The sequence below is a fragment of the Cheilinus undulatus genome, linkage group 22 (assembly GCF_018320785.1).
Source record: "Cheilinus undulatus linkage group 22, ASM1832078v1, whole genome shotgun sequence".
NCBI classification, from domain to species: Eukaryota; Metazoa; Chordata; class Actinopteri; order Labriformes; family Labridae; genus Cheilinus; species Cheilinus undulatus.
Window position 1 is genome coordinate 69283 of NC_054886.1, and position 54934 is coordinate 124216.

At 38.6% G+C, this 54934-nt stretch overlaps 1 long non-coding RNA gene and 2 pseudogenes across 3 annotated transcripts; 1 reads left to right on the forward strand and 2 right to left on the reverse strand.

The window, feature by feature from the left end:
• Nucleotides 1-3354: 3354 nt before the first annotated feature.
• LOC121504915 lies at nucleotides 3355-14798 on the reverse strand (annotated as a pseudogene).
• Nucleotides 14799-23836: 9038 nt separating this feature from the next.
• On the reverse strand, nucleotides 23837-29839 carry LOC121504275. Of its 3 annotated transcripts, none has more exons than XR_005991448.1 (8): nucleotides 29500-29839; nucleotides 28635-28712; nucleotides 27977-28539; nucleotides 27804-27885; nucleotides 27036-27232; nucleotides 26804-26890; nucleotides 25416-26459; nucleotides 23837-24048 (listed from the first exon to the last, which is right to left on the reverse strand). It is a non-coding gene; the product is annotated as an uncharacterized LOC121504275 (long non-coding RNA). The 3 variants fall into 3 exon arrangements; XR_005991447.1 differs by having other exon boundaries at nucleotides 23837-25585; nucleotides 26230-26459; nucleotides 29500-29833; XR_005991446.1 differs by having other exon boundaries at nucleotides 23837-26459; nucleotides 29500-29833.
• A 410-nt stretch (nucleotides 29840-30249) lies between these two features.
• LOC121504274 lies at nucleotides 30250-51240 on the forward strand (annotated as a pseudogene).
• The last annotated feature ends 3694 nt before the right edge of the window (nucleotides 51241-54934 follow it).

Genomic DNA, 54934 nt, shown 5'->3' on the forward strand with positions numbered 1-54934 from the left:
AGCCCAGGTGGGGCCAACATGGAACCCATGGACAAACCCACATGGAACCCATATGGGTGCCCACATGGACATGCTGGCTGGGATTGTATGGCATGAAATGATGGAAAAGACATTTAAGACTGTGGCAGAATAAGTACAATGAACTGATAGGGGTATTACAGATACATCTGCATTAAAAATACTATTTGAAACATGGAAACATGGCTAAACATTTCAATATTTGAGGGTGAGGATCTTCTAATACCCATGTTTTCAACAGCCCTTAAAGAACTCCTTCTTCCAGAAGGGTTCTCTGTATTGAAACGGTTCTTACAGGAACCCTTAGTCTTACCCTTTTGCAACCCTTAATTCTAAGAGTGTATTCAACAGATCCTTTAGTGTCTCAATTAATAACTCCTCCTCCTACTCTGTCCCCTCATCCTCCGGTGTCCCCCAAGGTTCCATACTTGGCCCAATTCTCTTCTCCATCTACTTGCTCCTGTTAGGTCCGATTATTCAAAAACATAATATCTCTTTTCACCTTTACGCAGGTGATACCCAGATCTACCTTCCGCTTGAACCCAAGGACCACAAAAAATTACACGACCTCAATAACTGTCTCCATGATGTAAAAACCTGGATGGCAACTAACTTCCTTCAAATAAATGAGAAAAAAACAGAGATAATCATATCTGGTCCACAGCATCTCACTAACAGTATCTCATTTCATCTTGGTCCACTATCCCTCTCTGTTAAACCACATGCAAAAAAATCTTGGTGTTATATTCAATTCAGGTTTAAAATTTGTCAAACAAATCAATCACGTAGTCAAGGTTAGTTTTATGCAGCTCTGTATTATCTCCAAACTCAGACCAATTCTCTGCACCTCTGACTTATAAAATCCTTCTGTTTGTCTTTAAAGCACTAAATGGCTTGCCCTCCCATCACTGAGCTCCTGTCCCCATACCACACCGTCAGAGAATTGAGGTCATCTAACAAACAACTCCAGTCAGTCCGGAGAACTGAGACAAAAAGTTATGGAGACAGGGCCTTTTCTATCTGTGCCCAAAAACTTTGAAACTGTCTCCCCCTACATCCAATTCTCTGTAAATATTGAGATTTTCAACAGCCATCTGAAAACTCATTTTAACTCATTGGCTTTTAACTGTGCCTAACTGAATCACTCCCTGGCTTTTTTCCTAAAATTTTATAGTATTGTGATCATAATTGTTGTTGCCATAATAATTACTATTATGAGCAGTTGTTACTTTTTATCGCTTTTAAATTTGACTCACTTTCTTCTGTTTCTTTTCATTCTTTGAATGCTGTCTTCTGTAAAGCACTTTGGATCATTTGTGTTGTGTGTAAGCTGCTATATAAATAAAGATGATTTGATTTGATATGAAATGAAAGATTTTTTCATAGAACAATACATGAAGAGATTAAAAGAACAGTCTTTGATTTTTGTATACGTGCAGATATTTGAGCTGATTTTTTTTAAATGTAAAAGTTAACATTTTCTTGAGAAATATCACACATAAAACGAAAAATGCTTTTAAATGCCATGTAAACACAGAGCACAGAGTTAGGAAAAAGTGTTACATTTCAACACCACGTCTAAAACTTGACTTTACATACTTTCAACCCATGACAAAAACGTTTTTGAAAGAAGTATTTTCATTTATTTACCTACAAAAAAATTCTTCTGGGTTGTAATGACATGGACACAAAACTTAAGGGAATGTAACAGCAGCTGTAAAAAATAGCTATTGCATTCTTAACAAAAGGAACAAAAAGAAAAAATAAAATATTATCACAGAACAGGGGTCCTCAAATGGCGGCCTGTGGGCCACTTTTTTTGGTCTTGGTGCAGAGCTCACAGCCATAGTTACGCACGGATTCATAACGCGCTCAGGAAGGTCAGGGGGATTCAGAGAAAATGGACATGCATAAGAACGACTGTTGTGGCTCAGACGTGTACTTTTAAGTCAAGTTTTCACTCAGTAGGTGAGGGGAGGACTCTCTTTCTGTACTCTGCACTGATCCTAGGTCGGGTGAAATAATCACTCAGTAGGTGAGGGTTTATAGCTCTTTGAGCAGTATATAGCAGCAGTCAGGGCAACATCTCAGCAGAATCCTACTCCCACTCTCTTTGTAGCATCCCTCCTGAGTGAATAACGGTTGACTCTCGTACTGATGGTTTTCGTGGTTTATTTTAACTTGAAAAGTCAAACTGTAGTTGCAGAAGTCACAAAAGCACAAAAATCCACCGTAAGAGCTTAATGCCTGCACAGGAGGTGCTAGGTTTTCACTTTCTACCGTAGCTCTCTTTATTTACGTTGCTCCACTAACTGTTCTCACCGTAGTCAGGTTACCTTGTGTTACTTTAGTCACTTCCTTTCAACCGCCTTCAAAGTAAAAGTCTGCTACTGTTAAACAGGAAGTAAAGTTACCTCAGCTTAAATCAATAAAAAACTTACAAAATAAACCATTACAAAAAGCTATATCTGTAGAAACGCTTAAGGCTCAACATTTACACTAAATTTGGTTACTTACACTCTTTCTGGACTCTGCACTGATCCCAGGTTGGCTGAAATAATCTCAGGGTCTGATCAGACATTGTGGACAACAGGTTGCCATTTTAAAGCCATTAACAGTTATGCTGTATGACTGTTTATAATGAATATTCCAGTCTTGTAAATTTAGCACCAGTGGGTCTTAAAAACGTTAAAAATGCAAAAAAAAAAAAAAAAAAAATGTCACCTGATACAAGGACAGCATGACTGACCTGTTTAGATTACTTGCAAATAAATCCTCTGTCTACAGTGTAGCTGATTAAGCCATACTCTGAGTGAGGGTATGGGTATATATATATATATATATATATATGAACATCCAAGAAATCATGTCTGGCCCTTGGCTTTCTGTCCTTGAAAAATGTTGGCCCCCAGGAAAAACTAATCAAGGACCCCTGTCATAGAAGAATGTTTTTTTGTTACCTCATTGCATTCATCAAGATGGTCAATCTTTTCATCTGCCATATTGCAGTAATATTAGTCACACAAAATCCTGTATTCAAATAAGCTGAGTCTCCATAGCATGATTGTTTTGCATCTTCACATGTGCTTGGATGCCAAGATAGTCCTGATCAACTAAAACAATGTGACAAAGATTCAGTACTACTGTAAGGTTGTTTTTATATTTCTTTACTGTTAGCCTTGGTGATGACTTCTATTTTAGCTTCCTTTCCCCATAAAGAACACAACCGTGTACATGACTTTCCTCCACTTTCACATAGAAGTCTCAAAATCCATGAAAAGGAGGATGTTTATCTCGATACACAGGATGTAAGAGAGGGGAATTGTTTATACTGTCTCATTTGACATTGAATGACATTTTCAGACTCTCTTTTGCATTTTCTTGTGTGATGATTTTCCAAGTGTCTGGAATTTCAGCCAGCCTTGCATTGTATGCATCAGCAAACTCTCTGTTGAATCTGGTTAGTACATATTTCCAGTAGTCTGAAGCCTGAAGGCTGGTATCTGGAGCAATCAGCCAGTCAGAGTAAATCTGAGTGTACTCTTTGTAAGGGTGTGGTTCATTATTTGTGTCTTCACAGCGAAATGAAATGTCACTGCACACCATTGAAGTGCATATGTCAGTGCTGAGTTTATTTGTATGTGTCCATCTGTATCTGCCCAGACCATCTGGACAGTGCATTGAAGTTTGGTGCTCTTTGTGCTCAGTTCCCCCCATCTCACAGGGAGCTGAGCAGAATGGACACTGTTTACCACATCCAATGACTCTTTTGAAAAGCTCATTCTCAGGCTTTACATGAAAATTGGATAGCTTGGTTTTGATTTTAGTCTTTTTAAACTGCTCTCTAAGAGCTTCTTCCATGTCCTTCACACACACAGTGAGCCACTGAACAAACTGTTCCTGGTTGACGTTGTTCAGGATCATGAAAGGACCGAGAGCATCCTCAGAAATGACCAGTTTATCACCGAGTTCCTGACGGATATCCTGAATCACTTCCTGCAGGTTGTCACTTTTCTTTGCTTGAGTTGTGTGTATCACATCATTATTCTCCTGATACTTGACCTGAGATGCCGCTCCTCACACTCAGATATTAAAGCAGACTCACTGGCCATGAGTTTGAACATTTCATCATGGATCCATTTCTTAACAAACTGCCTATATGAGCAGATGTATTTCAGGTAGTGGTCAAAGTTGTCCTTTGAAAGCAGATCCAGTAAGACTGAGTGCTGGAAGAACATTCGTGTGCTGAACTGGAACTTTGTCATCATTTCTCCAGTGATATCAGGACCCAATGAACAGTTGATAAAGTCTTCAACAGCCGGTCTCAGGCAGTGCTCTGTGAACTCTTCTGCCTCCTTCTGGCTCTGGTTTAGTTCATAGAACTCATCCTTGAAGTTAGCACAGAACCTCTCTTTATTTTGATTGAGACATCTGGAGGGATCATTCATTTGAATGAAATCATCATGCATTTTCTGAAACTCTCTGGCTGCATTTGCACAGATGTGCTGTTTCAGAGAAACCTCAAAGTCGATCTCTATCTTCAAATTCTCGTGGCTTTTCAGTTCCTTGTCAATAATATGAAGGATCTCCTGGATGAAAGTATTGTGGTAGTTGTTCTTTCTTTCCACCTTTTCTTTCACAAACTGTGTGCAGTCGTTAATAATGCCGTCAGCTACTCTTTGTAGCACCATTTCATCTTCAGGTCTGAAAATTTTGCCGAGCCACTTAAAGAAGCCCCCTTTAGCTGACCATTTGAAAGAAATCAATCCTGATTCCCTTTGCTGTTTTTTACTCAACAATTCACATGCTCGACTCCCCTTGTGTTTTAGATTTTCTCTTAGGTAGTGGACTACATTTCCAATGATATCCATGGTCTCTTGTTTATAAAGGCTTGGTTCCTTCAACATTTTATTCCACATTTTGTCAAATTCTTCATCCAGCTTTTTGTCTGTCATGTCCAATTTTCTCTTTCTGCATTCTTCGATCAGTGCTCTCACTCCCTCTACTAATTCTTTTGTGTGGTTCACCTTGATTCTGTCAAGATCTGTCATTCCCTTTCTGGTGTCTGCTGCAACTGTGAGTTGGTTGTATACAGAGCTTTCCATTTCTTGACGAAGGCTCCTTGCACTGTTGGCAAAGTCCTCTCTGTATGCTTCAACAAGATTGACATGACCCTCAGTTTGCTTGAAGTACATCTTCAGATTTTCAAGAAGTTTTGTCTCCCATTCAGACAGCACTGTGCATGCTTCACTTCTCAACGCAGTGAGTAGTTGTTCAAGGTCAAAAACCTCTGATTTCACTCTGCCAAAGTTAGAAATCTTAGTCTCTGCTGTTTTTGTCCATGAGTACATGTCTTTTCTGAACTCCCATTCCCATTTATTGAATTCTGTGCAGAGTCTCATGTATGCCTCAGCCACCAGGCTGTTTCTGAAGCTGAAGATGAAGTTCTCATGTTTGACAGAGTTCCACAGGCTTGTTATCCACTCTGTAAACTCCAGGAGATTGTTGGAAGAAGACTCACAATTTCCCAGGACTTTAAGGATGTTTTTCTTGAGCTCATAAGTGACCTCACTGTACCCTGCATTAACTGGTGCCATTGGTGGGCTCCCATTCCAGAGTCCTGGGACGTAGCAGTTCCCAGTGTCTGGACTGTACTCCATCACATCAGTGAAGCTCTTGTACTCCTCCTTGTTCTCCATTCTGGCGGCTGCCTGGTTCATCTCATTTAACTGTTCCAGGAGCAGTTCTCTTTCTCGTAAGTTCTTCTCAGGGGCTGATACATCTGCCACGTTCTGGTGAACAAACTGACATCTGCGTTTTTTGCCCACAGATTTTATTCTGATAAAGGCGTGCACAACTATCTGCAGGATGTCCTTCAATTCTGTGGAATTCTCCATTGCAATGTTGATGATAGTGATGTCACTCAACCCCACAACAAGTGTTGCTAGCTCATTGTCATGCTCATAGCTGTTGTCTAGTTTTGAAAGCTCTGGTGACTTTAAGCCCTCAGTGTCAATGATCACCAAGAAGTCACACTTGAGTTCTTGTTTGATGTCTTCACTGACTTTGATGAGCAACATGAAGGCACCTCTGGTGCATCGACCACTGCTGACTGAAAACTGTACTCCAAACATGGTGTTGAGGAGAGTAGACTTCCCTGTACTCTGAACTCCAAGAACTGTGACCACCAGTATCTTGCTCTTAGGAGACACCAAGTCATTGAGCTGAGTCAGAACATCAGTTACCCATCTGAGAGGAATGTTTGAAGCATCACCATCTACAAGCTCAAGAGGAAATCCATCAAGCAACAACCCTGCAAACAGTTTGGGCAGATGAGCTAACTGTTGACATGATGGGTTTGTTTCTGGGAGAGAAACTGAGGCTTCATAGATCTGACCCATTTCACGGAAGAAGTGTTCAATCCCAAGTGAGCTGTTGGAGAGTTTTTCAGCGATTTTTTTAATTTCATCTTTGTTTTCAGGACTTTTGTTTATGTTTTTGTAATCCTCTCTGAGGCCTGACAGTTTCTCTCGAGACAGATTATCAAGGTTCATCTTCATCCATTTCAGGAAATAATATCTCTCAATACCTGGTCTTTCTATTGCATTGAGGAAACATGTCATTGCATCAGACATGTCAGAAGAGTTCTGCTGTGCCCGAAGTTGTTTTTGCTTTTTCTGAAGACCACTTTTGTACTTTTCTATGTTTTTTGACCCAACTTTTCTCAGCCGGATCATTTCCTTCTCATTGCTGGTCAGTTCCTTCCATATTTCTCCCTGCAATGGTAGCTGATCTTCTTTGTATTTCAGGATATCTTGAATTTGTGCAGTGATGGCATCTGCATTTTTCTTTGCTGTCTGACACTCTGGACAGTCTTCATCAACCCAGATTCCCAGTTCATGGGCAACGTCAGCCATCTGTTCAATGTTCATCTTTTTCTTTGACTTCTCCACCACACTGTTGACTGTTTTATGTAGTTTTTTGATAAAGTCTGCATCGTTCATTTGCTTGGTCTTCAAAAGGATGTTGTTTTTTGTCAGGTTCAGCTTGTTTGCCACCTTCTTCAGAGCATCCACATTGAATTGCTGGCTCTGATGGTTTCCCACCAGGAAGATCTGTGCCTTGTGGTTTTGGTTTGTGAGCAGGTTGCAATCAGGGTCCAGGTTGTCAAAGAACATAAAAACCGCTGCAGATGTCTGACACAGAAAAGAAAACTGTGTCTCAAATGAAGCAATGTCTCCACGAAGGTTAGCTACAGCTACTGGCTCACTGAAAACATCCATGTTTTTGTTCCCACCAGGTAGATACCAGGTGATTTCAGTCAGTCCATTAGATATTCTTCTTGGACAATCACCATTTTCCATGTTACGGTGAACAAATGTATCATGGTACTGCTGAGGATTACTCAGAAGCTCATTGAGGATCTTTGACTTGGACAAGGAGCACTCACCCAGTCTCACAAAAGAAACCATTGGAAGTTTAGAGACAACAATCCTGTCTTCAATAAAGCCCTTGGATTCTGAAAGTGATGAAGGTCTGTACTTTTTCACTATGTCTCTCATGGCCCAAAGCATAAGTGTGCACTGCTCTGTGCCACACTTAGGAAGCAGCAGAGGCACAGAAAACTGACACATGGACATTTTGAGGGCCATTTCTTGTTGTACAAAACCATCAGAACACAGAAAGAGAGCAGTGATTATGTCAAGAGGGTTCAGCTTGTCACCTGACTGCAGATCACCAAAAAGATCATCAATATCTAAATCTGTTCCTTCTGATTCAGCATCACAGGCAGATTCACATTCAGATGTAAACTCTACATTCCTAGCTGTCGCATTGACCATCATCAGTTTCTTTAGAAAATACCATGGAAGATCTGAATTACAGCTGGTGGGTTCATCAGTGATGGACTTCTTATTGATCTGGAGTATTTCACTCAGGGATAGCTTCTCCTTGAAGTGATGCTCCAGTCCCAGATCCTCCAACAGGCTCTTCAGTTGTGTCTCTGTCAAAAACAATGTTTAATAAAAATCAATCCAAACCGTCCTCTTAACTTTCTGTCTATGTGGTTAGGGCTGGGCAATTTACTGCAAATTAGTTTAAATCACAATATGGCCTGCTGCAATTTTCAAATCACAAAAGTTGCAATATTTCTTTAACTTGAAATGTGTCAAAGTACCTGTTTAATAAATCAAATTTTTTTCACCAGCAGAGATTTTATACACATTTCACCAACATTCAAGTGTCCATTGTTTTAATGGTTTACAAGATCCTCTTTTTGTGTTTTATGTATGTTTTTCTTAATCAAAATGAGCGACATAAAATGATAATGTCCTTAAACAAAGCAAATGACATCACATTTGCAATATGAGCAAAAGTAGTTCGCTAATTCTATCTTAAACTAATGAAGCCTAGTGTTACTTCACGAAAGTCATACCCCACCTGCAATCAGCTGGTAGCCAGCCTCACCTCCTCCACCCCAGCTGCCTCCTTTATAGCTTAAAGCTTGTTGCACCTTCAGATTCAGATTCACGCCTCTATGGATTAATTGCTTTGGCAACAATTTCATTGTTTTTAATACACATGGTCTTATTCATTGAATTATTTATTGCTTGAATTTGTTGAAAAATACATAAGATTAACCCAATAATAAACACATATTAAATGGCAATGACAATATTTGGAGAAAAAAAATTGCAATTACATTATTTTTGAAAATTGTTCAGCCCTATATGTGGTGATAGCTGTTCAAATTCGTAATCTACTCAGGAAAATTCTCCGTTATCCTCTATTGAGAATTTCTCTTCTCGGGAATTAGCCAAGATTATTTTCTCTGAATGTTCTCTGTCTATTGTCTTATTTTGCATGTTCACGTAAAACTTCCTTCAGTTTCCTACTCATACCCATACACATGCATGCTAACAAATATACACAGTCTGCACCTCTCACTCAGCAGTCTGTCTCTTTCTCTTTACCTTTTAAGTAAAACACAGAAGTACTGAAGCAGGTCAAAACTATTGGGGTAACTACAGGGCCATGAAAAAGTATTTGCACCCTTTCTGATTCCTGATGTTTGTGCATATTTATCACACTTAAATGTTTCGAATCCTCAAACCAATTTTAATATCTCACAAAGACAACCAAAGTAAACAGAAAACGCAGTTTCTGAATGACTATTTTATTTTTTAAGAGGGAAAAAAATCCAAACCTATCTGGCCCTATGTGACCCCCTTGTTAAATCATGAGTTAACTGTGATTAACCATAGTTCTTAGAAAGCTGAGCTCAATTTCACTGGCCACACCCAGGCCTGATTATCGCCAGATTTGTTGACTGAAGAAATCACTTAAATAGAAGCTGTCAGACAAAACGAAGTAGGCTACAAGATGTCAGAAAAAAACGCATCATGCCACGATCCAAGGAACCTCAAGAACAAATAAGAAACAAAGTGATTGAAATCCATCAGTCTGAAAAAGGTTACAAAGCCATTTCCAGGGCTTTGGGACTCCAGCGAAACCACGGTCAGAGCCATTATCCACAAATGGAGAAAACTGGGAACAGCCAGCTCCGGCAAACCAAATGACTCCAAGAGTGCAACGACGACTCATCCAAGAGGTCACAACAGAACCCAGAAACACATACAAAGACCTGCAGGCCTCACAGGCCTCGGTTAACCCTTAGAGGTCTGAGCCTATTTTGGCCGTTTTTGAGAACTTTTGATTTTGCCTTTATATACCCCACAAAAAAGTTTGACCATACCCATGTTCGGTATCTTTTTTTTTTTAATAAGAACTGTATGTCTTACTTGTGCCTTAAATAAATTAATAATCGTTAGTTGTTATGTAGAAAGACTGTCTCTATCATGGGCTAAATGTCTAATTCATCTCCAGCATTGTATTTCTAAAAAAGTGGACAACAGCATGAGCACATCAATCTTGAGTTTTGGTCTTGAGTAATAGCCTAAATGTTTCAGTTGCACAGTGAATGCTGAGATTAGACAACTACTGCTAAAGAGTTGTAGACAGTCCGAGCTGAGACAGGGATAAGATGTTTTTACCTGTAGGCTGAAATGTTGAAGGAAATGTTTTTTTATTGAAGGCAGGACGAGAGCCAGAGAGTGGGAAAAGAGCAGCACTGTCAGTTTAATTTTTCCTTTACAACAATGGAAAATCAATCAGATTAGATAGTGTAGGGATTAGACTGTGGTAGGGCTGGGCAATATGGCCTAAGATTTATAATGCGATATATTTTTGCTATGTCTCAGTACACGATATGTATCGCAGTATTTTGAAATGTTGTCTAAGTAGCTGTATAACGTTTAATTCAGCTCCAAATGACACTAGTTTGGTGATTAAAATAAACTGTTCTATTGGATTTTAATAAAATTGTTAGCAGACTGTTTTATTTTGAAAAAGACATTATTCAATTTTTTTCAGTAATAAATAAAAAATACATAAACTGTGAAATACTTGGTCTTTTATGGTGTGTGGAGAGTTCTGAAATGTTCTTGGAGGGGGGGGGTCAAGCAGGAAGCAGCGGGAGCCGATCTGAATAATCAATCATCACACTGCTTCCTCAAACTAGAAGTGTTGCCGTGGTAAACATTGAAATTTATGTCACAGATATTGCAACCTTTGATCGCTTTCTATCAGCCATGCTTGTTTTGTTGATTCAGTGAGCTGCTACCAACATCATTACTCATGCGGTGCAATACTGCATTCATGTCCGGCATGGAAAATTGACTAGTCTTCCACTCTCTTGCAATCACAAGGATGCATTTAGGTACAGAAACATGGTACCATTTGATTTTATGTGAAGCTGTACTCGGGATTACTGACGGAATTCGGTCAGTACCGGAATTGGGTACCCATCCCTAGTTTCTGACAAGTTCATAGCATGAAAGTGTCTTTACAGCTTATGTAAGAAACTCTCCTGTGGGATCATTGGGGGGGGGGGGTTGTAATCCTTGCTTTTCAACAACACTGTGGCCACGTCTTTACTGACATGTTGTGTTACTGCCACCGTTATCTTGGCATCAATGAGTTTTACTTGGTCCAGCACTTGGGTTCTGTCTGAGTTTAGTGCCAGCAGTACCAGGTTGCTGGTCGCTGGAGAGTCTCCGCTGCTGTTCCTCAACTCATTCTTTAAACAATGCAGACATCACAGATCACTGATGGGACAGGAAGGGTCAGAGATATGGATAGGAGTTTAAATAACTAGTCTATAAAGGCATTTAGAGGTTTTTTTGCCGTGTAAAATGAAACTTCTCCTGAGTGGGATTAAAACAGCTGTGCTCAGGATGACAAATGTTTTCCCTGCGTAACTGTGCCACAAACGCAGACATAGTATCTCGTTTTGGTGAGTGACTCAGTTTAATCTCTCGTCTGATTTAATCCCTCATTATTACAATCTGTAATGCCAAACTAATACCAACTATTTTTATTTATGTATGATTTAATTTTATGTCAATAAGAAGTGAAATTGTGGTCTTGATCACTTAAGTTTGAACGGGACATCAATCCTGTGTCGTATTTAACTCAAGTTCTCATCAAAAAAATTCCTCTCATAACGATAAAAACAATTAATTATAATTGAACATTTATTCCTAATCTGGACACAGGCTGTTTTATGACATGAGAGGTCAGCATGTTTCAAAATTATTCAAAATTAAAGATCCCCATCTCTAGTTCTCAGGGTGGTGGTAGAGGAACCCTATAGCACTTTCCCAGGGTTTGCATTTGGATGTATCACTGTTATCCTCATTAAACATAATTACCCATTGTTAATTGTTCTCAAAGTTATGGCAAACAAATAGGTCTGTGGACTGATTTCATTTACTTACTTTTGTGTTCAGATGTTACAGCAGCCTCAGAGGTGTCTATCTTGAATTCTGCAGATTCCTGGATGAAGGTGTACAGCCCTGGTGTGTCCTTTGTTTCCTGTCCATCTTCTCCCTCTGTCCCATGAATCTTGGTGTAGCTCTCCACTTTACCAGCATGCCTCTCTACTTGGGAATCCTCCTCGATGCTGTAACTAAAGACTGATAACTTTATAGCAGTGCAGGGCTCTGTGGAAAAACAGATGATTCATTAAGGCATTTGTTTTCACTGAAATCTTCATAAAAACTGATATTATTTTATTGTTCTTGTATTTTGAAAACTTTCTACCTGATAAGTGAGAGGTGTTCTGATACCGTTGTTTTCCTTCCCAGTATCATTCTGATACCAAGGTGTTGGGTATCAGCTGATATCGAATACTGATCTGATCCCAGTGTGATCTTTCTGGACTAGTTGTCCAGACTAGCAAATTATTTTAGACCTATATTTGACTCAGAACATGGCTCAACAAATGAATCCTAATGTACAGCATCTCTGTGAGCTTAAAGTTGTTTTTCTGCTGATTATTGAGTTTTACTGCCAAATATTAAAATAATAATACAGGGGCCTTCCTCACATGCTCTCTGCCACTTTCTCCATTATGCTCTATTCGGGCAGCATGACATGGTTATGGAACAGCCTGCCATTGGCTGACAGACCCTCACAAAGGGTAAACAATATGATGGTTAGCATTCAAGCTAGCAGTAATAAATGATTGGTATTGGATTAAAATTAAAGACGTTCAGTATCGGGTTGATTGGTGTGGATTTAATCATCAAAGTCCCCAAAAGTCCAATGAGTTCCAGGCTCGCTTAAAATGCTGCCACTAGGGATTCAAAGGCATCAATAGCATCAATAAGAAGGCACAACAGCTAGCTTTAAGAGGACAAACAAATAATAGGAAACGATTTATGGTTCAAAAGTTATTTAACTTTTGATAAGCCATGTTACTTCTCTGTGAGTACAGCAGCGCCCGTCTGGAAGGCATTTAACGATCACAGAGAAAAAATGTCACATAGCCACCATGCTTTGCTGCTGCAGTGGGTCCTGTGGTTCTTCTTCACTGCTCTTAATACGGTAGCACATGCATGCAGTGTTTTCCGGCAGCAGAGAAGGATTGATTTCTGGCTATAAGCGCTAAAATTTAGTATGGCTAACCAAAGCAAAATATAAAGTTAAATCAAACGGTATCTAATTGGTGCATAAACTTGTGTACCTTCCGATACCAATACCTGCATTTTAAGCAGTATCGGACGTTTTTCTGATACTGTTATGGGAATCAGAACAACTCTACAAATAACAAAGCTAAACTTTACCATTTGCTTCACTGTGATGACAGTCAGCCTTGGCAGTCCATGCTGGACGTGGACGCTCTGCTGCCTTCTCACAGAGTGGTTCAACTACTGAGTCATCACTGGTTTCCTTCATGGAATGACAAACATAAAATGTAATGAATCAATCTTCTCATGATCAGGTTCTCATTGGAGCTGGAGGTGATTTACTTCTATTTAGCATCTTTGTCAAAGACATTTACCTTTGTTGTGTTTGCTCTCTTCGTTACTCCACAGCAAGGACTACATGGACAGCATCTGACTGAAAGGGATGAGACGAGGTTTTTATCCTGTTTTACTGAGCCAGTACAGCTCGAATCTTTCTAGTGTAGTTACATGTGATTCAGCTTGTCAATTCACAGACTGTTGGATTGAGAACGTTGCTAACAGACAAATGTGAAAAGGGGAAATATTATTCTCACTTTGAGGTCTATAAATAAAGCGAAGCACTCAGTCAACTTGAGATACACCAATCACATTCATCATATGTCATATTCACATTCTCATTCATTGTCACAAAGCTTCCTCTTCTTCCTCTGCCACCCTTGCCATGCCGCCTTTGCCAGTGCTGCTCTTAAACCCCCCCCCATCCACCTGTAGGCTCCAACAGGAGGTTTTAAGTGTAGAACACCACTCCTTTAAAATCCTCCATATACATATGTTAGTTGTCTGAGCAAAATGCCAATTTTGTTAGACAAAGTCAAGCTGTTCATTTTGAAAATAATTCCATCTACCTTTCTTTCATCGATCATCAAGCTAATCACTGTCATCACCGTCATAGCATGGCAGTGAAATTTCATGGCTCATATAAACATAAAACTGCTCTGCTGGATCAGTCTTGTTGTAACACAGACACATGCTGAGAATAATTTTCCACTGACAAAGTAAGCTCCTACAGCCTTTAGTTTCTCATGTATTTTTCATAAGGCGCAGCACTTCCTGCTTATGAAGGCGGTCGTTAAAAGAAGAGCCTTTTCAAACGATATGTCTGTTTCCCCTTTTTCAAAAATGTCTGCTTCTTATAAATTATTCAGCCTTTTTTCTTTCTTCTTAGGTTGAAAAAGATAGCTGTAATCACCTCTCAGACTTTTATATAACTATATAAAAGTTTTATATAACTTTTATAGATTCAAGCTCTTTATGGTTGATGTTCTACTGAAGATTTCCATTTTTATTCCAGCTTTGTTTTTTTGCTCTTTTTTTCCTTCTATTTTTTTTATCTCCTGAACTTTTTGGGGCAGAGGAACGAATCATTGTCAAGGAGCACACAAACTTAGTTTGAGAGTAAAACTGTTGGGAGATGCAGAAAGAACAAGGAGTTATGAAGTTGTTAGGGGTAATTCTACTCTTGGTGCCTCTCTCTCTCAAGTACAGCTTGTATGCTCTGTTTACTGTACACTGGCCCTCACTGCCCTGAACCCAACCAGCCTACGAAGAAGACTCCTGACTCTCCAGATAAAGCACTACAGACCAAGCTGTTACCATCCTACTTTTTAAATTTGTGCCATGGAAATATGATCAACAAAAGCATAAAAGTAACTCACCTCTGTTGAAGAGTTTGTTGATTGTAAACGACATTCTTAAATTCAAGAGTTTGTTTTTAATGCAGCATCCCCCTCCCCACTTCACTGGGAAGGAAAACAAGTATGTCCACTTCACACCTCAAGCATCGTGCTGTAAATGCCACCACTCTGCATGCTCTTTCTTTTTTATAGTGCTCAATAAAAACTTTCATTTTCAGTTTTCAGGATAAGATTCCTTATGACATGGCTTTAAATGGAGCACCAGTTAAAATTCAATAAGATCAGATGATGCTGAATCATTTTTTAATCATTAGCATAATGCACAAGTCTTTAACAATAAACTGCCAGAATCCATCAGAGATATGTCTCAAATCAAATCCATATGAAGGTATAAAGTTGTTGTGGGTAGGGTGAAGTCAAGTTTCTTATGGTTCTAATAAATGAGAATTAAAATGAATAAAACTAAATAAAGTAACACTTCTCAGGGCAACAGAAACATCATTGCTGGTATTTTTGGATATGCTATTGAAACTGTAAGTGTCTGAAAACACTGTATGGTAGAATTCACTGTAAATTAATGTTTAGCCGTAAGTGAAAAAATCGCTAAAGCCTCTCAGACACAGAGCAATGGTAGCCTAACAAGCTGGTAACATCCTGTTTACATGGTTCATCATAGAGCAGTGACCTAAAGTTGCTTTTGTACATAATGATGATGAGCAAAGTAGATATCTTGGCATCTGTACATTAACATAGTGATATGGACCACAATAAACCTCTGAATTAATATGGTTAAGTCAGAGGAACTTTTATGGTTTATTGGAATCCAGATTCTAGTTTACAGTAAATTAGGTGAATAAAATCATAAATGTCTCTCCTCATTGCAGAAGTAAGCTGATATCAGGGCAACAAGAGTCACATGTTCATCAAATCCTTCATAAAAATTAGAATTAATATACACCGAGGAGATTGCATTTTTAAATAGCTTTTTCTTTTTTCAAAAGCAGTAAAGAGTAAAATCTTGATCTAATCAGATAAAGCACAAACAATTACACATTGCTGTACAGCCTGAATTTTGTTTGGCAGACTCAGGATGTTTTAGGGGTAGAGGTGAAAATTAAAGGGCATCTATTGTATGCAGTGGGCGCCAGCTTACAAACATTTTTAGTGAAATTGTTCAATATCCTCATATTTGATTGTTCGAACAACAGCTCTGTGATAAAACAGGCTATGAGTTTCAACAATTTATGCATTTATTTTTAAAATGATCTTCATAAAGAGGAGCTTAGTCAGGGCAGAGGTGGTTAGGGTGCTGACATTAGAGCAGAATTCTTCTTATGGCCAAGTGTTTGAAGATATCAGTGACCTTGTTTGGGACAGCTGGGATGTCCCTCTCAATGGATAGCAGGATAAAATCAAAGAGCCTGTCTTCTTCACTTCTGTTCCTGGATGGTGTCTTGATAGGCCTCACTTTAGAATGACTGCAGTCACTGGAGATATTATATACATTAATTTGAGGAGCATGGTCAGGGTAACGAGGAGTACTTTATCACATTTTGTTCACTGAGAGGTCACCCTGGAAGGCACTTTGTCATCTGTCTGAAACAGTACCTTAGAAGGCACTTTATTACACTTGTCCACTGTAGTAGTACTGGAGGTGCTTTATCTTGAATTCTTCTGCTGGAAGGGCACCCATTGAGTTCATTTTATCATGTTTTGTTCACTGGAGGGGCACCCTAGGGGGCAAGTCTCTCACACACAGTGCAATGGTAACCTAACAAGCTGCTAGCATCCCAGTTACATGGTTCATCATAGAACCGTGACCTCAAGTTGTCTTTGTACATGTTGATGATTACCAAAGTAGTGATATTGATATCTACACTTTAGCACAGTGATATGGTCCATAATAAACCTGTGACTTGAGCATATGGTTTACTGGAATCCAGATTCAAAAGTGATTCAGAATCTATACAACTATCTGAGAAGATTACTGATTTACTGATCTTAGGGTCAAAAGCTAGAACAAGGTCCAAGATGTGGTTAAAACAGTAAATAGGTTTATTAACACCCTGTGTAAAGTCAATTGAATTAAATAAAGCAATGCTAAGGCTGTCAATTTTAACATCCATATAGATATTTAAATCAAAAATAATAATCATAGCTATCATGTTTTTACATTCAATAAAATTATTATTTTATCAGTGCTAAGGACGGAGTTGGAATGCAATTCAGAAAATTCAGATAAAAATCCAGCATATGGGCCAAGAGGGCCGTAAACTGTAACAAATGAAACTGACTGAGAGGGTTTTGAAACTGGATGAGAAATATTAAGAACAAGGTCTTCAAAAAAACTATAATTCAACTGTACAACACAACTTGACGGTTGTTCTTGCTCTTGCTGTTACATGACGATGTGTCCTTCGACGAGACACTGAACTCCACTGCTGCGTTGCTCATTTCAAATGTGTATGTACGCCTTTGATTGGGATTAGCTAATACAAATGTTCATTTCTGCATAGCAACCTTTGCTGTCAGTGTTTGAGTGTGGAGTGAAAGGGTGTGAATGTGTACGTGTGACCTGCGGTTAGTAGTGTTTTGAGAAGTCAGGGGGCTAAGATGGTGCTATACAGCACTGCTCTATCTACTGTTTACCATTGTAACAGATGGACTGCAGTCTACACACTGAAGGATCAAGATATGAAAAAAGCATTCCCACAGTGGATGGCTGAGTAGAGACACACAACATCTAGAGGAGGGTCAGATTGTACATTTACAAGTCTAAGACTCAAACAGATAAAATAATTGTAAACATCAACTTTATGTTTTCTTGTTTTTAGACAAGTAAATGAATGAAATGCTCTTTTGTTACAACAAAAGACAAGAGATGCATTTTACTGTCATCAGTAATCTCTGTCCTCAGACAAATCCATCTTGAAAAGCTCCAGTCTACTTAATTTGTGCCGAACCGAACACTGTTCAGACCAATCAGTGTCATATGAAGAGAACGAGGCGGTAGCTAAAGCCGGGTATACACCATGTGATTTCAAGCTGACCATACGACAGTCATGGCAGAATGTCATCTCATACTGCATGAGTAAATTGGTTCCAACACACGACCATTGCGCACGAGTAGTGTGCTCACACTGTACGATCCGACAGTCGTGCACCAGCTGAGTGCTCACACTGTGCGACTGAAATCGGGACGGACTGTGACAGAAACCCCCAGTTTCCTTTTTAAAAAGTCTCACATGCCAAGAGTGAAGTCTTTCTCTCTCTCTCTCTCTTCCACCATCTCTCTCTGTCTCTCACACACACACATACAACCACCACACACACACACACACACCGCATCACCTCTGAGTCAGCTGCAGGTCCGGGTATAGGAATATTTCCTGCTTGTTTATTTCCTTTATCATAGCAGGTATGCATCAGAAAGTCATTCTAGCCATTGTCATGTTAATTTCGGACATTGTCTGACAGTTTACAAAGGAAAAAAATCCCCCAGAGTTGTTTATTCTGCTTGCGTTTCTGTGCTGACCGTGAAGTGTCTGGAGTCCTACGGCCAAAATATCAAACATGCCAGAAATCCTTCCTACCAGTCGGGAGCAGGTCGTCAATCGTAGTCAGGCCGTGGTCTGCCGTCGTACACCCCTGTACACAGCACAACAAACAACGTCCAGTCCGACTGAAAGTCGGCTTGACTTCAGAGTGAGTCGTGCAAGTCAAAACTCATGGCTGAATCGGAGGAAAATCGCACAGTTTACACCCGGCGTAAGGGTGAGGTTTAGTTGGACTCAAAGCCGTTAGTGATGGTTTCCACCAGTAGCCACTAGGATGAGGTTGTGTTAACCGAATATTCTCTGTCATTGACAGATTTTTTTGGAAGGATGAAGAATTTTGAAGGCTGTCCGTCATTTTGACGGACTGGAATGATGTGGATGAGCCAGCATTTCAACACACAGACAGATGCATAGACCTTTTCCATTATGCACACATGGACTATCAAGGTTATTTAATCTATTAAAAATCTTGTATCCAGTGAGCTCTCTCACTGACCTCGACACCATAGATTAGTAAAAGGACATCGGTCTCCATTCTGACAGCGCACTGAGAGGCTGCTGCTGGTGTCTCAGTACGTCACAGAGGGATACAGGTAGGCATGCAGTGTTAAGGGCTTTGCACAATGAGCCCGTTTCATGTTGTTATAATCATGTATGCACACTGAAGCCAAAACTGTCGGCTTTTGTCGTTCCATTTTTTTGGAACAGTTTCGGTTTTATGTAAAATTTCATGTCAGTCCAAGTCATTTAAATAGGTGTTTGATGATTTAAAACAGTTCCCACTGCTTCCACCATGCTTGCTTACCACTGCCCGACCCTCCCCTCTCTCTTTCTCTCGCACCAAAACCTCACTTTAAACACCAAAGTTTGCTCATTTATCATGTGGATATCATCCATGGAAATGTAACAGAGAGATGGGTGATTGATGATTCAGATCAGCGCCTGCTGCTTTATGACCTCCGCCAAGGAGGTTATGTGATATGGTAGGTTTGTTCGTTAGTTACTTAGTTTGTTTGTTAGTTTCTTAGCAATGTAACTCAAAAAGTTGTCGACGGATTTTTATGAAATTTTCAGGAAATGTCAGAAATGGCATGAGGAAGAACTGATTAGATTTTGGGAGTGAACTGGATCACCGTCTGGATCCAGGAATTTTTTTAAGGATTCTGTACTATTGGAAGATAGGGCTAATGGCGGAGGTCTGCACTGTTACCACTTTACACCAGGAGATGGCGGACATGAGTAACTTCAATCCCAGCAGCAGTTTTTGGGTGTGTTTCTGTTCAAAGTTTTGGAGTTTATAGAGCTTGAAAGACACAGGCCTGGTCGAGGAGATGAGTCGGAGCGTAACAGAGAGAAAGACAGCGAATTGTAGCAAGAATACTCACAATGCTGGGAGGAATGGAGGAATATTCACCCTCTGCCATGACTAACTGAAAGTATGAGATAACATTGTACTAGAGTATAAGGGGTAGGAGCAGATAAGTTTTACTTCTTTCTACTCCTTTTCGAACATGAAAACTATGATGGACGATGCATTTTTATTATCTTTCTACTCTTTTGTTTTTTTCCTCCTTTGTCCTTTTTCTCTTTTTCTTTTTATTCTGTTTTGTCTTTTCTGTTTCTTACGCTTTACACTTTAGCTGTTAACATGTTCGAAATAAAACCATAAATAATAATAATAATAACCGGGGTGGGCATTTCCCTGCACCTTATAAATTCAGGTTGGTTGGAATCATGGCCAGGAGAGGGTGATGTTAGAGTGGACATCACATCAAATATAATGCTGGGGTCCCTCAACAGACCCCCTAGTATGTCTTTAGTCTGTTGAGGACTCAGAGCTTGAATTCTGGTCTGCAAGACAGTAGATGAGAGAAAAATACATTTTTAAATAGACATACTATACATACATCATGATATGGAAATGACGCCATGTTCTTCCTCCCACGGGGGGTCTGTGCCCTGATGGTGATGTCCTCTTCCTCAGCCAACAACTCTGCCACGGCCATGACTTCCTCTGCGGCCACGGATGGTCAAGTGTGAGTGCTTCCTAGCTCGTGTTCTTGCTCTGTCCCTTCTCATCACTGACTGTTCGGGGATGTCCAAGTCAGCGGAAATCTTGCTAAGCCTGGTGGTAGGGCCACTAGGGTAGCCTGTCGGTGGGCCACCAGCAGCCCATCGGTGGCCTACCATGTTTTTGTAAAACAAACTGTTAAAAGTCGACAGAAATATGAAATTATGACAATTCTGCCTTTTTGTCAGATATTTATTAACAAGACCTACACACCAACTATAGTCTTATAAAAAAGGCACACTGAAATACTGTTTTAACAAACACAATTAAAATAAATATTGTCTTAAAAGTAAAATAAATTTATATAAATATAAATGCAAACATGGCCAAGTCCTGGGCAATGTTCCTTTTAATTAAAAAAAAAAAAAAAAAAAAAGAAATTTACAGCTTTACTCTTTTCAGCTTTAGTCTTTTTTACTCCTGTAGAACTTTTCTATGCTTGGCTCCTGTCTGCCTCTGTTTCTCTCTGCCCTGCTGATCCGTTATTAGGGTGTAAGAGATTTCATAGTTTTTTAATTGGTTTATTATCAATATACAGTAAATCTATAATATTTCCTGCAATGGGTCACCTATAAAATGTTTTGATAACGAGCTCAATACTGATGTTTAATCAGTCTTTGTCGTTGTGATAAAATATAGAAGTAGAATGTTAATGAAACGATCATTTAACAGTCTGCAGCTGCTGAGGAGAGAGAGGGAGGAAAGAGAGAGAGCGGTTATTCATATAGACGCACACATGCGCCATGGTGAGAGAGGAGCCTAAAGCAGGAGAAAAGTTCAGCTTTGTGTTGAATCCTTTTCCCCTATGAACCACCAACACGTTAGCTTGTATTTGTCTGTCTGTGAGGGGCGTTAGTGTTTGCGTCGCTGTGTGGACGGCATGAAGCCAAAAGTGTCCGCGCAAATACGCACGACGGATGCACCGATATAGACTGGGCCATATGGCAGTTTTTTTGGGGGGGGAAAAAATCCTCCCTTTATGTGTAAATCAGTCATTGAAGCAACCATCCAGCTCCTACACACTGGCAGTGAGCCGAGCACAGTTAGAGGAAGGTGGAGTTTATGACGCTGATAAATTTAACTCACCAAAGCGCCTCACTGAGGAACCCTCCGTGGCTGAAATCCACCATCCATCCATTCAGTGGCTGTGAATAACAGGCCCTGCCATTGGCGTGTGGGCTGTTGCATTATCTGGTAGCCACACTTAACATCTCTCAGGTATGAGGCACCCATGGAGGTGGAAGCCCTAGGCTACAGTACCAGCTAGCCTGTGCGTTACTGCGCCTTTGATCACAGCGTACATTAGAAAATAACAGTGAAAACTTGTCGGGGAAATGTGAGTGCGCAACTTTTTTTTCCTCTGTGCAGAGAGGTGGAGAGCAGTGCACAATTGTGCAGAAAACCCCCTTAGCTCCACCCACACATAACTCTTCAATACTCGTCTTGCAGAGCGGGGCACGCTGTTGGATAAACCGAAGCGCACCCCAGTCTGCTGCGCTCTGGCTTTCATGACAGCGAGGCGGGGAACATTTTCAGCAACGCTTAGCCTGGCGTGGGGGCGAGCAAAGCCTGGTGGCCCGCCAGGCCCATAATGCACTGGGGGAAACCCTGTATCATTATCAAACCATGGCTATGGTAAAATTGTAATTTATCTGTGCTGAGCAGAGACGCTAACATTAGCAAGACTGTGTTAGCGTTAGTTAGCGATTGCTACATGACTAGGCATAGATTGTTTGTTAGTTGTTTGGTCCTATGTATAATTTGTTCATGCTGAGACAAAGTGTTTTCTTACCTGTGTTTTGGCCATTGTTTTCAGTGGAAAAACGTAGCAAAATCACTCCAGGAGAGTTTTGCCACCATCAGTATTCCCTTCAGCAGTGCTGCAAGTTCATGAGGAGGTATATGAGAAGAGGGGCGGAGCTACAGAGCTCAACCAGTGAGAAAAAGGGGAGGGGAGTAGAGTTGATTCTACACGGCTCTCATCGAATATTACATACTGCAGCTTTAAGCTATGAGATAACAGTCAAAAATGTGTTTTGAAGGGTATATATGACAAAAATTATCAAAACCATGGGATTTAAAGATCAAAATATAAGATAAAATTTAGCATTTTGAGGTTTTAAGTTCAAAATACATGATAAAATTCAGAATAATGTATTCTAGGGGTCAAAAAATTAGATTTTTGCCCAAATAATGTTTTCAATGGTCAAAATATGACCAAAAAAAAAAACAAAAAACAAAAAAAAAACATGAGTTTAAAAGTCAAAATATAAGATAAAGGTTGAACTACTGAGTTTTTAAGCACAATATATATCTGTCCAAATAATGTTTTGCAATGGCCAAAATGAAAACAAAAAAATCTAAATTGTGAATTTTAAAGACATAAATATATACATAAAGTGTGTTTAAGGTTAAGATATGAGATAAAGATCAAAATAATACATTTAAAAGGTTGACATATGAGAATTCAGTCCAAATGTTTTCAAAGGTCAAAATAATACAAAAAATTCAAAATCCATGAGTTTTAAAGGTCAAAATATGAGATAAAAATTGAATTATAATTTTCAAAGGACCAAATATGACTTCAAATTCAAAAATTGTAAATCTTTAAGGCAGAAAAGATCTATAGATTTAAGTCAAAAACCACACATTTTAGTCATAATTCTGAGATCCAAAATTTAAAATACGAAATGACAAATCAAGTTTCCTTTCCCACATTCTTAAATTTTATTTTACCATTTCTATTCTTTACCTCTTCTAATTTTTCTGATTTAACCAGGATATTTTAAATCATCAAGTTTAAGTTTACATTTTTACTCTGGAGAAATCTGCAGACCTCATGCCAGTGGGCCAGTTATAATAATAATTTGACATGATCCTGCTATGCCACAGCCTGGATTTGGCACCTGGGCCTTGAATTTGACACCCCTGATGTAGTAGTTTCCCTTTAATGTTCAACACAGAAGATAGTTCCACTTTTTGACATGATTAGTCTAAAGTCTTTGTTTCCTGAATTCAACACTGCAACGATCAGATCAGAGGTCCAGACCTGTCAGTTTGAAACTGCTAACTGAACCCTCAGAGTTCAAATTCTAGAGCTAGTAAAGGGGAGCGTAGTGGTTGGGGGGCTGCACAGTTTCCCATAGCTGGTGTATCCCTTATTTTGGGCAACGAAAGTTCTGTTAAATGCCAATCTAACTGCTTTCTTTTTCTCACTGCCTATTTGAGAAACAGAAACAGCCTGGAGGAGACTTCAGTTTGCACTGTCACCAGCACAAAGTCAGACTGGTTAAATAGTTCAGGAATTGTTTTGGTTAAGGTAGTTTTAGTTAGGGGTGGTGACTGGTCCAATGGCCCATTGCGTGGTTAGCCACGTTCACCACCCCTCTTTTATCTTTTTGGTAGGTGCCTATAGCCCTTTTTATTTCACTGATTTCATTTATTAGCTGATTGATTTTTTTGTGTTAAATAAAGCTTGTATTTTCATTTTGAAACTCAAACTGTTTGTCCGTGTACTTTTGTCACTGGTCCTTTTTATGTTCGAGCCTTATTTGTTAATTAATTCATGTAAGAGGCTGTAAAAATGACAGAGAGTATAATTTTATTCCTAAACAACATGCATGATGTGATGACAAAACAGCCTGCCTTTGGTTGTCACAGCTCAGTCACAATGCATTCTGGGATACAAACAGACAAAAGGACAGAAGGTTTAGCATGAGCAGCAAGAACAATCAAAAAAATGGTTAACAAATGGATAAAAAGATGTCAAATCAGAGTAATTGGTGTGGATTTAGTCTTTTAAGAGCTGGGAAAGTCAACCAAGGTCCAGACCTTCTAGAAAATGATCTGTAAGAGCTAAAAAGGCGTCATTAGAATGGCACAACGGAGGGCTTTCAGAGGAAAAAAACAAGTGCCTACGATTTACGGTGTCAAAAGTTTTTCAACTTTGAATAACACATGCCTCCTCTTGTCTTGTATGACAATGCCAGTGTCAGAGGGTTAATATCGTTTGTGTTTCAACTCAGAGTTGTTCCTCTTTTCAGAATTGTTGCAGAGCATGTTTTACACACACAGTCCTGTTATCCTCCTCTGAAACACTGAAAAACTCCCACACTAGTAAAGTAAAGCCTGATAAAGTCTACTGAAGCTTTAACTGTGGTCATGGTGCAGCAGAAGCTTTGTCTTTGGGGCTTAATGACAGACTAGGCACTGTTGTAGAAGGTGTAGTCTCGTGCCTTAATTATCTGTGGATTTTATAAGTTTGTTTTTTAAATTGGACTAAGAAAAATTCCACAAAATCTTTGCAATATTGGACGATAATTTTCTCTGTACCAATAATCGTCATACAGCCCTAGCTTTAATCAGTGCTCTAAGCTGAAGATTTTCTGTTGCTGTATTTGTAAGTATCAAGAATCCCACCCCACATCATCAAACACACCCTTTTATTAAAACAGATGAGTCTTGTACTACAACCCCAAAACCAACAAGCACAAAAATCACAAACTGTTAACACTTTTTTAGTTATTTGAGACAGCTGAACCCAAAAAAACTTCTCAGGCTCTCTTGACAGAACTCATACTGTCACATGGTAGCAGGAGACATGATAACAGGACAAAATTTTAAACAAGAGACCTGTTCATGAACCTTCCTGGGAAAACTGTGACACTGTGTTTGTCACTGAATAGGTCTTTGTTTAATTCCTGAAGAAACTAAATGCCAGATTCTTACAGTAAAATATAAAAATCTTAGTCTTTGTCCTCCTGCCCAGTTAGGTCTGTTTCTCTTCTTCATCCCTCAGTGTCAAGGCTGCTGTGAATACTTGACAATAGCGCCACCAAGTGTTCAATCATACACAAGACACAGAGAAGGATAACAAAATAGTAAATACAGCTCATGTACTAAACTCATTTATGTAACTGTAGCCTCCCAACTTGAATGCTCCTCTGTCAGGAGGGTTGAGAAAGGTTTAAAGCTCACAAAGAGTTCAGTTCTGGTCAGAAGAGTCAGGATGTGCATATGTGTTCAGTGTCAGTTCTGTTACTACCAGGGTAAGTTCATAGAGTGTGTGTCTGATCTGGATCTGGACCAGTGAACCAGCAATCCCACATCCTCTGGGGCAGGTCATACAGCTGGACACACCATGTTCTTCACCGTCCTCAGTCTCACTGGGCTGGGCTCTCCACAAGTTCATCTACAGTATGTTCTCGTTCTCCACTAGACAAAAAAAACAACACATAGAGCAGAACTGTGAGTTATTTTATTCTATTTGTGTTCTAATCTAGTGACCTCATTCACTTGTTTTCTTCATTTACTGTATCTTATGATGTATAACCATAATCCAAGGAAATGCATCAAAATAATCACCAGGGATTTTTAACAACTATTGTTAAGCAACAAAACATGAATTACTCATCATAAATTACAATATGTCAATATATTTTAACAAATAAATAAAAAATGTATTATTTACATTCCTTATTTTCTTTCATCTCTCTTTTTTAAACCTATTTTCTTACTGGTTTTTCAACTAGTGCTGTCGAAATATTTAAATGCTTTTCATCAATTAATCAAAAAAGTGAAAAATTCAAAAAAGTATGCTGAGTAATCACACTGATGCCATCAGACCATCAGCTAAAATAACTTTGTAACTTTGATTAGAACATATGTAAAAATTGTCTGTTGTTTATTTCAAGACTTTTTTAGATAAAACCATAATCTACAGATCTGAACCATCCTAGACTGACTAGTAAGTGGATGATCTGCCCTTTCTCTCCTCTTTTCCTGTTTCAAAAGCTAGTAGAAAGTAGGACTGGGGGGTATTCATTTTTTGATACAGTCATACCCTCCACAGATTTTACCAGGGTACACAGTATTAACACCAGCGCAGTCCTTAATATCTTTGGTGGTTTCTTCTGGGGATCCATCAAAGAGCACATGCACGATTGCTGGGCTCAGTCCAACAAGGCACGGCCCACCATGTAGGAAGGAATGCCCAGTCATTCGTCCAGCAACAACAAAGAGGTCGCTCTCATGGAGGAAATGGGAAGTAGAGGGAATCAAATGGTTCCCCTTAAACAGAAGAGTTCCCCTGATGTTTAAAATAAAGGGGAAAAAGATCAATCCACACAGAGGTCAATACAGAAGAAATTAAAAGTCTGCTGTCACCATTAATAAAAAAAAAAACAATGAGTCACTGATTACCTATGGTGACCACCATATTCCAGTTTACCAAGAAGATTTCAACACACATTCATATGGACATTTATTTATGTAGGTTATGCAAGACTGTAAAATTACTGAATTATTTTAAGATCTACTTTAGACACAGGACTGGCTCCTAGCATAGGTAGTAATAAATTAGCCTAGATACAGTGAAAGAAATGCATCATTATAAATAATAAAAAAAATCATAAAATAACAGCTTTTACTTACTAAAATGGATATCAAACCCATGCTGAAGTTTGGACATGGTTGATGCAAAGAAATGTCGAGTCACACCATCACCAGCAGCTGGATCTCCTATGCAAACAAAACACACCGCACAAAAACCCAAAAGCTGTGTTTCTATGATTTGCTGAAGGGTTCAATTCTACAAACAATTCATTCCTAAAATCTTAAAAGATTTCTCTGCAAGTTTGATTTGTTAGGTAGAAAAGAAATTTACCTTTCAGTGTGCATGTCAAAGGAGAGGCCCAATCAACATGAGCCATCTTGTAAAAAGAAAAGATAGCTCTGTCCCTTTCCTCTGCACTGTCTCCAAGATCCATGACCACACTTAATGGTTTTACAGTTGAATGCTGATTTAAAATCTCCTCTCTGAACATTTTTGCCGCATCTGTGGGATCTTGCTCTATTTCCAATCTAAAACAGTGAGAAAATGTACAAAAAAGCGTTATAACTTTGAGTAGAAAAATTAGTGATAAAATGGAGCAGTTTCATGTAACACACCACAGAGGTCTCTGTCCTCACTGGGATCAAGATCAATGATCTGAGGATGGAAATGTTTCCCTGATGTGGCACTGAGTCGTCAGCGTTGCCCTCAAAGTATGACCTTCCTGTGGTCCTGTCAATGTGCTCACAAATCTACCTTCACTCTGAGAAGTGTGTGAACTTTCTGCAGCTACCTCCATTGGCTCCTCAACGCCTCCCTGAAATTGTCTTTAACATGAATAGCTAATTGTGTTTGGTTTTTGGTCAAACTCCAAACTCACAATTACAGAAGACTAAAAAATGCTGTAGTTGACAGTCACATTTAAACAGAAACTAAATCCAACAGGAACATTCAACTCAACCTTTTTCAGATTTTTGGCATCAAAAATTCTCTTAAAGTTTTTACCCAGTTATACACTAGCAAGAGTCCCTACATCTGCATGCTCTCACACCGCCACACTTCTAGTTTTGATAAAATTACTCTAAAATAAACTCAATATACCTGAAAAAGGGAATTCTTCTCCACATCTTACACATTTCTGAGGTGGTCCAACCAGCTCTCTACTGCATCCTGGTTGAGAAATCTGTAGGGAAGGACAGAATTGTGTTACGAACAAAAATAAGAACGTCACTGCCACTTAGTCTGTACGAGCAATATAAGATCAAGAAACCCACAGGCTCCAGATCCAGATTATTTTTGAAGTGGTTGAATGAAGATTGCAGCATGTCCAATCTGAGTTTGAGGGTCTTTGAGATACTGGGAGCCAGTATTAGGGCATGGAATAGGAGCAAGAAGGCGACGTCTTTTTGTTCCCAATATTTTAAGTAACTTGAAATCACCACCATCCCTCAGCTTTGGAAATGATGTCAAAAGGAAATCTTTGAATTCTTCTGGGTTTGTCTGGAGACCTTAAGAGGGGAGAAATGATATCACTATATATAACAGCTGATTTTGCTTAACAACTTGAGATCGAGTCAAATGAATCATGAACTCAGAGAGTGAAAAAGACTAAGATCACATAATGGTAATGTTATACTGGCCTTGAAATGTGAGACGTCTCTCCCCCAGTCCTGCTGCAGACAGCTTGTCCTTGCCAAACCTACTAGGCACAAGCTCTGGATTTTTACTCGAGGCAGCAGAAGTCATGTATGTGGACAGATGTTGAGTGGCCACCACAGCCGAACGTCGCACCGTCAGCCGCCTCCCTCCCCTTTGGATAAGGCCTGGGACACCTCGGCTAGAATCAAACAGTAATCCACATTAGGACGTTTTATTAATGTTATTTAAGTTTGTTAATTTTTTATTATGAAGATAGAGAATCCTGAAACTTACTGTCCACCGGGTGTTGGAGTGTAGTTGAAGGTGAAATTGGAGAATTAACCTGACCAGCAAGGTTTACAACACCCGGTGCTGCAAGAAAATAAACAATGAGTTGGATCAGAGAGGTGAAATGTTATAATTTCATTAAATAACCGCTCATGTAGTTGTGTTGTTCACTGGGTCACTCAGAACTTTCTGTTTTCCAAACGATTCAACAATTCCTGCAGCATGCGAGGCAAATGGTTCCCGCTAGACGCCATCAATGTGAGAAACACACAGCAGTTGATACAGTGATCGATTGCTTCTGCCTGGTTTTAAGATGTAATCAATCATGCTTCGATGTGATGCTGCACCTGAAGTAAGGACCACCCACCTAATTTACATATTTCCTTCCTCAAACCCAGCATGGACAGAGAAATACAGAAAATAAATACATGTGGAAATAAATAAATGAATAAATGCAGAAATACAAAAATGAAATAATACAAATACATAAATAAAAATGGAAATGAATACATAAATATATAAATGTAAAAATACATAAATAATAAATATGGCCTTAAATACATAAATAAATACATAGCATCTTTAATATGCATTTAGCCTATTTATTTATTCATTTATTTATATCCGTAATTATGTCTGTATTTATTTCTACATTTATTTATTTATTAATTTTTAGTTTTGTCATTTTTGGTCCCCCATAAGTAATAAGTACACGTCACTGCCAAAAATACGAGCTAAATGATAATTAACCCTCAATATAGACCACTACAGTGGGTGTGCGTTTCAAACGTTTGTACTGAAATATAAAAATTTAAAATAATAATAATAATATTTACCGATATAAAAAGTTATATCGGTAAATAGTGCTTACCTGAAGTGTAGGTACAGGTCTTCAACCTATGCGTGTGTTTTGGTCGTCCTTGTAAAAAAGTCCTGCTTTGGTAAAACAGGCACTGCTAACGATAAACTCTTTCAGTGCAGAAGGTGAGGTGTTTACATCCATGTTCAGTGCAACAAGCCAAAGTTGGTGAAGACCGAGGTCACGTAGAGGAATACTGCGAAATATGTACGGGGTCCAGGTGGTGTGCTTGTTTGAACAGCCTGGATAAACGCAGGTACGCGGCATCTTCTGAATCTGCAGAAAACGGATTAAAAAACTCAACACCCCGTTGTAGTAACCGCGGATTGACCCCGCTACACTGCGACTCACAGCTCACCAGCGGATCACAGTGAGAGTAGGCGGAAGGATACAAAATGGCGAAAGCTTCATTGTAAACTAGTACCTGAGATAGAGGGGATTTTTGGGGGCCCAACTTAAATATTTAAATATATATACTTGATACTTAAAAGTCCCTTAGGGGGACCTCTAGTTTAGTTTAGTTTAGTTTTTCCGATTAGCAATTACTTAAATATCTCTTTAAGTGACTGCTCGTTTCTGTCTGATGGATTCTGACAATTTATTGTAATGACACACACAATATCCCAATGAATATTTTTTTAAATTGGGTTTTGTTCTATTCTGCTTTTTTGTGCTGCTTGGAAAAGAAACTAATTTAATTTACTACAAAAGTAATAAGTTAATCACGTGGTAAAGGATCTCATCCTGAAACCGAAAGTAAAACATTTTTACTGCGCAGTAAAAAATAAGTGTGCATGCAGGGCTGTGGCAGTGAGAGGTTGATTTCCTGAAGCTCCAGACGCTGCACTGAGAACAAAACTCCTGAAATCAAGAATGCTGTTTACAATCTCCACACCTCATCTATAAAGGTGAGTGACTTTCAGGACTGTCAAGTCTGCAGTCTTTCTGCATGATCGTGCTGCATTTAACGTACTGCTTTTTACTTTAGCCAGTTAGATTAACGAACCAGATATGATGCTTACATTTTCAGTTTATGAAGATCATCCTTATTAACAAAACGTGTAAGTTTCATTAACTTTTATTGGACACAGATCTTATTTTCAGCGATAATACAAAAACCCTTTGAAAAATCCCATAGGCCTGACGCCGAGGGAACCCATGCGACGCAAATTTTAGGAATTGCGTACAAAATTACGCCACGACTGCGCCATTCCTTTCATCACAACATCACACGCACTGATAAGTATAAAGGAGCACAAAGTAAACATAAGGTGGATTGGGAAAAAACACAAAGGCGGAAATGTAATACTTCAGAATAAAACAAATCATATGTTTCCTTAAAAATCAGACAAAAATAAATGTTAAATGAATTCTATATGTGGATGATGACAGTAAGGATTAAACAAGCATGTAACAGACTGCTCTCACTGCTGGTGGGAGTTACATAAGTCTCAAAAAGAGCGTTTTTTCATCTGTTGCAGTAAAACAATGTTCACCTCTTTATTTACCATCTAAGTGGCCTCTGACATTTTTAAATACATATGAAAATTTGATTGAGTCGTAACATAAAAATTTACGCTCTATTTTAATGTACTGTAATGCACCCTGAACCCATTATTTACATCCAGATATATCAATACATGCACAGTTGATACACACATGCTGTCAATAAACATATAGGAAAATGATCTGTGTTTGAGAAAAAGGTATAGGTGTAGCACTAGTTTATGTTTAAACTCAGTTTAGTTTAAACTTAGTTTAGTGTAAACTCATTACAAACTTAAAAATTAAGGCAGATTTAACTCTGAAAAAGTATTGACTGGAAAGAAGAAAGAAACAAACTGATATCAATATTCAATAAAACTCAGGAGACTTGAAATAAGGTTCATCAAAATTATCATGTGTTAAAAGTTGAAACAAAATAAATAACCACAGACTAAATTTTAGCACAATAACAAAAATCAACAAAGTTTCGGCTCACTCGATTGCTGCTCTGACGACTCTGTGCCTCTCTGTGTCTGTGTGGTACTTCCTGGATAAAAACATTGCATGTGAGCTACAATGGGCTGGTGTAACCATGCAAGATTCAAAACAGGATAAAACATGATTTGGTTTTACCAGTGGTGGGTAGAGTACAGTTACAGTACTCAAGTAAAAGTACTGTTACTTAACAATAATTACTCAAGTAGAAGTAAAAGTTCTCTCAAAAATAAGTGCTTGAGTAAGAGTAAATAAGTATTTTATTAAAAGACTACTCAGGTAGTGAGTAACTTTTTGAGTAACTTCATTTTGTGCAATTTATTAAAGCGTATTGCATTATGACATATTATTCAGAGGTAGTAAAGTAAACTGCACACTGTCATAAATAAAGTAGCATAACTTACCAAAAGTAAAAGAAAAAAAACTTAATACATAAAGCAGCAGTCAAGTTATGTTTGTTAATCACAATTATGGGATGAAAAGTTTAATCAAATGAGGAAAAATCAGACTCTTTCTCTCATAACAGTTATCTTATTTCTACACGATTTTAACCTCACATACATTCATGGATGAAAGTACTGACACACCTGGAATTTTTCCAGAAAATACACCATTTCTCCCAGAAATTGTTGCAATTACAAATGTTTTTGGTATGCAAATTTTTATTTCCTTTATGTGCATTGGAACAACACAAAAAAGACGAAGAAAAATGACAAAAGTGACATAATTTTACACAAAGCTCAAAAAATGGGCCAGACAAAATTGTTGGCACCCTTTTAAAACTGTGAGTAAATCATTTTGTTTCAAGCATGTGATGCTCATTTAAACTCACCCGTGGCAGTAACAGGTGCTGGCAATCTAGAAATCACACCTGAAGCCAGTTAGAATGTCTAAAAGTTAACTCAACCTTTGGGTTGTGTGTCTGTGTGTATTACACCAAGCATGGAGAAGAGAAAGAAGAGCCCAGAATTGTCTGAGGACTTAAGAAGCAAAATTGTGGAAAAATATGAACAATCTCAAGGTTACAAGACCATCTCCAGAGATCTAGAAATTCCTTTGTCCACTGTGTGTAATATAATCAAGAAGTTTATAACCCATGGAGCTGTGGCTAATCTCCCTGGATGTGGATGAAAGAGAAAAACTGACAAAAAGTCCTGCAGTCCTGCAGACTCAGGGTGCAAAAGTGTCAGCTCGGACCATACGTGGTCATCTGAATGAGATGAAGCGCTATGGCAGGAGACCGAGGAGAACCCCACTGCTGACAAAGAGACATAAAAAAGCCAGACTGGAGTTTGCAAAAATGTACCTGAGTAAGCCTCAATCCTTCTGGGAGAACATTTTGTGGACAGATGAGACTAAGGTAGAGCTTTTTGGAAAAGCACGTCATTCTACTGTTTACAGAAAACAGAATGAGGCCTACAAAGAAAAGAACACAGTACCTACAGTCAAACATGGTGGAGGTTCAAAGATGTTTTGGGGTTATTTTGCTGCCTCTGGCACTGGGTGCCTTGACTGTTTGCAAGGAATCATGAAATCTGGAAACTATCAAAAAATTTTGGGCCGCAATGTAGGGCCTAGTGTCAGAAAGCTGGGTCTGTGTCAGAGGTCATGGGTGTTCCAGCAGGACAATGACCCCAAACATACCTCAAAAAGCACCAAGAAATGGTTGGAGACAAAGCTGGAAAGTTCTGAAGTGGCCAGCAATGAGTCCGGATCTAAATCCCATTGAACACCTATGGAGAGATCTCAAAACTGCTGTTGCAAGAAGGAGCCCTTCAAATCTGAGAGACCTGGAGCAGTTTGACAAAGAAGAGTGGTCCAAAATTCCAGTTGAGAGGTGTAAGAAGCTTGTTGATGGTTATAGGAAGTGATTGGTTTCAGTTATTTTTTCCCAAGGGTGTGCAACCAAATATTAAGTTGAGGGTGCCAATAATTATGTCCGACCCATTTTTTGAGTTTTGTGTAAAATTATTTCAACTTTGTCTTTTTTCTTCTGATTTTTTGTGTTGTTCCAATGCATATAAATGAAACAAACATGTACACCAAAAACATCTGTAATTGCAACAATTTCTGGGAGAAATGGTGTATTTTCTGGAAAAATTTCAGGGGTGCCAATACTTTTTTCATGACTGTACATGAATTTGTACCTTGCAGCTCTTACTTTTTAATCACATGATATTTATTTTATCATGTCTGAATAATTTCTGGCTCATATTTAAGAAATAAATCTTATGAACTGGCCTCATTTCTGGCTTTTTGCCCTTTTTTATTTAATTTTTAGTTTTTAGCTCCAATTTATGAATTTTTATCCTGATTATCACTCGGCAAATTTGGCCAAACTAATACATATTAAAACCAAAGACAGCTTTGTCCCACTAGCCCCATGTTATAACCATGTTAGGTATAATCACTGTTATCAGAGATATGCCACACACACATGATAATAGTATCACCTACGACGTAACGTTAAATAATGCCGTGTAAAATCACATTTGTGGCAGAGTTGCAGAGGTGGTTGGACATATGACATAATTTATCACTGACACAGCTGTGTCTCTGCAGTCTGCAAGTTAAAACAGGGATTTGAACTTACACGTTGAGCTAACTAGCAGTGCAGTCGTTAGCTTGTTTAGCTGTCTTACCATAACGTGCTTTCTTAGATTTGACGTGCTATTTTTGGAGCTTAAGATTTCCACTGATTTAGGTAGACATAGTAGGCAGCTCATTATGTGGCTGTTGTTCCTCGTCGTTTGAAACAAAGAGTCTTGATGTTGGTCCAGGGATGAACATGATCCTCTGAAGGAGACGCAGGTATTACATCTTCAGCCATTATCTCCAACTGTTGATAGTTAAGGGGGAGGGGTCACTCCTCCGTTTACTCTGTGGTGCTGAGGATTTTACCTCATGCTGCTGTGAGAGCTCAGCTGAGTGTAAAAAATACTTGAAAATAAATTATAGACAAGTAAAAGTAGCAACCAGTGTATTGCCCAATGTAATGGAGTAGAAGTATAGTTTTTAATCACAAATGTAACAGAGGAGAAGTTAAAATTACTCAAAACTACTCTCAGAAGTAGGATTTTTCAAGAAAACTACTCAAGTACATGTAACGGAGTAAATGTAACATGTTACTACCCACCTCTGGGTTTTACAATTTGAGATTTTAAGACATTACGAGTTGAATACCATGACATTTAGTATAAAAAAGTGTCACAACTAACAGCTTACATGTAAAACATTTTCTTCATTTTACAGTACATTCTTTTTACACCACATGTATTAATCATTTTATCTTTTTCACCTTTTAAATCCTTTTTAAAAATAAATCTGGTTATTTTGTGTCCTAGGTTATACATCATGACACTAACACCTAGTCCTACTATAACATGCTTTCTGTAGTCATATTTAGATCTAGTTTGATCATCAGTAGTCTGTAGGCCTACACTGTTTATCTCTCATCGTCTGCTGATCTTCTCTCCCTCTGTCTCTCTTCATCATCTGCAGCTGTCTGTCTGAATAATGAAAGTAATCATGCAACTGCACGTTTAATATTAGCGTCAATTTTAAAGAAACACTGCCTCAGTAGTAACATTATCAACCTCCTCTAAGTTTCTCTGCTCTATTTTCTCACTCACATGCTGATTTGTAACAATTAGAAGATATGTAGCTGATCATTTTCAGACAGTCTGAACTCTGAAACCTTCCCTCCACCCTCCATGAGCACAGAGAGATTGAGCAAATCAGAGAAGGGGTGGGGGCTGTGCAGAGAGAGAGGTAAAGCAGGGAGGATGATGAATGGGGAGGTTGTCAGTCTGGTTGTTGTTTAACATGTGGGGCTTCTTTCAAAATAGTCGGGGCTCATGCCGACGCCCCCTGGAGCATGTGGCGCCTCTAGCAGGGCCAGCTATGGCACAGGCAGTACAGGTGAATGCTAGGGATGCCACATGCTCAGGTTCTCAAAAAATTGAAGTTTGGAAATCACGCAAAATGTCTTATTTTAGATGTTTTTTTTTAAGGGTGAGAGTGTATTCACTTATTCGGTTGAAGCATATTCTGTCTTGTTCCAGAAGGTGATGAGAGCTAAGTCACTAAGTCCTCACTCATGGATCCACTAACTGCATGACCAACCCCTTCAAGATCTAAAAAATGCAAATCAGACAGCCTTAAACTGTTAGAAAAATGTGAAGTACAATGTGGTAAAACTCTTGTCTCATTACTTTCAGTGAGCGGATGTCAGAGTAATCCTGACTGTGGAGTGACAGACTGTGCTAACACAATGGAGGTAAACAACTTCTTCTTATAAAGATGTGAAATAAAAGTAAATCATCTACAGAGACAATGAGTCAGAGATCATTAGAAGATTTATCTCATTACATTGTTTGTTATTCTCATTCAATGAAGGAAGCCAGTGGTGATTCAGATGATGAGCGATGCTCTGAGAGGTCAAAAGACACTCCACCTCTAATGTCTCCTAGCAGCAAGGATGACCATCAATGGAGTAAGTTCAACTTTTTTTTGAAACATAAAATATCTGTCCCTAAATATCTGAATCAATCTCTCTATGGGCTGAGTTTGCAGAATCAAGTTTGTTTTTTTTCCAATAAAGTTTCTTGGCATGTTTTATTTTGAACAGGTCTTTACTCTTTTTACATTAACTGAATCCTACGTGTCCACTCTTATGGCCTGTTGTTGGGATTGCTCTTTCTCACTCAGCAGCAAACTGGTTGAGGGGCTGCAGAGGTGATCTTTCACACTCAGTTCTGCGAGTACTAGCAAAGTGTTTGTGTGTATTGTATACTTAAATATTGTTCTAAAGGCCATTAAATCAGACAGTTACTTGATTTGGTTAATAACCTTGGACGGTTGTTTAAACAGTTTATGCTGTTATGTGTTGAACACCTGGTCCTGCTAGCTTACCTGTATCATCTCCACCTGGTGCGTTTACAGCGAGATGTGAGCTTGTGATAACAAAATAAATTTGCATATTTGGCAGCTCCCCGTTTTAGTCGAGGTGTGACGAGGTCAGAGCACCACAAGATGTCTCACTGAAGTGAAAATCATCTTGCAAGATCAATATTGCCCAGACACCAGGAGCAGCAGCTCTCCTGACAAAAAACAATACCTGACTGGAAGTTAAAACAGATCACAGAGATGCCCTGGAGACTTAAAAAATAGTGGTGGGACTCGATTAAAAAAATAATTTAATTACATAATTTGCACACAACTGTGCTTCTATCCAGGTTTCAACCCGGTGGTTTTTTAAAACCAAATTTTCACCCACCAAACCCAGCAGCGACTTCTCATTGGTTTCCATGTTGTTTCTCCTGTCGTGTCCTGTGCATCAGTATTACGGGTATACCGGGAACTCGCAGAAAGAGAAACATTCCACACTGTTTGGAGTGCAAAAATAAATTGCGAATAAATACGTTTTTTTTTTTTTGCGTTATTTTTTCTGCACAATAAGTCCATCATAACCTGAGTGTGTATCACGTAGACTCGCTCATAGTGGCGCTGTCTGTGACTTTGTAACTTTGATTCAGTCGCTGCTTTGTCATGTCTCCTTCTTGTCTCACCGTCTGTCGGTCAAACATCCATCAGCTGTTGGCTGTACGATCATCAATGTGCAGCACGACGGGTTGTTGTGTACTGCAATGGTAAACTTGGCAAAACAAGTTCTGTCTGAACACCATAGAGTCCACTGTTGGCTCCAAAAAGTGAAGTTCTAGCTCCAGTTAAACGATCCCTGTTTGTTGTCAGACAGCAGACAGAGCAGAGACACACACTCGCTCACTAACACACACACATTAACACACACTCTCATCTGTGTGTCGTGTCGAACACTGTCTAAGCTCATATGAGAAAAAGAAATGATAAAATAATCTTTTTCTCTAAATTACTGTAAAAAACAAACATGTTATTGACAGAAATATTTTTTTTGTGTGTTTTAAATATGGATGTCCTTAAAGAAGATGAGAAATAGTTTGCTGATGCAGCTGTTTAGATTTCAGTCTGTTGTAAACAGTTTTTAAATTACTTTCAAAATAATGTAAATGCTTTTATTTTTATTATTGTAACAGTAGCAATAAGTGCACAGAGTGGTAAAATAAACATCTGGTAGACTATAAAAGGAAAGGTTTGATTTGTAGAGCATTAAAATGTACAGTTTGACTCAGAGTTAGACAAGATACACTGTGTATAAGCATTGATAGCCTACTCAGTACAAGAGGAGTTTAAACATTTCTGAACAGACCTGAATGCCTCACAATTATGACTTTCATCCGTATAAAGGACAAATATTTCACTCCACTATATTTTTTTTTCCAATATTAAAAAAAGTATAAAATCCCGTCTCATCTCGTGGCATAAGCGTCTCCTCACACCCCTACGTTTTAGACTAACTTTTTCACCAGTTTCACTCTAGTTATTATTAATCTTTCCCTCTGGATTATCACCTTGACTGTCTCAGGTTGGAGGGATTAACCATTGATGAGGTGCATGAGGAACCTCTATGACTGTAGTGCTCCAGTCAGACTGACACAGACGGGACGCAGCTCAGGTTTGGGGAAGTCGTAACCGGTTAGCTCGCGGGAAAATTCTAGGGGTGGGAATCACAGGGTACTTCACGATACGATACGATACGATACGCCATACATGGTCCACGATACCGATATTATCACGATACAGTGATACTGCGATAATCGATATATTGCAAGAAAATTGTATAACGATACATCACAAACTATGTCTAACAAGAGAATACAAAATAGTTTTAAAATGATCAAGTGCAGGATTTCTCAGTTTATTCACAACAATTTAGTATCAATTTCACAGAATTTGACACAGACTGAGCTAAATACTGAATATGAAGTGCATAAAGTCTATACATATGTGTGTAGTATATATATTTAACTTATGTAATTTTAAGTTAAAATGGAATTTAACAATGTAGAATTAAGCTATTTAAATAATATGTAGTCCTGCATCATCTCGCATTTTACCTATCTTTGTTCAATCTGAAGATGAGGATTTTCCCCATTTGTTGCACTGAATTAAAATGCTACCGTGATTTTTTTTGTTTTAAGACAAGGGGAATAAATTATTATAGAGTGAATGTACTCCAATCTTTTATATTTTGTATTATATCAGTTTTTTTTGTAATCACATAACATGTTTGTGGAGGGAGATTATGGGAGACGAGCTGATCGTCATGTCCAGCTTTAAGGACTGATGGACTGTGTTTTGCGGAGGGCATGACGTGACAGGCCAGTGTTTCTTTCTTGTGTTGCTGAAGCCGTCATTCTTAACGACACTACATGGGACAGGTCCTTACAAATAAAACGACTGTGATTATGGTTGCATGAGTAGAGACCAGCGGTAGCTTCAACGGACTTGTTTGTTGATGTTAGCCATTAGCTCTAGCCCTAGCGCGATGATGTCTAACTCGTAGATTCGTCTTGTTGTCTGAGTATGTTACTCTGGCGTGGCATATCTTGCAAACGACTGTCTAACTCCTGTCTAAGTTTGTGCTGTCTTTAATGTTTTGGAAGCCAAAATAAGTCCACACATCCACTATAAATGCAGCAGAAGTTGCTCTGCTGGGTAAGTACAAGCAACCGGCTCACGCAGACCGGAAGTCTCGTGTGATCTCGTCTCAAGAGAGAAGAGGCTAGAGTCAACTGCCAGCTGGCGATGCCTGCCGCCGACTAGCGGTCAGGGGGTGAAATTACACCACAAACTACCGCACCAACAAAGTGAATAATTAGCAAATTAATTAAATATCGATACTGCATTTTAAAATATCGATACAGTATCACGCCAGGAAGTATCGAGATATTTCAGTGTATAGATTTTTTTGTCCCACCCCTAGAAAATTCAAACTTTGTTTATCGTTTAATTGTTCAGTGCCTTATTCCTTGTCATTGTGTAGTAACTTTGGATTTTGAGGTCGCTGTTTGGAGTACTGCGGTGGGCAAGTGTGGGAATATCGACCGACGGCCTGTATAGGTCCGGACCGGTGTTCCTACTCTGTTTGTTGCGGTCCCTGGCAGTGGCTGTGTGCGTTATCTGAGGCGGTCGGGAGTGCACATGTGAATGATATTAATCTTTATTTGTTCCTTCTCTGCTTCTGTTCTGTATACTCTCTTTGGGCCTGGTAGCCTCTTTGATTCATGGCTTCGGCCATGGGGGTAATGGGGGGGGAGTGCAGGACTGGGAGCGAGGCGAGGACAGACCTAGGTCTATGGGGAAGCGTGATCGCTCTGACACTTCTCTGGAAAAAGAAGATAGGAGACTGAAAATGGCTAAGCCTTTGGAAGAGTTTAAAAGTTTCTACAAAATGAAGGATCAGGTTGCTGGGGGTTTTAGAGCTGTGAACCCGCTGAAGGTTGCTGAGTCTCTAAGGTGTATTGGAGAGGATATAGATGCACGAATCCTCCCCAGTGGGGTGCTTCTAGTGAAGTGTAACACTATAGATCAACTTGGGAGAGCAAGGAAAGTTGGGAAAATTGGAGGAAAGAAAGTAGAATTCTCAGTTCCGGAAAGGAAAAACATGGTTAAAGGTGTTATCTATGGTGTCTGTGCTGATGTGACAGAGAGAGAGAAAGAAAATATTAAAGGGGGAGAAGTAAAGGAAGGGAAGCGGTTTAAAGCCAAAGAAGGTGGAAACCCAAACTCCCCAGTCTTGATAACTTTTGAGGGGAATTTTCTCCCAATAAGGGTGTTCATTGGCTGCCTGTCATACCAGGTGAAGCAGTTCCAAAAATCTCCACTTCAGTGTTTTAAATGCTGTGTCATGGCTGTGTCATGCAGAGGAGATAGGCGGTGTGCCAAGTGTGGAGGTGACCACGGTGTGGTGAACTGTGGAGCATCAACTCCTAAATGTTGTAATTGCGGAGGAAGTCAATTGGCATCATTTAAGGAGTGTGGCCACTTTATAAAAGCAAAGCAAGTTCAGGGGGTCAGAGATGAGCACAAGATCTCTTATGCAGAAGCTCTAAAGAGAGTGGAAAGAGCTGGCGATACAAGCACCCTTGGAAAAATGAGAGCAGGTGGGCTCTTGGTGTCTCATTTGCCTCCATCCACCATAGCAAAGGATGAAATTGTGATAAAAAGAGAATCCTTGATGGCATTCATTGTTGATGTACTGTACGGAGCTCGAGAAAAGAAGTCCAGATCTGATATAATTAAATGTGTGTCTGAAGCAGCAGTCAAGTTTCTCAAGCCAAGAAAAGACAAGTTACATTGAGAGGGAGGATGATGAGGACGGAGAAGATATGGATGAGGGTGACTTTGTTGAAGATTATGATGATGTTTAAAATATTTATGATGTTCTGCATCCTTCAATGGAATGCAAGAAGTTTAATTGCCAACGGACAGGAACTCAAAAAGCTAGTTCGAGATTGTGAAACAAAACCTGATCTAATTTGTATCCAGGAGACATGGTTAAAGCCTTGTCTAGATTTTGTTATCCCGGGATATGTGTGCCTGCATAAAGACAGGGATGGCAGGCCAGGAGGGGGATGTGCTACTTTTGTCAAGTCAAATATGCAGTATAGGATTTGTGAATGTGATTCATCTTTTGAAAGTTTAATTATTGAGGTATGGAGGTATGAATTTTTATAATCCTTGTAAGCCCCTCATTCTATCTGAGCTTGAAAACATAATGAGTAAGGCTAGCAGCTCACAAGTCATCTGGGTCGGAGATTTCAACGCCCACAACCCTCTGTGGGGAAGCAAGGATAGGGATACAAACAGGGAAATCATTGAAGAAATGTTAGATAATTCTAATTTAGTTATAATAAATGATGGACGACCAACCCGCTTTGAAATTAAAACCTCTAAAATGTCATGTTTAGACCTGATTCTGGCTTCACCAGCTCTTGCAAGGGTAGGGGAGTGGAATGTCTGAAGTAAAGACCCAATGGGGAGTGATCATTTCCCAGTTTTAACTAAGTTTGGAAGACCTCTAGTAAAGAAATCAGAGGAAAGAGTCAAATGATTTGATTTCTCTAGAGCAAAGTGGGATAAGTTTGAAGAGGGGATAGCTACAGGCTTAGAGAGTGTTTGCAGTGATGGGTCAATTGATGATTTTAATGATTCTTTAATCGCAATGATCTTGACTGCTGCTTCAGAGGCAATCCCCTTTAGAAAGGTCCCTAAGGAGAGAGCCATTGTTCCATGGTGGAATAGTGACTGAAGTAAAGCTATAAGCATGAGAAAACAAGCGTTTAAAAAATTACGTAAGAACCCTTCTCAGGAAAATATCATAAAAAACAAGTGTTATTGTGCTTTGGCAAGGAAAACTGTCAAAAATGCAAAAAGGAAATGTTGGAGAACTGTGGGACGTTAGGACCTGACACTCCAGCCAAACAAATATGGGCTAGAATTCACAAAATGTCTGGAAAAGTTGTTAGAACAACAATTCCAGTTCTGAAGGATGGGCACACTGAGGCCATTTTTAGTAAAGATAAGGCAGACGTGCATTAAAACTTTCCAAGATGTGCATAATTCAAAAAGCTTAGGAGATGAAGTGTTGAGGAAAAGAGAGGAGCTATTGAAAGCAGATGAATGGAAATTAAATTATGTATGTGAAAGAAATAGATCATATAATGCGTTTTTCTCTTTAAAAGAGCTTAAAGATGCCGTAAAGGCTGGGTCAAATACTACTCCAGGTCAGGACGGAATAAGCTATGAACTGCTTAAACACTTAGAAGAGGGAGCACTTGAAGAAATGTTGGCGCTCTATAATTATGTTTGGGAGGCCGGTATATTACCAACAAAATGGAAACACGCTTTGGTTGTTCCAATTTTGAAGCCTGGAAAAGACCCATCCTCTCCATCATCGTATCGACCGATAGCACTAACATCAGTAATGTGCAAAGTAATGGAAAGAATGGTTACAAATAGGTTGGTGCGCTTTCTTGAGTCTAATAATGTTTTTGTTAATTATCAAAATGGCTTTAGAATTGGCAGAAACACGATGGATTCTGTTGCTGTCCTTGACCAGGACATAAAGAAAGCTTTTATTAATAAAGAAGCTGTGATTGGAGTTTTTCTAGATATAGAGAAAGCATATGACTCCATGTGGAGGGAGGGTGTGCTGATGAAGCTGCACGATGCTGGCGTTCATGGCAGAATGTTTTATTGGATTAAGGATTTCCTTAATCACAGAACTATTCAGGTGAGAATAGAAGGTACTGAATCTGAAATAGTTGAGGTTGAAAACGGTACACCGCAAGGTTCAGTCATTAGCCCAGTCCTCTTTAATGTTATAGTAAATTATATTTTTGGAAATGTCCAACAAAGATTTGGTAAATCATTGTTTGCAGATGATGGTGCCCTCTGGAGGAGAGGGAAAAACATACGTCACCTGTTCTGTCAAACACAACAGGCCTTAGACCAGGCTGTTAAGTGGGCAGACAAATGGGGATTTAAAATCTCTTCATCCAAAAGTAAATTTATGGTTTTTGGCCTAAAAAGGAAGGTTCTTTATAAAGAGTTTGCAACTTTAAATTTTTGGGTGTGTGGTTAGACTAGAGGCTAACATGGAAGACTCACATCGATAAAACTATCTTTAAATGTGAGAAAATAATCAACATCCTTCGAAGCTTAGCAGGATGTGACTGGGGGGCTGAAAGAGAGACACTGCTAATGATTTACAGAGCAATGATAAGGTCTACTTTAGACTATGGGCGTGTCGTATTTGGCTCAGCCTCCAAATCTGTTCTTGAGAAGCTGGATCAGCTTCAGGCTAAAGCCCTTAGAATTTGTTGTGGAGCTTTCAGAACAACTTCTAAAAGAAGAAGAAGAAGACTGACACAGACGGCCCTCCCTGCACAAACAAGAGCAGATAGAGAGAGAGAGAGAGTTTTGAGAGAGAAATCATAACAATGAGCGCTCCTACCTGCCTGCACACAGCTGTCTTGCTCAGTGTGTTTTTTTTCTTACACTCATGCATGCCTGTGAGTATGTGCTGTGTAAATCATGGACGAAATTTTGATTTCAGAGGTGGGGGGGACACAACTGGTTTGAGTATGGGGGTATGGTCAATAGACCTCATTTACATAAAATTATACCTAATGAGTAAAAATAAGCTATAATAAGCTATATTAAGATATAAAATTTGTCACAATGCTCAGTCTCATGACTAACATATCTTTATTCTTTCAACCTCACCTGTGAGCCTCCAGCCTCTCCTCCTCCATCTCCTCCAGCCTCTCTTGCTCTACCTCCTCCTGTATCTTCTTCTGGATTTCTATTATCTGTCACCTGACAAAAATATATTGATGGATGACATATGAACAGTGGGACAATTTGGGATGCAACAATCATTGATTTTGATGGTATCGTCTGAAGAAAAAACTCAGTTTCTCAATTATTATGTCTAATTTATTCACAAACAATATGGATGTATAAAATCACATTTGTAATCCAAGGTTTTATTTTATTTTTCCCCACAAACTTTCATTGTTAGTGTTTTTAAACAGTGGCTGCCTTTCAAAACACAAATAATACATGAAAAAAAAATCAAAAAGTGTATCTCTTTGGCTTTAAATATACGCTTTTTTAAAATCTCTGTGTTGTTGAGGCTCTACAGTAATAATAATAATAATAACAATAATAATAATAATGATAATAACAATAATAATAATAATGATAATAATATTTTATTTGTCAGCTCTTTAAATAAAACTCAAAGACACTTTACAAGAATAAAACAATTACATTATGTGAACATATAAATTGCAATACATAAGTTTATCATAAAGTTAAATAATAGAATATTAAAAAAATACAGGTAATACTATTATTACTTCTACTACTATTAATAATAATAATAATAGGAGGGGAGAGAGTCTGAGTTTCTGATGATGAGGGGAAGGAGTTTGTGGTGTAATGTGTTCCTCTGAGTAACTTACACTTTGACTTCTAAAGAAGTCTCTTATATCCAGTTTTCTTTTTTTGACATCTTGCCACCTGGCTGCGCCTCATTACCAAACACACATACACATGCACGCACGCACACACACAGACACACATTCAATGTTAATGTAAACAAAACCTCTGATACTAAAATCCGTCTAGCTGACGTGACCCAGGCAGAACAAATGCCCAACATGTTAACAACTTACAGTGGCAGATGAACGTGGACTCATGACCAACTAGCTAAACACTGGTGTGCTCATGTGCTATAGTCCAGGCGCTGTTTACAACCAGATGGAGTGACAGCGGGGACAGCCAATCATACGTTAGCAAGAAACGGCAGAGCCAATCGATGAGCTTGTGGGCCAGTGGGCGGTCTAAAGGGAAACAGGCTTCAGCTTGAGCAGCCATTTTCCACTTGGTCCTAGTGCTCAACTTGTCTCCATTTAATATAGAGTAACATTGTTTTTGGATGGTAAAAACTGCAAGGGACCAAAACTGCCTTTTTTAAAAAGTGCAGGGGACATGTCCCCCCCTGCCCCCCCGCCCAAATTACATCCTAGGTGTAAATTCTGGTATAAAGGTCTCTTTGTGTGCGAGTTTGTGTGTGTGTGTGTGTGTGTGTGTGTGTGTCGAAGAAAACTACAGGGAGGAAAGTTAAGCACTCTGAAGATGCACATGGAAATATAAATGAACATGGTAAATGGGCTAGAGCTTATAAAGCGCTTTTTGAGTCCCACCTACCCATTCACTCCATATTCATGCACTGATTGCAGAGGTTGCTATGGAGATCGGCCATCAGGATCAGCTAATCGTATTCATATGCATCACATTTTCACTCCATTAACAAAGCAGGAGGGGAGCAAATTGCTGTAAAGTGTCATAACAAGGACAAATCAACATGTGACTGTAGGAGCTGGGGATCAAACCCATTACCTTCTGATTGTGAAACACCCAACTCTACAAACTGAACCACAGTAGAATAAGCAAAAACATTTATATTTATTGATAGAAAAATAACATGAGCATTCTTATTTGACGAAATATTCTCAGTAGATGACCACAGAGGGGTTTCTAAGGGGAGCATGCATTTGACAGAATAAAAAATGCCTGTGATCATGTTTCTTTGCTAATAAGAAGACCAAAATTATGATTGGTATTTAAATTTGATTTGTTGTGAAGCCTTTTTGCTTGGATGGGCTAATGAAACATGGATTCATGTATATGTTAAAATATTCAGGTTGATTTGAATTAACAAGCATGTTCATTTCCACAGAGACACAACTGGAGAGCCTGTTGGAGGATCTGGGACTGGAGCATCACTTCAAGGAGAAGCTATCCCTGAGTGAAATACTCCAGATCAATAAGAAGACCATCACTGATGAACCCACCAGCTGTAATTCAGATCTTCCATGGTATTTTCTAAAGAAACTGATGATGGTTAATGTCACAGCTAGGAATGTAAAGTTTACATCTGGATGTGAATCTGCCTGTGATGCTGAATCAGAAGGAACAGATTTAGATTTTGATGATCTTCTTGGTGATCTGCAGTCAGGTGACATGCTGAACCCTCTTGACATAATCACTGCTCTCTTTCTGTGTTCTGATGGTTTTGTACAACAAGAAATGGCCCTCAAAATGTCCATGTGTCAGTTTTCTGTGCCTCTGCTGCTTCCTAATTGTGACACAGAGCAGTGCACACTAATGCTTTGGGCCATGAGAGACATAGTGAAAAAGTACAGACCTTCATCACTTTCAGAATCCAAGGGCTTTATTGAAGACAGGATTGTTGTCTCTAAACTTCCAATGGTTTCCTTTGTGAGACTGGGTGAGTGCTCCTTATCCAAATCAAAGATCCTCAATGAGCTTCTGAGTAATCCTCAGCAAAACCATGATACATTTGTTCACCGTAACATGGAAAATGGTGATTGTCCAAGAAGAATATCTAATGGACTGACTGAAGTTACCTGGTATCTACCTGGTGGGAACAAAAGCATGGATGTTTTCAGTGAGCCAGTAGCTGTAGCTAACCTTCGTGGAGACATTGATTCATTTGAGACACAGTTTTCTTTTCTGTGTCAGACATCTGCAGCAGTTTTTGTGTTCTTTGACAATCTGGACCCTGAGTGCAACCTGCTCACAAACAAAAACCACAAGACCCAGATCTTCCTGGTGGGAAACCCTCAGAGCCAGAAATTCAGTATGGATGCTCTGAAGAAGGTGGCAAACAAGCTGAAACTGACAAAAAACAACATCCTTTTGAAGACCAAACAAATGAATGATGCAGACTTTATCAAAAAACTATGTAAAACAGTCAACAGTGTGGTGGAGAACTCAGAGAAAAAGATGAACATTGAACAGATGGCTGACATTGCTCATGAACTGGGAATCTGGGTTGATGAAGACTGTCCAGAGTGTCAGACAGCAAAGAAAAATGCAGATGCCATCACTGCACAAATTCAAGATATCCTGAAATACAAAGAAATCAGCTACCATTGCAGGGAGAAATATGGAAGGAACTGACCAGCAATGAGAAGGAAATGTTCCGGCTTCGAAAAGTTGGGTCAGAAAACATAGAAATGTACAAAAGTGATCTTCAGAAGAAGCAAAAACAACTTCGAGCACAACAGAACTCTTATGATATGTCTGATGCAATGACATGTTTCATCAACGCAATATCAACACCAGGTATTGAGAGATGTTATTTCCTGAAATGGATGAGGATGAACCTTGATAATCTGTCTCGAGAGAAACTGTCAGGCCTCAGAGAGGCTTACAAAAACAAAAACAAAAGTCCTGAAAACAAAGATGAAATTAAAAAAATCGACCAACAACTCTCCAACAGCTCACTTGGGATTGAACACTTCTTCCGTGAAATGGGTCAGATCTATGAAGCCTCAGTTTCTCTCCCAGAAACAAACCCATCACGTCAACAGTTAGCTCATCTGCCCAGACTGTGTGCAGGGTTGTTGCTTGATGGATTTCCTCTTGAGCTTGTAGATGGTGATGCTTCAAACATTCCTCTCACATGGGTAACTGATGTTCTGACTCAGCTCAATGACTTGGTGTCTCCTAAGAGCAAGATACTGGTGGTCACAGTTCTTGGAGTTCAGAGTACAGGGAAGTCTACTCTCCTCAACACCATGTTTGGAGTACAGTTTGCAGTCAGCAGTGGTCGATGCACCAGAGGTGCCTTCATGTCGCTCATCAAAGTCAATGAAGACATCAAACAAGAACTCAAGTGTGACTTCTTGGTGATCATTGACACTGAGGGCTTAAAGTCACCAGAGCTTTCAAAACTAGACGACAGCTATGAGCATGACAATGAGCTGGCAACACTTGTTGTGGGGTTGAGTGACATCACTATCATCAACATTGCAATGGAGAACTCCACAGAAATGAAGGACATCCTGCAGATAGTTGTGCACGCCTTTCTCAGAATGAAATCTGTGGGCAAAAAACCCAGATGTCAGTTTGTTCACCAGAACGTGGCAGATGTATCAGCCCCTGAGAAGAACTTACGAGAAAGAGAACTGCTCCTGGAACAGTTAAATGAGATGACCCAGGCAGCTGCCAGAATGGAGAACAAGGAGGAGTACAAGAGCTTCACTGATGTGATGGAGTACAGTCCAGACACTGGGAACTGCTACGTCCCAGGACTCTGGAATGGGAGCCCACCAATGGCACCAGTTAATGCAGGCTACAGTGAGGTCACTTATGAGCTCAAGAAAAACATCCTTAAAGTCCTGGGAGATTGTGAGTCTTCTTCCAACAATCTCCTGGAGTTTACAGAGTGGATAACAAGCCTGTGGAACTCTGTCAAACATGAGAACTTCATCTTCAGCTTCAGAAACAGCCTGGTGGCTGATGCATACATGAGGCTCTGCACAGAATTCAATAAATGGGAATGGGAGTTCAGAAAAGACATGTACTCATGGACAAAAAAAGCAGAAACTAAGATTTCTAACTTTGGCAGAGTAAAATTTGAGGTTTCCAACATTGGACAACTACTCACTGCGTTGAAAAGTGAAGCATGCCTCAAGCTGTCTGAATGGGAGACAAAACTTCTTGAAAATCTGAGGATGTACTTCAAGCAAACTGAGGGTCATGTCAGTCTTGTTGAAGCGTACAGAGAGGACTTTGCAAACAGTGCAAGGAGCCTTTGTAGAGAAATAGAAAGATCTGTATACAACCAACTCACAGTTGCAGCAGAAACCAGAAAGGGAATGGCAGATCTCGACAGAATCAAGGCGAACCACACAAAAGAATTAGAAGAGAGAGTGAGAGCATTGATCGAAGAATGCAGAAAGAGAAGAGTGGACATGATAGATAAAAGGTTGGATGAAGAGTTTGACAAGATGTGGAATAAAATGTTGAAGGAACAAAAGCTTTACAAACAAGAGACCATGGATGTCATGGGGGAGGTAACCCTCTACCTGAGAGAAAATCTAAAACACAAGGGGAGTCAAGCGTGTGAATTGTTGAGTAAAAAACAGCAGCAGGATTGTGGACTGATGCCTTTCAAATACCCTGCTGAAGGACATGTCAAGAAGTGGTTCTATCTTTTCAGCTTTGAAGATCCTGTAAAGGCACTACAAAGAGTAGCTGATGGTATCATAAGGGATTGCACACAAATTGTGAAAGAAAAAGTGGAAAGAAAGAACAACTACCACAACACTTTCATCCAGGAGATCCTTCACCTGATCGATGAGGGACTGAAAAACCACAAGGATGTGAAGATAGAGATAGACTTTGAGGTTTCTCTGAAACAGCACATCTGTGCAAATGCAGCCAGAGAGTTTCAGAAAATGTATGAAGATTTCATTCAAAGGAATGATCCCTCCAGATGTCTCAATCAAAACAAAGAGAGGTTCTGTGCTTATTTCAAGGATGAGTTCTATGAACAAGACCAGAGCCAGAAGAAGGCAGAAGAGTTCACAAAGCACTGCCTGAGACCGGCTGTTGAAGACTTTATCAACCGTTCATTGGGTCCTGATATCACTGGAGAAATGATGACAAAGTTCCAGTTCAGCACACGAATGTTCTTCCAGCACTCAGTCTTACTGGATCTGCTTTCAAAGGACAACTTTGTAGACTACCACAGCTACATCTGCTCATATGAGCAGTATGTTAAGAAATGGATCCAAGAAGAAGTAAAAAAACTCGTGACTGATGAGTCTGATAAAATATCAGAGTTTGAGGAGCGGCATCTCAGGTCAAGTATCAGGAGCATAAATGATGTGATACACACAGCTCAAGCAAAGAAAAGTGACAACCTGCAGGAAGTGATTCAGGATATCTGTCAGGAACTTGGTGATAAACTGGTTATTTCTGAGGATGCTCTCGGTCCTTTCATGATCCTGAACAACGTAAACCAGGAACAGTTTGTTCAGTGGCTCACTGTGTGTGTGAAGGACATGGAGGAAGCTCTTAGAGAGCAGTTTAAAAAGACTAACATCAACACCAAGCTCTCCAATCTTCATGTAAAGCCTGAGAATGAGCTTTTCAAAAGAGTCATTGGTTGTGGTAAACAGTGTCCATTCTGCAAAGCTCCCTGTGAGGCAGGAAGAACTGAGCACAAAGAGCACCAAACTTCAATCCACCGTCCAAGGGGTTTAGGCAGATACAGATGTACAGATAAAGTCTCCACTGAAATTTGCACTTACTTAGTGTGCAGTGACAGCTCATTTAGCTGCAGTGCCACAAATAATGAGTGGCACCCTTACAAAGAGTACACCAAGATTTACCCTGAGTGGCGGATTGCTCCAGATACCAGCCTTCAGGCTTCAGACTACTGGAAATATGTACTAACCAGGTTCAACAGAGAGTTTGCTGAAGTATACAATGCAGAGCCGGCTGTAATTCCAGAGTCTTGGAAAATCATCTCACCAGAAAATGCTAGAGAGAGTCTGAAAAGGTCTTTCAATGTCAGATGAGACACTAAGAAATCTTCCCTCTCTTAAACTCAGTGTTCAGATAAACATCCTCCTTTCATGGATTTTTAGACTTCAACATGGAAGTAGAGGAAAATGTCAAACTCAGATGTGTGTTTATAGGAAGAGAAATCTAAAAATAGAAGTCATCACCAAGGCTAACAGTCTGTGAACACTAGAAAAACTCACAGCAGCATTAGAGACTGACTCTTTGTCTCATTGTTTTAGTTGATAGGACCTTTTGAAAACCACACATGAAGATGCAGAACAATCATGATACAGTGATTAAGCTCAACTTGATATCAGGATTTTTCTGACCATTATTGCTGCGATGTGGCAGATGAAAACATGAACACACCTTTGAATGCAATGAGATGACTAAAGTTTTCCTGTTAATGTTGTTTTTTATTGTTTATTGCTTTTCTAAATAGTAGCTGTTTTTATCTGCAGTTATATTCCTTTAAATCTTTATGTTTGAACGTCATTACAAACCAGAGGAATGTTTTTGAATCCGACTGAAGAAACTGAAATTCTTCTCTGTTTATTTTGTTATGGGTTTCTTTCAACTACAATATTTCTACAGAAAAACTTTGATATTCAATAATCATCTTAAAATATGAATATATCTATGAGAATTACAGACTGTTGTGTTAATTTCTTCATGTATTGTTCTATGTAAATATCTTTCTTTTATATTTGGTGATTTTAACATGTAAACATGAAAGAAATGTCAAATCTGGATGAAATCAGTTCATTTTAAAGATGTTTAACAGGATTAGTAATAGAAGAAAATGTCATTATGTCCTGATGTTTGTTGGTGAAGGTTCAGATTCTTGAATTTTAAATGTTTGTTGAATGTTTCTTGGTGTGATGTCTGCATATAAACTCCTGTGAATTGATGTAACAAAGATCATAATCAGCACATTGACTATAATTTCCTTTTGTCCATGTTCATGTAGTACAGGGGAGTCAGACTCAGTCACAGCAGGGGCCGGATTCTGAGTTTAGCTCTGACCTGAGAGCCTAACAGGGTCAACATCCAACCACAAACTGTCAACCTCATTTTACCAGGAAAGAATTACAGGAAAAACTCAGCACTGATGAAGAATGATCAGAGATTAATGAAGTCAAAATGTTGAGTCTAAAAATCTGAGAAAAAAGTCAAACTTATTAATTTAAAAGGTCAAAACATTAAATATAAAGTCAAAATGTTTTGTAAATTTAAAAATATGACTTAGAAAAAGTGTCATCATAAGTTTAGAATGCCAGTGTATAAAATACAATTCAAAATCATGAGTTTTAAAGGTCAAATATGACATTAAAGTCCAAATACTTGTTTTGATGGTCAAATGTGACAAAAATAATCAAAATCATGGGTTTTAAAGATCAAAATAGAAAATGCAATTTAGTATTATGTGGTTTCAAGGTCAAAATGTTAGATCAAACTCAGAATAATGTATTTTAAAGGTCAAAATATGAGATTGCTGTCCAAATAATGTTTTAAATGGTCAAAATATGACAAAAAGGAAAAAAAAATCATGAGTTAAAAAGTCAAAACATAAGATAAAGGTTGAACTAATGGGTTTTTAAGGACAATATATGAGATTAAAGTCCAAATAATAATAAAAATTTGCAATGGCCATAATGACAACAAAAAAAATAAAAAAAATTAAAATTAAAAAAAAAAAAAATCAAAATTGTGAGTTTTGAAGATCAAAATATGAGTCAAAATTCAGGATTCTGAGTTTTTAAGGTTAAAATATGAGATAAAGATGAAAATAATGAATTAAAAAGGTTTAAATATGAGAATTCAGTCCAAATAATGTTTTTCAAAGGTCAAAATAATACAAAAATTAAAAAAACATGAGTTTTAAAGGTCATAATATGGGATAAAAATGGAATTATTGGTTTCAAAGGTCCAAATATGAATTAAAATTCAAAAATATTTCATCTTTAAGGTGTAAAAGGTCTGTGGATAAAAGTCAAAAACCACACATCTTAGTCATAATTCTGAGATGCAAAATGATGAAAATATGAAATGAAAAATCAAATTTCCTTTCCCACATTCTTGAATTTTATCTCACCATTTCTACTCCTTACCTTTTCTAATTTTTCTGATTTAAGGAGCCTTGAGTTTGACATCCCTGACCTAAATAAACTAATGGTCTATAGCAGTGTTACTCAACCAAAGAGCCAAACTGGTGAAAAATACTTTTGCCAGAGCAGAAATGTAAGTGGTGAAAAGTGGCAAAAAATATTAGTCAGAGGTCGTAAAATGGGGAGAAAAAGTGGCAAAAAAAAATTAGAGGTGGTACAAATTGGTAAAAATGGGAGAGAGGCAGTAAAAATGAAAACAAGGGGCAACAAACTGCAAATACGGGCAATGGAAATATACAGACAAAAATAAAGGTTGACCATTAAAGCCTGCTGTAGAAGTGTGGGAAACAAACTGACTAATGGGACTTACAATGGATAATTTCTGAGGTCAAAGTTTCTCTTTTTTAAGGTTTTCTGGGGAAATAAAATTTCAAATTAAGACATAAAAGAGCCACAAATCACCACAGAAAGACAAAAGAGAATCTGAGTCACCAACCAGTTTCTGTAATCAACATATTTAGAATAAGAAGACTCGGTTAAACCCCAGTTTAAGGTGGACTGGAACTATCTGGGATGTCCGTTGAAAGGCCAGACTGAAGTGTGTGTTCTAGCAGAGTGATTGTTTTTGAGTGTGTGATTGTTTGGTCTGTTATGCAGCTGCAGGCTGGATTTTATTAAAGATGTCATGAATGTTTGTTTTTTTTTACTCTGCTGGATGTATTTTTATATTACTGTGAGTATAAATGATACACACACCTCTGGTATGTTCTGAATACTAGTTTAATCCTGAATATTTAAAACACACAGAAACACACACACTGACTTTTGACTAACTGTGACAAAGTTTAAATATGAGAGAGAGATGGAAATGTATTTTTGCCATATTTCACACATATCACACACACCCAGACACTTAACAGCAGAGACAGCGCTAAAAAGCAGAAGTGAATGCATCACTCTTTATATGCTGTTATCAGTCACATATTTGAGAAGAAAATGAGTGAACTAAACTCACGACGACCAGCAGGTGTCAGTATAAACCTTTAACACAGACAAACATGATTGTTTGAACACAGACGGTGACTTCCTGTCTTCACAGTGAGCACAAAGACATTTATAAAAACATTTTATCAGCATTTAAACATTTCATGAACACAAACTAGGTCTGCTTTATACATAAAATAAAACATCAGTGGATAGTTATTATAGGAGAGAGCTGCAAATAACAAATTATACAAACCCCAATTACAAAAATGTTGGGACATTAAAATGTGAATAAAAAATGCAGTGGTTTGCAAATCCTTTCCAACCTATGTTAAATGAACAAGAGAACAAAAATAATATAGTTAACCCTTTGACATCCCTTTAAACGACTACACACATATATCCCTAGGGGACGTTTCTGCACCTGCTTTAAATGATAAAATTCCCAATTTGTATTAAAAAAAAAAAAAAGAAAAAAAAACAAACAATATTTTCCTTTTTCTGTTATCACGTCCAGCTCTGATCATGACATAGCAAATCTTTGGTCATTGTCATGATTTTATGTGTTTTTAACCCTTTAAATGCCAGTGTATTCAATTTTCAATTCAGCAAAATGATGTATTTTCCACATAAAAAATGCTAACTGGATATTTTTTAAAATTATTTTTTATCAAAGATGGTCATTAGTCGTCAATTGCCGCCAACATCAAGTTTGGTCCATTTATATTTTTTGTACAGTCTCCAGAAATGGTTGGAAATTATGCAAAAGATGGACTCTGAGGAAACGTTTTGACCCCTACTTTAGATGGTTATGATCATAATTTGTTTAATGTTTTTGATTTATTGATTGATTTTTTTTGTAATCACCTCCAGTTCTGATCATGACAAAGCAAATCTTTGGTTGTTTTCAGGATTTAAATTAATAATTGATCATTTAATCAATTTAATTAAGTAATCAAATACATTTTCAGTGCCTTATTAACAGTCACTGCGTCATTTTCACAAGTGTGAAGTGACAGCCCTCCTCTCAAAGCAGATCATATTTATAACTTTTGTTGGAAAAGCACAAACAAATGCTCTGGGATCCTAGACAAAATAATGCTGAACTTTTATTTTCCCTACAGGTGCATCTTTGAAGAATTATTAGATCATCTCATATTTATAAAATATAATTTAATTTCTTTGAACAAATATAAGATCATCAGATGTCAAGTGAGGTTACGATATGGTATGATATGATGTGACTGATAAGATAAGTAGACGTTATTGGGGCTTTCATAGTGCGATCTGACCCGCAATATCCATAAACAACATCTGCGCCATGCTCCATAGCGCCACGGTTTTGCTGCAACTGAAGGGGAGTGCATATAATGTATATAATGTAATAATTTCCTGAAAATGTAATAAATTTTGCACTTAACTCGATTGAAAATGTAATAAAACCCGATAATGCAATAATTTAACCAATAACCTAATAAAATATCCTGACTGATATTGTAATAACATTTTTTTCAAAACTGATAATCTAATACTTG